A 72,089-nucleotide genomic window follows, 5' to 3' on the forward strand; every position below is an offset into this window, starting at 1 on the left:
TTCCCATTTTCAAAAAGGGAGATCGTGGAAATCCCAGAAACTATAAGCCCATCTCTTTATTGTGTGTTAGCAGCAACATCTTCAGTAAAGTCCACCAGAATAGGCTGGAAGTTTGGGGGCTAAATCAAGACGTTTTTAGTCACCTACAAGTGGGTTTTCTTATGAAGTTGAACACAGTTTATCAGGTTCTAAGGTTAAGATTATTAATTGATAAATATGTGGAACTTAATAAAGGTAGTCTTTACCTATTATTTGGGGATCTGAACGCAAGTTACATAGCATACCAAGGACAGTACCGCGGGAGGCATTATATGCTAAATGGTTCCCTTGGAACTTCTGAAAGTAATCATTGAACTATATGCTAACTCCTCTGCAAGAGTAAGATGGGGATTCATGGGGAAGACCATTAACACTTTTGGGGTGAATAAGGGGGTCAACAACAAGGCCTTACTCTCACTCCTTTATTATTTGACTTGTTTTTTGATGGCGTTCTGGAGGACTTTCCCATGGATGCATCAGAAAATTGGCATTCTGTTCTTCACAGACGACACAGTTCTAAATGTCTTGCACCCCAATGGGGCTGAAGAAGAAACATACCCACTGTGTTAATTTTTGAAATCTTAAAGGGTTGGAAGTGAATGTTAGCAAAACAAAATGTATGAGATGTAGCAAGCTGAGGGGGCGGCGATTGAAATTGGTATTTGACATTAAGGTGAGACTTTTGAGGAAGTCAATCATTTTGATTACCTTGGGCATCAGATTTTCCCTCGATGGAAAGTGGGTAAAGCACGTAGATAGGGCCAATACCAATATGGGGAGAGAATGCAGTGGCATAATACAATTGGCAAATAAAGCAAAATGTAACTCTGTGGCTTCGGCCTTAAAAATCTATAGAGCACAGGTTTTGGGGTGGGGGTGTATGGTGCAGAACTGTAGGGTTAATTTTCTTGCAACAAAAGAAAATAATTTCATGAAAGAGTCTGTTATGCCTCCCAGGTAGTTCCCCCAATATACCTGTCCATATGGGGTTGTGTTTGCTCTGCATTCAAGAAGTGATTGCCCTAAAACCACTGTTGCTCTGGATCTGCATTTGGTCACGGGTGGGTCATGACAGTTCTGTGATGCGCTAAGGTTTTTGTTATCTTTTCAAATGTGTTTGTGCTAGGATGGTTCTGGCATATAAAGGCGTTAGCTATCAAGCAAGGGCTGGAGGCATTATGGTCCCACACCATGGGCCTTGGGCCAAAATACCTTCAACTCTCTCTTCCTTAATATCTTCCTTCTCGAGCTCTTCGCTCATCCGCCTCCAACTCCCTCAGGGTCAGCCACTTCTCCAAACAACGAGTTGGGGGCAGATCTCTCTCCGCTGCAGCGGCCTCCCTCTGGAACAGCCTTCCTGCCTCCCTGAAACTTGAGGAGAACCACCTCCGGTTCCGGAAGCACCTCAAATCCTTCCTCTTTGCCTCTGCTTTCTCTCCCACTCTCCCCTGCTAAAATTACTGAAACTGCACTGAATCTGCAACTGGGCCACTCACCGTTCTCGGTCCTTGGCCCAGCCACTCTCCCCTGCACTACCTCCCTGGCAACCCCTGCACTACGGGACTGTGTCTATATCCCTACAGCCCCCTTCCCAGCACTTGTCTGCACTTACCTTGCACTTGCCACCAGCTGGCCCTTGTTATTTATCCTGTATGCTATTAACCCTGTACTGCACTTTCCCCTCTCCCTTTCCCCCTTGCACTTTTCCCTTCCCCTCTACCCTTGCACTTGCGCGATCTGAATGACACCTGGCCTAGTAGGATCGTTTGTCTGTCTCCCCTTGTTCCCCCCCTGCCTTGTTGCGCCTTGAAACACTTGTGAATAGGCACGTTATAAATGCCATATCATATCATATCATATCACCAGTACTCACCAGTGATGCAGGTAAAGCAGTAGTTAGGGACATTTATACATAGTTTGATTGAGGTGAATACACTTCAAAGTGGCTCGATATTGCTCCAGGTTATGAATATCTATTGCATAAGAACATGTATATGGTGTAAGAATATTTCACTGTAATAAACGACCCTACCAAGGGCACTCTGTACGCACAAATGCGTCTTGGAAATCTGCTACTAGCATCCGTTACCGCCAAATGGTACAGGGGAACTTCCTCTATGCATCCTTTTTTATTAAACTGTAGAAGAAACTTTACAACACGTTCTCTTCACCTGTCCTCTGTGCGATGCTTTAAGAAAAAGCTATTTGAAGGCATGTATCAATAACTGGGGTGCTAGGTCAATGATCAGTTCCGAATTTCTATGCAAACAGGTGAACACTATTGATGTAGGTTTTGCTGTTTCTACCTTCCTAGAATGTGTTTGGAGAAAAAGAGTTTGACTTTTGAGATGTGTGGAATACCTTATAAAATTATGATTTTTGCACGGTTGTTTTTCTTTTTTTAACGTGGGATTTTAACTTTTTTTTAACCCATTTGCTTAATTTTAACCATGTGTAAACTGTTATGTAAATTTCATGACAATGTATTTTTGAAATAAAGTTGTAAATGAAGAAGATAGGGTGTGGGGACCAAGATAAACGTAGGAACATCTTTGTATGCCCGGCAATAAGTTGGCACCACATACAGTCGGCCCCCCCATCTGCCCCCACACACACACACACACACAGCATAACATCTACCAGAAGTGCCGGTGGGATGGCACGTTAGGGGACAACCCATATAAAGGTGAACCCACCTAAACAGTCAAAGGTATCATAAATATGTCTCTTAAAGGCAGTGTAATTAAGTGAAGTTGTTGCAAATAAGACCCAAGTACTAAGCATCAACATTTAGGTTGTAGTGTAAGAGTAAGAGGTTACTGGGGACAGGTTAAGTTTTGCCCTACTCATTTTGCAAGTATACAGATTTCCTCAGATCCCCAGCAGATCCCAAATACAGTGTGTTGTTTTAAGAATCAGAGAGAGAGAGAGAGAGAGAGAGAGAGAGAGAGAGAGAGAGAGAGAGAGAGAGAGAGATGTATTTCATTTGAACAGTTTCATTTGCCTATTTATATAGAATATCTGTTCTTGATTCATTCCGCCTATGTGATAATCAACCTTGTTTAGAGTTTCCCCTTTTGAACTGTGTAAAAATCGACGTTCATATTATTGCCCATAACAGAATAAGCTGTTTCTATTCTGACTCGCTGTGTATCATTTGCATTAATCCTGCATGTTAATCTGCCATGCTGTACATTATGTGATGTACCTTGGATTGTATTCTGCCAATTCATTGTATTAAAACTAAGTTCTAACCGGCATCCCCGGTGTCAGCAATCATTGCCTTGCCTCTGCAGTCATTCTTTTGTGTGCATTAAGTAGCCCATTATCTCACTTCAATGTGAATGTGTGCCCTCTGAGTAACCAGAACACTTTACATGAACGTCTGTTACACTTAGATACTCCAAGAGGGTTTTGGTTTGGACAGATTCATTCCCCAGGCCGAGTGAGCAGCCATGAGGGCCTTTAGTGGAACTTTGGGATAAGTTAATTTGAGGGATGACTCCACTGCTAGACTCTGTTGCAGCTTGACATATTCCAGTCCCAGAGTGACGTTTCTTGCTCCTCCCTGTGAAAACCCCCCACCCCAGTCTTCAGAGCCCTTGAGCCCCACACTTTCAAACCTTTGGTCAAGGTTGACTTTAAGTTTCTCACCTTGAAGAACTTATTCCTAGCTCCCATCAATTATGCCAGGAGGATCTCAGAAGTGGAAGTTGGGAGCCCTTCTGTGCTCTTCTACCTACCTCCCCTGGTGCCATCACCACATCAGTGTGATCATTTCTTCCATCCTAAAGTGATCTCCACCTTCCACTTATCCCAGGAGCTAGTTATACCTGAGCTCCTGTGTACTTTGCCTCACGAGGATAAGGTGCATTTGGAAAACCCGGACGTCCGTTACATCCTCCTCACTTATCTAGAGAGGGGTTCTGCCTTTCTTTTCATTAATATACTCTTCATCATTTATGGAGGGGCAAAAAGGGGACCCAAAACCTCTTCTATCTCCCAAAATTGATGGATCAAGGAAGGCATCTCCCTTTCTTATACTTTGTCAGATACCATTCCCACTGGGGTCAGTGTGATGAGATCCTCTCATGGGATGGCCACCTCCTGAACTGAGGAAAAAGGGGCCTCTATGGAGGCCACTTGGGCTGCCTATAATATGGTCATTCAACACTACTGCTTTCATCTTACTGGGTACGAGGGACAAGGTTGTACAACTATTGTCCTCCAGGCAGGTCTTCCCTTAGATTCTTATTGGCTAGCTGGTCAAATGGCTCAGCAGGTTAAGCGCTCATTGCTGTCATCTGTTTTTAATCTGTAAGCCACAGATTCAAATCCTGGCAAGGTCGACTCTGTAACGGTTTATTGAGAAACCACCATCAACACAGGGATTTCCTTCATTCCCAACTTAAGGTGTGACGCAACAAACTGTTTGATGGATACTTTTCTTTAGCCCTAACTCAGACACATATTAGGCCGGTGAACAGGAATATATTGGTATGTATTTATTTATTTAAATTAAAAGTAATAGAAATGAGCAAGAAAATGTCACACACGGCTTTATTCATGGCACAACACAATCAACTTCTCTCAGCATAAATACATCACAAAAGTGAATTGAAAATAACACAATCACATTCTTCACTTGCTACAAATTTCACTTCATGAAATAATTACACTGATCAATTACGATATAACGTGATGTGCGATTTTGATTTTCCTGCAGGCTTAAAAGGCTAGAAGTAGGATTTCAAGATTGGTACAAATACATATGACAATTATGATTTCGCCCACACTTTTGGTTTAAAATAAACACAGGGTGATTTAGTGTTTTTTTTCAGACACCCCAACCCTCTACTTTGGTCTGTGTTGGGGAAGTCAGGCAGAAAGGTTGGACTGATTTAAAAACAAAGATACCCCTCTTCCTTAAAGAAGTCGGGATCAGAAGGACAAAAAGGATTATCCAATGTAATTGTTGACTATAGTTTTTAGCGTACACTGTGAAGTGAGCTTTGTTAATTTTTAATTTTAACAAAATTCGCCCTGCAGTGTTCTTCCAAATGGGGAATTAATTAAATTCATATTTTTTGTTTAATGGTCTAATGATCTACACAGGTCCCTTCCCCCCTGTCCCCAACAAAAAAGGAAAAGGATTCAAGGCAAGCAAAATCCCCCACCATTTGATTTTCCAGGGCTCAGTTCTACTTACATAGAAAGCCTCTGTTTAAGGTTCAGGAAAGCCAGTTGCATCTCAGGACACTCTCGAAAGATAGGGCAGGGGTCTGGTCACTATACTCTCAAGGACGGCCTCCCGTTTTCCACCATAGGACCCAGTCAGCTTCGAGGCCTTCCTAGAAGTAGACAGCTCCACCCAGATGCACTCTCAGCAATCTCCTCTGGTGTTTCCTTACAGCTGTCAAATGGTAAGTTTCAGCAGCCCTCTCTGTCTCTCTGTTCCTCTTTTTCTCTCAGAGCAATCCCCCTTATATAGCAGCGATGACACCACCAATTTACAATCTGGGGGAAGTACCCTGCAATAATGCCCACAACTAGGATTGTACAGTTACCCTTCTCTCTCCTCCCAAACCCAGCCTCCAAGTCCGGATTGGTTTAGGGGTCTGGAGCAACACATGGCAATTCCCATTTGTAATCGCCACTTGTTCTCCTTTCAACTTTTTGGGAAAAACTAGTTATGTTTCCCAACTTCATAATTTTACTAGCAACTGCCATAATAAACTTATTTTCTGATTCAGCTAATCATGCAGAATTAGATAAGCCGACCACTAAGTATGTACCATGTAGCACAGCCATGTGGCACGTTTCTGCCGTTTCCCTAAAAAGCATAACAGTTATGAATATGTATGTCCTTACCCATCCCTAATTTTATTCTCCACACACCAACTCTCAAACCTGGAACATGTTCAGATCAGCCAACAACTTAGTTTAACTGGCCATTAGAGTTCCCTGAGTTGCAGGTGGATGAATTTTATATCTCCAAAATCGCCTTGAAATTACATGAAAAATTGTACATAGATGAAATCCATCCACCTTGTGATTGTTGAGAAAAAGGCCTATATGGTAATAGTCATTTTAAGTTAAGTGTGAATCTTAATGTGGGACAAACTGCCCTGCTCCTGCCTTCCAGCCATTTGTTTTCACTGGGTAAGCCAGCATGTACCCAGAGGTTATTTTTTGTTTCAGTTTCTTTTTGTTGGAAGCTTGCTCTTTGAAGTTACTGACCCCATATTCACACATATTAGTCATGCTCCAGCAAGGGGAACTTCCCCTGCAGTCAATTCCTTCAAGCCAGCAGGTCTGGAGAACACTGAATTTCGACACCTTTAGCAGGGCACTTTATTGCAGTTGGTAATTTAATGGAAGATGTGACATCCAGACTGGGAGCAGGAGATTTCCTTGTGAAGTTTCCCACAGCCAGCAAAAGGGTTTCTCTTGGGCTGACATTTTTTCATGAACACAAAGTGGCTTTTTAAATACCACTGGAGTTTTGTATGTGAAACCTAATGTACATTGCATTTTTGTAAACCAGCATGGTTTATTTCCTGACATTTTTCTGTTAGCCTTGATACATTTTCACATTTAAACTGCTTTTATTTTCACACACTTGTACCAGCTGTTTTTGGTGTCACTGTTTAAAAATCCTGTGTGAAAGGGATCTTTGATTTTTACTTATTTGTAAATTAAAATGCTTCTTTTTGTTTGGTAATCAGAGATAGGCCCCTTTTCTACATGGCTCTCCAATAATATTTGGAAAAAAAGGCAAGCCGTTTTTGTTTCAGGGATTAAAATACTGCTGTACACGTGAAAGGGACTTCTGTTTGGGGCCTTTGAATGCACCCACAACTCAGCCTTTCATTCTTCTGAGGTCAATAAAGTGAGTACCAATTTCGATTGGGTAATAATAATATTAGATGTAAATATGTGCTATGTAAAGTACTTTGGATAAAAGCGTTATACAAATATCAAGTTATTATATAAATATCACACAATTATATTTTGCTGTATGGTATATAGTGGTGTATAGTCACTTGCTGTTAAGCAAGAATGGCTTCATCTCTTATTGGAATATCAGGTTGATTGAGGTTCCTCAGTAAACTTCAAAAGTATGGACTGGAACGAGGAAGAGGGGGGCATGATGCTAATGCTCAGATTACTTACCTGTAATGTTCATTACACCCAGTCCTACTCTTCTTCGTCATATTCCAGACACCTGAATCACATCTGTCCCCCGTGGTCTGTGCTCGACCCCACTCCTTGGGTCTACAAAAGAAGATGCACAGGCGAGGGCCGATTCTTTATACCTCTGGTGGGGGGAGGGACATGAGGGGCTCACAAAGGGACAAAGAAGAGAGGGATTGGTAGGGCCTTCAAGAGTATAGGCTGAGACAAGGAGGAGTAGCAGTACTATTCAGAGCAGTTCCGTGGAGCAGCAAAAGGAATCTAGGGAAATGCAGATACCTTCTATGGGAATCGGAGTGGAGCCCAGTCGTAGGTGGTGGGCCTTCGCATACAACCAGGAATTCCAAAGGCTTCTTTTTGTCTCTCTTTATGCGGGGATGGTGGGTGAGATTAAAGGGTAAATGGGTGGCTGACTTATTCCATCAACAGTCCAAACGATTACCTATCCCCTCATATTCTCAACAGCTCTACCCCCTCCCCCTTTAAGAAAAAATGTTTATAGAATGAACTCCTGGTGGAGTCTCTGGGCACCTAGTAGGGAGACCAGATTTAAAAACTAAAAAAACGGAACAGGGCAACTAACATAAAAGTAGGACTAACTCTTGGAAGTGGTATAGTACAATTTTATCTAACCCCAAAAGTTCGACTCCCAAAAGTTCAACCCCCAATTTCCCGCACATTTATATGGGGGGGTAAAGTTTATAAAAAATGTATAAGGGTAGGATAGGGGGGCTGTGGGGGATCTCCCCCCACATATATATTTTGGGAAATCAAACCTTTGGGTTCGGTAAAATCACTTAGAACCCTTGAAAGTGGCTGTCAAGGCACTACACTTTAGTAGTGGTTGGAGGAGAAGGAGGTTTAAGTACTACTGATGGAATGAACATATATTAATATTAATGCATCACAAACTGCCACTATCCTCATTCGTAAAATGCAGTATTTCTTCTGTGCAAGATTGTGCATTCCTGCCTGCCAGCTATGAAGACCTACTTCCTACTACCATTAACCAATGGAAAAATAATCTTGAGAAAGGGGGACAGAGCACTTTATTCCGGGACAGGCCCGGCCAAACCGGGACGTCTGGTCACCTTAGCACCTAGTCACCAGCATAATTGGACGCTTTTATTGCAGACTTGATTTCTAAACCACAAAATGTGCCTGTGCGAGCAGGAGACGGTGCAATTTGAGAGATGCGCTGACAAAAAAGAAACCCTGCCGCCCCTCAGTCACTGCCCAGGGTGGAAACGGAGCGAGAGTGTTGCTGCAGCCGTTAAAGAGCGCAGTTGTAATTGGAGCTACGCGCGGTCGTCACGCTGCCGCGGCGGCACACGCGCCACTCTGTCAGAGCGAACAAAAGAACCAGCTTCAAGAAAGAGAAACCCGCGGCTAGGTGGCAATCCAAGCGTCGGACAATAGAGGCGATTGATGCCAAACACAGCGATAATGCAACCTGGAGTTCGGTGCCCCAAGCATTTTAGCATCTCTTTTCGCTCTTCCCTTAGCTACAATTCTCTCCCTGGCTCACCGGGTGCACCCTGGTGCCAAACAGAGCACGTTTCCGAGCCGCTCTCGCGAACTGGAGGCACTTGAGCCGAATTGTCAGCTTTCCAGTTAGACTCAAGTGCGAGATTCTCTCCCCCTGGACCGAGGCGCTCAATCCATTTACGCCCGCTCATTACCGGCCCACAGCTCGCAGCCTCCCCTCTCCCTTTTAAATCCTGTAATTACAGCAGGCGGCTAAGAGCCACTTTGCTGCGCCGCCGAGCGCACATACGCGGCACAGGCAGCAACACGGGCGAGCGATCAGCCGTCCCTGAGGCCCCGTTCCTTTCGTACGTGCTTCACTCAACTAGATCCGGAAAGCGAGGCAGGTGCGCTTCTATTACAGTTCACTCTGGACGAAGCGAGACACGGCCACTTTTACAATGTATAGTTTTTAGAGACGGTGCAGTTTGCCACTCTTTTTTTGTGACACGAAATATATTGTTTAAAAAAACATGTTTCTATGTTACAATTGATCCTGTGCCTGCAGCTTATGAACATATCTCTGCTGTGATGTATTTCAGTGAGGGTGGGGTGGGGTTGGTTAAAGGCACAACCCTGCCTTGACCCAAGTAATGCTACAGGAACTAACTTCACAGGGACCGGACGATTCTTGACCTCCCCTGCGTAATGTTCCTGTACTCTCTCCTCCCCTTTTCTTCTGTTCTGCTATTGATGGCCCTCTATAGGGCTCGCACTTCTAACATTGTAATATAATTCTGTCCCATTTTCAACTATGGGGCCTTGCAGCTCCTAACCAATTAGATTACTTATTAGAGGGTAATTACAAAAAAAGTCCTTATTGTATGTAGTGAATCACCAACGGCATAGTCTTATTGGTCGGTGGCTGATTGGCGCTCCTGTCATCCAGTATGGAGGAGCTGCCCCTGCTTTATGTGCAATGTTAAAGTTGAAGTGAAAGCATTCTTGCACTTTTTAGCTTTATCTTTTTTGGGTTAAATTAGGTATGAGTGTCTTGTTGAAAGAAATCTTGCTGGGAAATTGCATTGCTGTTTCTTGAAAGTAGAGGAATATATTGTTTTGTTTCCCTGGATGCTTGTAAAGTCAGAATGTTTGGAATGAAGTCAATATCAGCAGATATGTGCTGGTTTCTGAACATTGGCACCCGACTTGCGGTGAGCCGGCCAATCAGGAGGCTGGAAACACAGGCTGATACACTCAATTTAGCCCACATTCCAAGCCGCATGATGGCTGGCTCCCAGTCTGCCATCTCCCCCCCACCCTCCTTTAACTTTTAAAAAACAAATCCCAACCCCACTTACCTGTTGGTTGCAGTGGCGCAGCCCTCCATCACCGCAGCAGCTTAGCTTCTCCAGCCATGATGGTGTTTGAAGAGGGGCTTCGTATGGAGTCACGCCTTCTACAACCATGGCGGCCATCTTAGAAAAGTATTTTCATTCATTAAACGGGACGTGCACAGCACACCGTTCAATGACTGACAAATCAACACCCTGGGTTACTGCTTTGGTAACCTGGGGTGCTCATAGCATTAGTAATGCGTTCTGTGGGCTATACCGGGTGTGAATGTGCTCTTCTTAACTGTGCTAAATTCACTCAGACCGTTAACTCGGGATGCGGGGCAGTTTACCCCGGTATAGACAGTGGAACATGTTACTAACACATTATTCTGATTGGCTGAGAGGAGGTGAATAATGGCTTCTATGTGCTAATATCACTGACATGATATTGGTTTCCCTGTATAAAATATAAAAACTTTGAAAAGCGGATTGTAAGCCAGGAGAAATGGCTTTTACTCTGGATTTTCGCTGAGATTTGGCAACAATGGAAATACTGCCTGCACATTTTGCATTGCAGATGGCATTTACAATGGATTCCTAAGTAATATGCCTGCAAGTGGAGAGGGATTATATTTGTTGTAACCCTGCATGAAAATCTCAAACAGGCACAAAACAAAGAGTTCGTGGAAGAGGTAGGAGAAAAGCATGGTGGACTTGTTACTTCCACTTTGGGACCTTTTGCCTCCTTCAGATGAATAGAAAATGGCCCAGACAGTAAAATCAGATCAGGTGTAAATGGTTCAGCGGGTTAAACGCTCATTGCTGTGTTCAGTGTTTGATCTGCCGGTTGCCAGGTTCAAATACTGGCACAGCCAACCCAGTCTTTCATCCTTACGAAGTTGATAAGTGAGTACCAATTTCGACTCGATACTAATAGTAATGTATTTAAACATTTCCTATGTAAAAACAAATTGTTGTAAATGCAGGATGCCTTGGTTTTCTGCTGTGCCTATTATACAATGACCTATTAATTGTTTCTTCTTTCCTCTCAGGGCTTTCATTTAGATTACTTTAATATTAGTCTGCTTCTTTCACATTAGTGAGAATTTGCAGCAGTCTAATCTGACAATGTCTAAAGTTGGCACTCTATATAAATCAAAATCAGTTCTTTATATCAGAACGTCAACATTGCCAGGCTCCAATCACTAATATTATGGGCGTTTTTATCATCAACAAATAAAATAGATGTATATCTTGATCAGACACTAAGAATGTAATTTTCTTACAACTATTCCAGTATGGCATATCAATTTGCACACTAGCCTCTGGTGTGATCTGCTTCCAACATGCCCACCAATCAGCATCACTTACATTACCAGGCAGGAAACAGGTCTGCTTCCAAACCAAAAATGGAAGCCGTTGGATTTTCAGTTGTTGATTTTCTGCTTTGGACCCCAGGTAAACGCTTTGCCCATAGGTGCCTTTGGACTGCACATCAGTCATTTGAATAATTATTTTTTAAATCACTAGTTGATCACTAAAGAAGTGACAATTGACTTTAAATTATGTATAGCCACTAAGCCAACCGATTCTGTTTACTTTTTGCTTTCCTTACGGTGTCCCCCTTCAGTTATTTATTTATTTATTTATTTATTTGTTTGTTTGTTTGCTCTTATAAAGCGTACTAACATCCCGGAGGCATCGTGGCGCTGTTACATGGAATTGGTTTAGTTCAGTTACAGGACATTGTGAATACATCAGTACATGAAAGTTACGTGGGGGTAATAGGGTACACATAGGGTTACAGGTGTGTAGCATATCGTGGCATATCACAGTACTTTTAGCTGTTATTACATGAGGGCACATGAAAGTCTGGCATTGGGAAACTGCTAATTGGGTGGGGGGTTTAAGCGTATAGCCTGGTTTTGATCACCTTACAGAACGCAAGGTGAGATGGTTCAGATCTGAGGGTGAACGGGAGGGAGTTCCATTGCCTAGCAATGATGAAGGGGAAGCTTACGCCACCCCATCTGGCGCACCTGGTTTTGGGTACAATCAACAGATTAGCATAAGGTGTCCTTGTGGGTCTGGAAGAATGGGGTAGGTTTACTCGTTGTGATAGGTAGGACGGGGCTGAGTGATAAATACACTTGTGGGTAAGGGCAAGTGTTTTAAAGATGACACGTTCTCAGACGGGCAGCCAGTGGGCTTGTCGTCTGGCTTCTGAGATGTGTTCCCTTTTGGGGATGCATGTGGCAGCGCGTAGAGCATTATTTTGGATAGTTTGCAGTTTCTTGAGTTTTTTAGAGGAGGTGTCTGTAAAAAGGATGTTACAATAGTCCAATCTCGAGCCGATTAGGGCTCTGGCAATGGTTAGACAATTGGCGGTGGAGAGGAATGGCCTAGCTGCATTTAGGAGTTTAGTATAGTATGTTGCAGAGGAGGCAATGGCACTGACTTGTCTAGAAGGTCAGAGTCTAGATAGACCCCAAGAGTTCAGCCTGGGATACTGGGATAGCGGTATTGTCAATGATGAACGATGATTAACGTTGGTTAAGTTTTCTTAGGGTGTCAGTTGGTCCTGTTGGGTGTCCTGACCCACGTTTAAGCTATCATGCCACAACATTTGGTGCTGTGGGCTTAGAAAATTCAAGATGGCGGAAAACCCACATGTGCGCCGAAATCCAGGAAAGCTGCGCAATTTGTGCGCACACCAAAATGGTTGCCTCACTTGCCACCCACCAGTGCGAGAATGAAAGGCTGGGTTGCCATGAGGGAAATGGGTTGCCAAAGGAAAAACAGTAGCGCCGGTTAGCTTCAAAGCGCTTGAAAACCACCATTGGACTACCCGCACAGTAGTCTGAAACCATTGGGAATGGCAATGCTGATTGCCAAATGCAACCTAGAATTGTGGGGAATTCATTTCTTAAATCCCAAAAATGGGTGCAGTACCAGTACTCGCCACTATCCAAAAGCCGGCGTTTTAAAACCACCCTGTGTTTCTCTGAAGGCAGGCTCAAAATGCCTATTTTCAAACATTGCAACATGTGCAAAATATTCACTGAACACCAGCAGACATTTGGCAGAATGGAGTTTTGTGTGCTTACAAAATCTGGGAAATGAAGAGCCCAAAACAATGCTTATAACAAAACTGCTATGGAGTCAGCAGTTTAAGTTGCACTGGATTTAAATACACTAAAATCGAAAATGTTTAGATAAATGAGTGACCTATGTTTGGTGTCACATGCCTTTGTAACTGTTGAAATGTCATAGTTTTGCACTTAGAATCAGCATTCTAGCTGCATGTGTAAAATTGCAAGTTAAATTAAAAAGCAACAAAAAACATGACAGTTAGCTGAAAGTCTGGCTTAAGGAACTTGATTCTGCCTGGCAACTACCCCCATCAGGAGTGAAACTTGAGTCACAACTGTGTTCCCAGGCCTATCTGCCTTTTGCTGGCCACACTAAGGATATGCCATCTATCTGATAATTGAATTACCTGTGCTCTACAGGAGCTCTGAACAAAGCCTGTCTTGACTCAGGCAAAGGTTTTATTACAGCGGTCGTAAAATGTAGCTTCCTCTTGGCAGAAGCTGGGAGGGGCACTGCCTGTGAGAGCAAGCTGGCTTGGCAGAACTGGATAAACCAGTATTTCCACCATGTGACCTGGGAAACCACACCCCTTTGTAGCCAGAATATTGTTTAGAAAAAGATGAATAACTCATGGTGCGGACATGTGAAAATTTTATAAATGATACCATAATTCTTGTGATTTTTCTGCCCACAGTTTAAGAGGTTTTTAGAACTGGTGGTATGTTCAGGGGGGTGTTAGCGGAAAAGTGGATATTACTCTAAATGTATGCATGTTAAAAATCTGAAACTTCATCAGTTAATGTCCATACTCCCTGCGCACATGTATGTAAAGTTGGGTCAATGTCAGAAATTGAAAAATCAGTTAAAAAGTCAATTATGTGCCATTTCTGAATGCAAGCTCTTAGAAACAGCAGATTTGGACAGAGACATGGCTAAATTCAGCCACACCATGTATATGTAATTTCAAACAACTGTGTAACTCTGAAATATGTATTTTGATCATATATAGATTTGGGTGCACAGATGACAGGGGAGGTTTTTCAAGAGATCATAAATGGATGACATCACTCTGACTCACAGTTCCTTCCCCAATCAAGTGAGAAATGGAAGTTTGACCAATTAGAAGCTGAGAGAGAGGTAGGGTCAGTGATGCTAGAACACACCCACATTCTAAACACATAAAAGCAGACAGACAGGACAGATAGGGACCTTCAAATCCATTTGCAGCTGGAAGCTCTGCCGGGAAAATCCATACTTTACCTCCATCAATCTCCAGAGAAAGCTGTGCAGAAAGATCCAGACTTTAAATCCCTCAATCTTCAGAATCCAGAGAGAGAGCAGACCCAGATCACTGTGAAGAGGCCAGACCAGAGTCCCGTCTAAAACCTGACCAGATCCATGGCGAGGCCCATTTCACTCAAGAATATAGTGTGAGTACCTAGAAAACTGTGCAGAACCCAATCTCTTAGTTAAAATAATATAATCCAAGCTATTTTAATCTAAGTAGAACTGCCTCCTACCTGTCACCTGTCATTTGTAAAGCTGTCACTTGTCATTTTCTAGTTGCAAGCTGCACTTGTCATTTTGAGCTTTTAAAATTTCAAATCTGAAAAGCGACCTTCACAAAATCGCTCATATCTCCGCGACCGTTTGTCTTAGAGACTTGCAATAACTTTCATCTGAAAATTTCATAGAATCGTGGCTTTCCTACGAACCTAGAACCGCATTCCTACCCCCTATAGTTTTACCGCAATCGCGGAACACGCATCCGCGAATTTTACCGCGATTTGCAAATTTCTCCACGTGTAAAAAAAGCTGCTGCTGCTTGCCTTCCATTTGCCAGAAATTCGTTTAACCTGCTAATCATCCCTGAATCATTGCAAGAGTGAGCCTGAGCTAATATTAACTAGATACCATTCACCCTGAACCTCTGAAAGGGAATTAAAAGCATTTTAGCATATGTTTTTAATTCATTGCCAGCACATAAGCACATATCAAAGCAATTTGGGCCTGTGTTTTCAGACTTCTGTAGTCTAAGCTTGCTGGGGTGAACTGAATTACAGTTGATTGCATTTCTGAGAACTGTGTGCTTCCTTCCATTTCCTTGCATTGCATAAAGGGGGGGAGGGGATTGCCAGAGAAAAGTGATTACATTGTTTTGTTGAAATCATATTGAGTATTTTCTATACTGCATTTCATTCATTCAACCTTGCATTTCCTTGAACCCTATAAAGCATTCTCTACCACATTATACTTCTGTACCTATTTACCACTGTGCTACCTTATCCATTTCATGTCAACTCCTTATGGATTATAGAGAAGCGTGTTAGTGCCAGATTCTCCGTTGTTAATCTTTATCATATCAGATTAAGTGTGATATTCAATTATTAATTTATTATAAGGTGTGACATATATATATCTATTGTTTAAATTATCAAATAAACCTTTTAACTTGCAAAACAGAACTACTTCTTGGCTCAGTGGGGTCAGGGGGATTCCAAGAGAGGGGTGTTATATAGGGGTAGTCATCCAGAACGCATGAACTGGACATAAAGATATATCAATAAGGGTTTTCATTCAGTATTATAGACTAGGCGTTGACTTAGCTGTAGTGTTGAATTGAATCCTCTTACAAACTGGGGGCTCGTCCGGGATGTTTGGGTTAGAATACCACTTGTGCAGCTTAATACAGTGTGCTAACTGACGGGATACATACATCCGGTCGGATCACCATGCTGCATTACGCTGTGAAGCATTCCTCAAAAGGGACACTCCAAGAAAAGTTCTGTTCTGCAAAAATAAAATAGTAACTTCTGTAAGTGAGGACAGAGACCAATCTCTAGAATGACGACCTTGGTAGATATGAAAATAGCCAGAGAGCACTTCTTACATAAACTATTTGTGAGAGGTGAATGGGCTGAGCAGGGCCAGGATGCCTGGTTGCAGGCCATCACGCGACAGGTCACTGAAACAGGGTCAGACTCATGGAGAGATCAGGGTCCATTACATGTGGCCCTGAGTGAACTATATATGGCTCCTAAAGCCAAAGAGGAACACAATAAGATTGCCAGGATAGCAGCATACCTGTACCTATATATGGGAGACATGCAGGATAGATGTGCTGAAAGCCAAAATCTGGCAAATAGGCAACAGGTGGTGTTAGAGAAGGTCCAGTCTGACCTGGTCTCTTCTGAGCAGAGGCTGCAGGGGAGCCAGGAGTCAGAAAATGACAGCAGGCAGTACATCATTAAAATAAAAGAGGATATGGGCATCCTACAACAGGAAAAGACAGACCAGGATACCAGATTTCTGGCCCTGCAGAAGGAGCACCAAGACAGTTTGGACTCCTTACTGCAGAACCAGAAAAAGTTGGAGCAACAGATCAATTTCAACAGGGCATGCGCGGAGCAGGTAGTCACCCTGCAAAGCCAGCTAGATAGAGAGAAAGAGGAGAGCAATAAACTGATTCTGAAAGACCTGGATACCCAGGCAGAGTTTGATCAGGAGCGCCAGAAAGCTGGTGCCTTCCAAAGGCAGAGGGACGACCTGGCAGCACAAATGCAGGCTCTTAGTCAGGAAAGAGACGCCATAGGCCAGGAAGTCTGCCATTTAAAAAGGAAAATGGAATAAAATCACCTGGCCCTCCAGGGGCTGGGTGACCTCCAAAAAGAAAACCAGAACTTGTTAGAGCACACCAGGAGGGTGGAGGATGCTCTAGCAAGAAAGGAGCAGGCCAATAGGGACACAGCTCAGGAGGTAAACCTCCTGCAGCAAAGACTGGCCCAGTTCTCCAGGACCAACCAGGAAGCACAGAGGGAAAATGAGGCCCTCTGTCAACACAATGATAGGCTCCAACAACAGGTAGCGATGCAGGAGAGACTGATAGAGTCTAGTAAGGCCTTAACTGAGGAACTGAAGGCACAAATGCAGGCTCTTGCATTGCAACAGGGAGCAGGGGCGGATAGAGATGAGGTTCGCTGGGAAATGGAAACTCCGGAGCATAACCTCAGGAGCCCTAGTGCCAGAGGCCCTCATACCTCTCAGTCCTTGGACTCTGCCACCCCCAAGTCCCCTGGCGCACGTGAGCACAGGGCCACAGGGATGGCAGATTACTATCCAGCTAAGAGTATGGGGCTCATAGGCCAGTACCACCCAGGAATGGAGGGGTGGGCATCCGGGTATGGGCACCCAAGTACAGTACAGTTCAGTGGGGAACCCCAGGAGAGTAGGCCCCTTAAGGGCATCCTGAAAACCTCTGCCCAGTTAGGTCAGTGGGGGGGGTACCCATCAAATCCTGGCAGCAAGGAGGAATCTGAAGACTCCTCTGAACTGCGCAGGACACAGGAGACCAGGTCCCCACATTCTGCCAGCCATTCCCAGGCTCGCAGAATCCGGGAAAACCTGGAAGAACAGACGTGAACCTCTGGGAGCAGTGCCTCCGAGTCCGAGGATGAATGGACAAGGGTTACCCGAACCAAAAAGGCCAATAAGGCAAAAAGGGCCTTGCTTAAGGACCCCTTAAAACAGATTAAGGCAATCAGGAGCGTCATCACGCCTTACCATAAGAACGCTAAGTATTCTGTTTGGGAGCACTTAGAGTTGTTTGAGCAAATGATGGAGACTTTCCATTTGAAGGACAGCCAAAGCTGCATTCAATATGTAAAGTGGACCTTCTCCCCGGAATACTCCAGTTTCTTTGCGGGGCTGGAGGACCAAAATCATTTAAGATGGTCCACCTATAAGGCAGCCATCTTGAAACATTTTTCTGTTCACAGAAATCCTCAAGAGGCTCGCAAGGCAGCCTACAATTTGCAATGTGGGGAGGATCAGGCCCCACAAGAATTTGTGCAGGAGTTAAAGCGTGCTTTTGCAAAGACCACAAGAAGGGTGCGCACGGATAGCAGAGAATTCATTAATACGTTTTTCCATGCCTTGCCCAAATATATCATGACCCAGCTCGTGAGGGATTTTCACGAAAAAAGATCTTTAGACTGGGTCATTGAACAGGCTACCCGGATCTATGAGGTGCAGAAACCGGTAGATAGCAAAAGTAATGCCCAGAAAAACCCCAAAGCCAACAGCACCCCTGCTGCTGCCAAGGTGGCAGAGGTAAAGGTCACCCCCGTTTTGGATTTGGAGATGGGGGGGCCTAAAAACCTACCTGCACCTAATAATGCTAGGCCCAGAAGGTCTTCGGGCCAGTCACAGACAGGGAGCCAGGGAGGCAGCCCCAATGGGGTCCCTCGCTCTCCTGACTATGTAAGTCCTCGCTACAAAGGTAACAGTCCAATCCTGGGATATGTGTGGACTCCCCCAGCCCAAGGGGGGGGATCCAACCGAGCACCGAACCCAGGGAACTTCCCTCCAAATTTCCCACAGGAGGGCAGAAATTTACCAAACCCTGGGCAGAACTTTTTCCCCAGGTATCCACCCGACTTTCAGCCCCAAAACCATCCATCCTTCTTTCCCCAATTCCCTGAGCCCAGACCACTGAATCCGGGAGAGGGGAGGCCAAGGGTGGAGGGGTACCCAAATCTTCCCAACCCGGGGTATTACCAAAGGAGGGACAGCTACCCTTCCCGGGATCAGCCCAGGGGAGAAAACAGGGCCCTGTATCAGCCTGAGCGGGTTTCCCAGTTAGAGCGCCAGGTTCAAAACATGGCGCGGGATCTGGGTCACATACTGAGGGCTCAGCAGAACCCTCAGATGGGCGTGCCGGCGCAGAACGCACCCAACTCTGGACCTGGTGCTCCAGAACAATGACGGGGGCAGCACCCCGATAACTCACCGGTTCCCAGGGAGGAGGCACAAGGGGAAGGGGGGTGTAAAGCCTTGGAGGAAGCTTCCTTCCTCACTTGTAAACAGCCCCTGGAAACCCAGGAACCGGAAACAAAATCTCTTGCCCCTGAAAGTCTGCCTCCTAAGGAGCAGAGGGGGGGTAGGAGAAACAAAAGACCCAAACAGACTCAGTTTGAGGAGGAGGTACAGATCTTCCAATTTGAGGGAGAGGGATCCTCAGAGGATCCTGGGAAAAGGATCTTCTCCTTCAGAGAGGGGGGAACTCCTCCCAAAGAAAAATGGGTCCCTAGGGATGCAAATCCAGACTGGGGAGATGTGGAGACTGAGCTACCGCCGCCCACCATCTCATCCCAGAACAAACAGCAAGAAAACCCCCTGGTTCAAACCCATCCTGGTGACTGCCTCCAAAAAGGGGGGGGCGGCCCAGAACCGGAACCAGGGGAACCCACAATGGCTCTGATCTCCAGTTGCCAACTTGTTCTTTCAGATTCCCAAGGCTCTCCACAGAATTCTGCCCAAAATTCTTCTCTCACGATGTCCAAAACCAGAAAATTAGCCCACCAGTTGTCCAAAAATGTACATTATCTGTGCCCCCTTGAGGAGAAGGAGGGAAGATACTATGCCCCGGTACAAGTACAGGGGCAGGGTACAATTTTGGCACTGGTGGACACGGGATCTCAAGCTACCCTTCTGTCCAGAAGGGCCTTTGACGAACTGAATGCAGGAAGGGGAGAGAATTACCAAATTCCTCTCACCTCTCTTCCTGGACAACTGCAGAACTTTGACGGGAAGGAAATTCCCGTTGAGGGGACGGCAGATTTGGACATTAAAATTGGGCGACATAAGTTGAAACACCCGGTCATAGTTGTGACCCCAGAGGGCACCCCTTGTTTACTAGGGAATGACCTCCTGAGAAGGTTGTCACCCCTAATAGATTGTGTAAACAAGGTCCTCTGGACCCAGACTAGCCGACCAATAAAATTAAAACAGAGTGTCAACCATGTTAGTTTAAACGGCACCTGCCACATGGTTGAACAAAAATCTGACCAAGTAGAATTTCACTTCCAGAATAACCAGATTCCAGACGTGACAGTAATAGCAGTAGGACAACAGACTGGTGATGGGGGGTCCTCTCTATTTCTGAAAATCAACCTTCCTTCCAGTCTAAAGTGGTATTCCACGCTGGAAGGAAACACTCTGAAATTCTATACCAATCCACAATCTGAAACTCCCACTCCTATAGTCCAGAAAGATGTGAAATCAGCTCAGAGCCTGGCTGAGATTCAGCAAATTGGAGAGCAGTTGTTCATCCCTGTTCAGTTAAATGATGGGAAGGACTCTGTTCTCAGCCGAGTGTGTGTGAACAACGGTAAGAGCTTCATCAGCGAAGCCATGTTCTGCCAACTCCCAAAAGATCCAGCCATTCCCACCTTCAAACTGATAGACAAATGGGAAATGGACCTGGAAGCACCTAATTCCAAACATCTCCTGCCAAACAGGTGTATGCTCAAAATCTCCATTGGCAACAAGAGCATAGTCCACAATTGTTGGGTCGTGCGAGACGTCCCTGCCGCCTTTTACTTAGGCAGTGACATTCTCAATCGCTTTGCCATTAGTTTGGACCTAATAAACTTCAAAGCTTGGTCCCGTTTAGCGGATAATCCCATGGGCTTTGGTGATCCAGAAAAAGCATTTAGGTCAGCTCAATTGCTACCTTATGCAGTTGAAATTCAGGTTAAAGAGGAAGTCACCATCCCAGAAAGGACCCGACAATTCTCCGTGGAAGTGAGAGTTAAAAGGGGACAAGAATTGAAAAACCCTGATGCTTACATACATCTAAATGCTTCTCTCCAACAGCAAGGGTTAGGGGTAAACCCAACACCATTAGTCAACATAGAACATGACACCATTCCAATAGAGGTGGATAACAGCGACTTAAAGAGTATTACCCTAGCCGCAGGCACCATTATTGGAATGGCGGTTGATGACCGACATTTCTCCATTGATCTTGGAAATGAACTGTTAGGGCCAATCCCCAAGGACTGTTTTGACAGTGACAGTGATGACAATACAACACCAGACAGGATTTTTACCCGGCATGGGGGGAACTTCCTGGTGTACACTTCCTGCCCCTATGGTAAGGAAGATGTGACTTGTGACTTCAGGAGGGATGAGGTGATTTTCCAGGTCCATGAGGGCTGCCTTTCCCACCTGAAGCCTCCGGTCCAAATCAGCACTCTGACCAGGGACTTCTCCACCCAGCTGGAGGAGGCCGCGGAGATAGCCAGACCAGAAGTCTTTCCAGGCTTCAGGCAGATGGTGGAAGAGAGAGTCAACCTAGCTGATGCCTGTGTGACTCTGGAACAAAAGCAAAAGTTGAAACAAGTTTTCTTGGATTTCCAAGATCTCTTTGCGGTAGACTCATATGACTGTGGTCGCACTGACATCCACACAACAACAATCCCCACGGACCCTGGCATGACTCCAGTGTTTGTGAAGCAATATCGCTTGCCTCTCGCATCAATGGAGTCCCTTACTGAAATAATTAAGAACCTTGAGTCCCGGGGAATAATCCGTCCAGTCCACAGCACCTTCAATAATCCGGTGCTGGGAATATTGAAGCCAAACGGCCAGTGGAGACTCTGCGCCGACCTCAGGGAGCTCAACAAACGGGTCCATACTTCCCGATGGCCTCTTCCCTACATTGACCAAGGGCTGGCCCAGATCCAGGGGTCACAGGTATTCACTGCAATAGACCTGACCAATGGATACTGGACCGTGCCTGTCAGTAGGAAGGACCAATACAAACTGGCTTTTACCTTTGGGGGCCAGCAGTATACATGGACCGGGACTCCCTTCGGATACCTCAACTCCGGCAATGAATTCAACATTTTCCTACATAAGGCCATGCCCGACCTGGGTGCGAGGGGTAACCTGGCTTATGTCGATGATGTCCTCATCAAAAGTTCATCTGTGGAGGAACACATAGCGGAGATCCGTTATGTTCTGACACAGTTGAGGGCCGCCGGAGCAAAACTTTCCTTTCAGAAAGCACAGTGGTGTAGAACCCGTGTTAATTTCTTGGGGCATGAGATTACTCCTCAGGGCCTCTGTCCCCAGGAAAAGAAAGTGGGAGCACTTCAGAAACTGAAAGACCCCACAACTCTGCGGGAACTAAGGAGCCTCCTTGGACTGACTAATTACAGCAGAAAGTTCATTGAGGGCTACGCAGAGATCACCAGACCCCTGATTCATCTCCTGAAGGGGGGGTCAAGTGGGAATGGGGTCCAGAACAAGCCGAGGCAGTAAAACAACTCAAAAGAAGCCTCGCACAAGCGCCTTGCCTAGCTTACCCTGTCAGAAACAAGGAGTTCTTCCTGGAGACGGGGTTCTCTAATACGTGCTTGACGGCAGTATTATACCAAAAGCATGACAAGGTCAATAAAGTAATCTCCTATGCGAGCAAAACTTTATCCTCTGTGGAGGAAAAATTCAACGATTGTGAGAAGGCACTCCTGGCAACGGTGTGGGCATTGAAGAATTACCGCCCGTTTATCCAGGGGGAACACATCATAGTGGAGACTCCACACCAGCCTCTGCAATATCTCCAAAGTGACAGAATCCGGGCCGGAAATGTGAGTAATTCCCGAATTACTTCCTGGATTCTGTCAATGCAAGGCTTTCCTGTGGAGGTCCGATATGGCCAAAACAAGAAGAGTCCCCTCGCGCAAGGTCTGGCTGACTTGCATGATTGTGCCAGAGAAAACTGTCTCGAGGACGAAAGTCTAAAAATAAAGGACAACATGGAGGCATACCTTAATTCCCCCCACAAAGTCTTTGAAGAAGACAAGTGTGAGGGAATGCCCACTGTGTATGTGGATGGATGCTCTTACCATGTTGACAACAACGGGGAGAAAGAACTGGTGGCTGGCGTAGGGAATGCATGGGTGAATGAGTCCCCAGAACCCTCCGCTGGATACAAAATTGGTCCCCGAAGTAGTCAGGTGGCAGAATTGATGGCTGTGCATCAGGCCATCCTCACTGCTGTCCAGCATCAACTCCACGAACTGGTCATAATCACAGATTCGGATTATGTACGGAACGGGTTCGTGGAGCACCTGGTTAATTGGAAAACCAGAGGCATGTTATGTGCTAACAACAAACCCTTGAAACATGGGAAGTTGATCCAAAACATTGATGATCTGGTCACATCGAATGGGATGACCATCTATTGGAAAAAGATCAAGGGTCATTCCAAAGTAGAGGGACCAGACAAAACTGGAAATGACTTAGCTGATCAGTTGGCCAAAACCGGGGCCATCCAAGGGGATCTAATTGAGATTGAGTCCCTGTTGGAGGAAATCCAGGTCACAGCTATTACTAGGTCCCAGACAAATGCTCACAACGACCTTTCAATTGTACAATGGAGTAAGGAGACCCCTGATGCTGATTTGATTACCGCTCAGAAGGGGGATCCAATTATTGGTAAATTTTACCAGCACCTTGAGGACCCTGAGAACTTTCCCCTGACGGATACCGATTACATTGGGAAAGAGGACCTAAGAGTGTTGATGAAATGTCCAAAAATGTTCCGGATCCAAGACGGTTTGTTGGTAAGGAAATCCAAAGCTGGCCACGATCAGTGGGTGGTTCCTACCTCCTTCCGAAGCCTGATGTTAAGTCACGCCCATGATGCGGCCACTGCCGGTCATAGGGGGTTTCACACAACACTGGAAATCTTAAGAGAGGTTGCATACTGGCCACACATGGGGCAGGACCTCGACCAGTACTTGAAGGGGTGTCTTGTGTGTGCACAATTTCAGCCATCATCCCTCACGCACTGTGCGCCTCTACAAAAGAGGGGAATGACACTGCCATGGTCAGATTTACAAATCGACTTTGTAGGCCCTGTTATTCGCTCGGCTAGGGGGAATAAGTACATGTTGACTGTGACATGCTTGTTTACCAAGTGGGTGGAATGTCTCCCAGCCCCAAATTGCAAGGCAGAAACTGCAGCTGCCTTGATGATTAACCACATCTTTTCCCGTTTTGGTCTACCTCAAAGGATTGAGTCAGACAGAGGTAGCCACTTCACCAGTGAAGTAATGACAAAGATGTGGGAGATACTGGGGGTAAAAAGGAAGTTGCATATTGCTTACCGGCCAGCTTCTTCTGGGGCAGTAGAGAGATATAACCGGACAATTGTGAGCATATTAAAGAAGTTTGTGGCAGATTCTGGGCCAAGTTGGGATATCCGATTACCTCTGGTCCTAATGGCCATCAGATCTACCCCTTCATCTGCAACCAAAATGTCACCATTTGAGTTGATGACTGGACGCAAGATGGTGCTTCCTCAGCATTTGCTCTACAGGACTCAAGAGCAGACACTGATAAATGCCTCCACTACTCATGAGTATGTAGAGAATTTAAGGAAACACCTCCAACATGCTTTTGCTTATGCTCAGCGGAATCTAGAAAGATCAGCTGATAGCATGAAGACCCATTATGACCTGAAAACTTCCAGGAAGGAATATCAGGTGGGAGACCGGGTCTATCTATACAACTTCCAAAGGAACCAGGCCAAGCAGCGCAAATTTTTGCCTACATGGAAAGGACCCTTGGAGATCATCGACAAGATCTCCCCTGTGGCCTACAAAATCCACATCCCCAAAGGTCCTTTGGCAGCGGGGGAAGACAAGTGGTTACACATAAACCAGTTGAAGTGTTGCCATCCCAGGCACGCTCTGCAACAACTGGAGGAATCCTCTGGAATCCTAGCGGGTACTGTCTCAGACTAATTCTGTTCCAATCATAAAACATACCACATCTAGTCTCTAAAATATTGTGATTTGCATGAAACTGTCTCTTAGTTATACTGTTTTTTTTTTTTCAAAAAAGAATGTAATGTTTCGTTATGATGAAATGCATATGCTGCCCCACTATCTCAACAGTGGTGGAAAAACGTCTATGAGTAGGTATTGCCGCTCTTCCTTTGTCGTCCTAGGAGAAAGAAAACCTGAAGACGGGCCAAGGAGGACGATCCGGAGACCGGGAACGAAGATCCAATGGGCCCAGTGGACCGCCCAATATTCCCATCAGGACCGGCGAGGAGGACCGATCGATCAGTACCGGATGGAGAAGAAGATGCTGAACTGTGCCATCTACAGAGTAGGAAGAAGATTATGCGGACAGACCGGTGCGTGGGTCAAAACCCTTGGGCACGCGACTCCCCATCGACTCAAATTCAAAGTGCAGTCGCATGGGGGGGCTTGTTGGGTGTCCTGACCCACGTTTAAGCTATCATGCCACAACATTTGGTGCTGTGGGCTTAGAAAATTCAAGATGACGGAAAACCCACATGTGCGCCGAAATCCAGGAAAGCTGCGCAATTTGTGCGCACACCAAAATGGTTGCCTCACTTGCCACCCACCAGTGCGAGAATGAAAGGCCGGGTTGCCATGAGGGAAATGGGTTGCCAAAGGAAAAACAGTAGCGCCGGTTAGCTTCAAAGCGCTTTAAAACCACCATTGGACTACCCGCACAGTAGTCTGAAACCATTGGGAATGGCAATGCTGATTGCCAAATGCAACCTAGAATTGTGGGGAATTCATTTCTTAAATCCCAAAAATGGGTGCAGTACCAGTACTCACCACTATCCAAAAGCCGGCGTTTTAAAACCACCCTGTGTTTCTCTGAAGGCAGGCTCAAAATGCCTATTTTCAAACATTGCAACATGTGCAAAATATTCACTGAACACCAGCAGACATTTGGCAGAATGGAGTTTTGTGTGCTTACAAAATCTGGGAAATGAAGAGCCCAAAACAATGCTTATAACAAAACTGCTATGGAGTCAGCAGTTTAAGTTGCACTGGATTTAAAGACACTAAAATCGAAAATGTTTAGATAAATGAGTGACCTATGTTTGGTGTCACGTGCCTTTGTAACTGTTGAAATGTCATAGTTTTGCACTTAGAATCAGCATTCTAGCTGCATGTGTAAAATTGCAAGTTAAATTAAAAAGCAACAAAAAACATGACAGTTAGCTGAAAGTCTGGCTTAAGGAACTTGATTCTGCCTGGCAACTACCCCCATCAGGAGTGAAACTTGAGTCACAACTGTGTTCCCAGGCCTATCTGCCTTTTGCTGGCCACACTAAGGATATGCCATCTATCTGATAATTGAATAACCTGTGCTCTACACGAGCTCTGAACAAAGCCTGTCTTGACTCAGGCAAAGGTTTTATTACAGCGGTCGTAAAATGTAGCTTCCTCTTGGCAGAAGCTGGGAGGGGCACTGCCTGTGAGAGCAAGCTGGCTTGGCAGAACTGGATAAACCAGTATTTCCACCATGTGACCTGGGAAACCACACCCCTTTGTAGCCAGAATATTGTTTAGAAAAAGATGAATAACTCATGGTGCGGACATGTGAAAATTTTATAAATGATACCATAATTCTTGTGATTTTTCTGCCCACAGTTTAAGAGGTTTTTAGAACTGGTGGTATGTTCAGGGGGGTGTTAGCGGAAAAGTGGATATTACTCTAAATGTATGCATGTTAAAAATCTGAAACTTCATCAGTTAATGTCCATACTCCCTGCGCACATGTATGTAAAGTTGGGTCAATGTCAGAAATTGAAAAATCAGTTAAAAAGTCAATTATGTGCCATTTCTGAATGCAAGCTCTTAGAAACAGCAGATTTGGACAGAGACATGGCTAAATTCAGCCACACCATGTATATGTAATTTCAAACAACTGTGTAACTCTGAAATATGTATTTTGATCATATATAGATTTGGGTGCACAGATGACAGGGGAGGTTTGTCAAGAGATCATAAATGGATGACATCACTCTGACTCACAGTTCCTTCCCCAATCAAGTGAGAAATGGAAGTTTGACCAATTAGAAGCTGAGAGAGAGGTAGGGTCAGTGATGCTAGAACACACCCACATTCTAAACACATAAAAGCAGACAGACAGGACAGATAGGGACCTTCAAATCCATTTGCAGCTGGAAGCTCTGCCGGGAAAATCCATACTTTACCTCCATCAATCTCCAGAGAAAGCTGTGCAGAAAGATCCAGACTTTAAATGCCTCAATCTTCAGAATCCAGAGAGAGAGCAGACCCAGATCACTGTGAAGAGGCCAGACCAGAGTCCCGTCTAAAACCTGACCAGATCCATGGCGAGGCCCATTTCACTCAAGAATATAGTGTGAGTACCTAGAAAACTGTGCAGAACCCAATCTCTTAGTTAAAATAATATAATCCAAGCTATTTTAATCTAAGTAGAACTGCCTCCTAACTGTCACCTGTCATTTGTAAAGCTGTCACTTGTCATTTTCTAGTTGCAAGCTGCACTTGTCATTTTGAGCTTTTAAAATTTCAAATCTGAAAAGCGACCTTCACAAAATCGCTCATATCTCCGCGACCGTTTGTCTTAGAGACTTGCAATAACTTTCATCTGAAAGCTTAGAATCGTGGCTTTCCTACGAACCTAGACCCGCATTCCTACCCCCTATAGTTTTACCGCAATCGCGGAACACGCATCCGCGAATTTTACCGCGATTTGCAAATTTCTCCACGTGTAAAAAAAGCTGCTGCTGCTTGCCTTCCATTTGCCAGAAATTCGTTTAACCTGCTAATCATCCCTAAATCATTGCAAGAGTGAGCCTGAGCTAATATTAACTAGATACCATTCACCCTGAACCTCTGAAAGGGAATTAAAAGCATTTTAGCATATTTTTTTAATTCATTGCCAGCACATATCAAAGCAATTTGGGCCAGTGTTTTCAAACTTCTGTAGTCTAAGCTTGCTGGGGTGAACTGAATTACAGTTGATTGCATTTCTGAGAACTGTGTGCTTCCTTCCATTTCCTTGCATTGTATAAAGGGGGGGAGGGGATTGCCAGAGAAAAGTGATTACATTGTTTTGTTGAAATCATATTGAGTATTTTCTATACTGCATTTCATTCATTCAACCTTGCATTTCCTTGAACCCTATAAAGCATTCTCTACCACATTATACTTCTGTACCTATTTACCACTGTGCTACCTTATCCATTTCATGTCAACTCCTTATGGATTATAGAGAAGCGTGTTAGTGCCAGATTCTCCGTTGTTAATCTTTATCATATCAGATTAAGTGTGATATTCAATTATTAATTTATTATAAGGTGTGACATATATATATCTATTGTTTAAATTATCAAATAAACCTTTTAACTTGCAAAACAGAACTACTTCTTGGCTCAGTGGGGTCAGGGGGATTCCAAGAGAGGGGTGTTATATAGGGGTAGTCATCCAGAACGCATGAACTGGACATAAAGATATATCAATAAGGGTTTTCATTCAGTATTATAGACTAGGCGTTGACTTAGCTGTAGTGTTGAATTGAATCCTCTTACAGTCCTACCAGCAGTAGTTCTGTCTTTTCACTGTTTAGACAGAGCCAGTTGTCAGCCAACCAGGTGTGTATTGTGGCGTAGGTGGCATTTAGGGTTCTGCCATTGACCTAATAGTCACCGGATAGCGGGAGAAGGACTTGAGTATCATCAGCATAGTTGGTGTACATGATGCAGAGCGAGTCGAGTATTTTGAAGAGAGGTCTGGTGACAATGTTGCATAGAGTAGGGGATATGCAGGAGCCGTGTGGTACTCCTCATTGGATGATGGCTGGTTTAACAGCTACTTGGTCAGAGAATACTCGCATAGCACTCCCTTGTAGAAAGGAGGAGATCCAGGCGACGGTGTTGGCGGAAAAGTGTGCAGCGGAAGAGAGGTGCTGACAGAGTAGCTTGTGGTCGACCAAGTCAAATGCGGCCAAGAGGTCTAGGAGTAGTAGTAGGGCAGGTTTGTCTGTATCATCCATCTGGTTCTTAAGGTCGAGCAGGGTCTTTCTGTTCTGTGACGCGGACGGAAGCCTGATTGTCTGGAGCCAAGGATGTTGTTGGGGTCTAGGAAATGTTGAACTTGTAAGTAGGCTGCTTTGTCGAGGATTTTTAGTAGGAAGGGGACAGTGGTTATGGGTCTGTAGGAGAGGGCGTACCCATGCTTCCTTAAGGATGGATGGGACCGATCCAGAGGTGAAGGAGGCATTAATAAAGGTGTGAGGAAGGGTACGAGCATGTTAGCACACTCTTTGATGAGGGTGGCAGGGCAACTCTCCCCTTTACACATGAAGGTTTAGATGTTCTTCATGAGGGTGATGATGTCCAGTTCTGTGACACCCCTGAATGAGAATAATGGCGTGATCCCGGGCAACTTGTGTAGGTGGGGGTGGTGTGTGAGAGTCTAAGAGGGGGTTAGGTGAGTGTTGGTTAGTAAGTATTCTGTTGTGGAGGGTGTCTAGCTTGTTGCGCATGGCTGATTGTATTTCTGAGCACCAGGATTCATCTCTGGATATGGCTTGGGTTGGGAGGGGCGGGGGCAGGGCAGGAGTTTCCAATTCCCTGAAGATGGCAAAAATGTCTTTGGAGTTGGAATTGGCATTGGCAATCCTCATGTTAAAAGAGTTTGCTTTGGCTTGAATGATGGCTTTTCTGTACTCTTTTGAGAGTTTACTGAATTCCAATTTGCCTGAGTCCAGGTGATTGGATTGGCAGGTGGATAGGGCTGCTTCTTTCTTAGAGCGAAATTCTAGGAGTTCCAGCGAGAACCAAGCGTTGGCATGTTTAGTAGGTTTGGCTTTAGGTGCGGCTAGTGGGGCAATGGCCTCCACTGCCTCTGTTAAAATAGTGTTGAAGGTGTTGGCCAGTGAGTTTGGGTTGTTGGAGAACGGGGGCCACATGGCTGGGAATCATAGGCGAGTCTCTCTTTGGTGAGAAGGCGTGAACTCCTGGCGAAGGAGGGGAGGAGAAGCAAGGTGGGTGGTTTTCAGTAGTTGGGGAGTGGCTGGTGAACTGGATAAGGTGGTGGTCGGTCCAAGGGAGAGCGGTGTTAGCACTGATGACTGGTGAGCAGTTGTGGTGTGCCAGCCAGTGTAAGGTACGACCTTTGATGTGAGTTGGCTCCAAGATGGAGTGGTTGAAGCCTAGGGTTTCCAGGGCCTTATCAACGGATTTCGCTGGGGTGTCTTTGGGGTCATGGAGCCCTAAATTAAGGTTTCCTGCCAGGATGACCTTGGAGGAGGTTTTCAGGTTATCGGAAAGGAGGTGTGTGAGGGTCGCATGGAAGTCAGCGAGGGGGCGGTACACAATGTGTAGTGTGATGGTGCAATTATGGGAGATGTTGAGTTTGGGGACTAAGTGGTCGCAGTTACTAGTGACAGGAATTTCAATCTTTCTGATTATGATAGACCCCTTGACTATGAGGTCTACCTCACCTCCTTTAGAGTGCAGTAGGTCTTGTCGGAAGATAGTGTAGCCAGAAGGGGATGCAAGTGATATGGCGGGGCCATACGCTTCATGGAGCCAAGTTTCAGTGACGGTAAGGAGGTTGAGGTTAAGGGTTGTTATGAGGTTGTGCATATCTGGGGCGTGTGCTGGGATGGAGCGTGCACTGATCAGGGCACAGCTAAAGGTGGTGCATGCAGTAGTGGCAGTGGTAACAGAAGGAGGCGTGGCAACAAGTGGGCATACAGTTAGGGAATTGGTAACAGATAGTGGCGTGGCAACAGTTGGGCATACAGCTATAGCATTAACAGCAGGTGGAGGCATGGCAACAAGTGGGCATGCAGTAATAGCAATAATAGCATTAGTAGCAGATAGTGGCATGATATGATATGGCATTTGTAACGCGCCTATACACAAGTATTTCAAGGCACAACGAGGCAAGGAAGGGGGAACTAAGGGAGGACAGCGACAACGATCCTACTAGGACAAGTGAAATTGAGATCGCACAAGTGCAGGGGAGTGGGAAGGGAAAAATGCCAGGGGAAAGGGGAGGGGACAGTGCTTTACATGGGATCAAAACAATAACAAGATGTGCAGCCAGCAGGTGGCAAGTGCATGGGTAAGTGCAGACGGCATGTGTCCAAAAGTGCAGGTAGGGGGACTGTATGGTTACAGATACAGACCCAAGTGCAAGGGTTGCCGGGAGGCAGTGCGGGTGTGCAACTGGGTGGGCAGGGACCTGGGCCCGAAATCAGAGGGTAGCCAGGTGACCAGTGCAGTATCAGACAGGAAATCAGCAGGGGAGAGGAAGAGAGAAGGTGGAAACAAAGAAGAAGGTCTTGGGGTGCCTCCGGAAATCGGAGATGGTTCTCCTCAGGCTTCAGAGAGGCAGGGAGGCTGTTCCAGTGGGAGGCCCCACCAAAGAAAGAGATCTACCACCCACTTGTTGCTTGGAGAAGCGAGTGACCGTGAGGGAGTTGGAGGTGGAGGAGCAAAGGGCTCGATTGGAAGTATTGAGGAGCCAGGCCCCAGAAGGCCTTGTGGACAAATGGCAGTTATAGCATGGCAACAAGTGGGCATACAGTTATAGCATTAGTAGCAGATGGTGGAGTGGCAACAAGTGGGCGTACAGTTATAGCAGTAATAGCATTGGCAGCAGATGGTGCCATGGCAACAAGTGGGCATACAGTTATAGCATGTGTAGCAGATGGTGGCGTGGCAACAAGTGGGCATTCAGTTATGGCATTGGAAACAGATCGTGGCATGGCAGCAGGTGGGCATACAGTTATAGCAGTAATAGCATTGGTAGCAGATGGTGGCGTGGTAGCAGGAGGGCATACAGTTATAGCAGTAATAGCATTGGTAGCAGATGGTGCCATAGCAACAGATGGGTATACATTCGTAGCATTGGTAACAGTAGAAGGCACGGTGGCACAAGGGCCTACAACCGTAGGACTGTTGTCATGTGAGTGCGGAGAGGCAGAGGGGATTGTGTGTTTTGTGGGAGTTAGTGAGGCAGGTTTAGAGGGAAGTGGGGCTCCTGGTGGCGATACAGAGCCTTTGGGCAGTGGCGGTCTGATGGGCGTGTGGAGGCGTTGTGGTTGCTGGGCCCATAATGGCTGTGTGGGCATTGGAAGGCGTGTGGGTCTAGGTGCCTTAGTATGTTGTTGGAGTCTGGAGCCCAGCCTGTGGTTATGGCTGGTCACACCTCTATGCCGTGTGGAATGGGCTTGGGGGAGGGTGCGTGCCTGGAGGTGCGAGGAGCTCTGTGTGTGAATGGCGATGAGGGAGGGCATCCGTGAGCAAGTTGCGGGCAGCGCAGAGAGGGGGACAGCAGTCCCGAGTCGATTCTGCAAAGGCTCATTCGTGAGGGCAAGTTGCTTACCAACGTCTGGCATGCGCATGATGGGTGTTCGCTGCGAGTTATCAAGCCGGTTACAATGCTACGTCATGTTGCCATGCATTACGTTTGTTTATGAATTATTAACCAATATTGCTATGTCATTCATATGTTGTTTTTATTATGGAAAGCCTGACTCTTTATTCTTTTAATGCACAGATCACCATCTTGATATTTTAGACTACTCAACTAGTAGACTACTTTCTTCTTGGTCTAGATGTTTCAATGGATTGAAACTTCAATTTACTTTGTCTTTCTTTTTTTATAAAAACATAGTTGATCTTTCTTAATTCCATTTCTTATTTACATGAACAATTTTGCCAGTTCAGCAACCTTTTCACACTTTTACTTCTCTTTATGTTTTCATATTCCTGAATGAGAATTTGACGCTGAGAGGGCCAGCCTGTCTGATAGCACAGCGAGTAGAGTGCTTGCTTTGACATCTGTGCAGACCCTGCTGATGAAGGGTCGAATCCTGGCAGGGCCTCAGCCTTTCATCCTTCCGAGGTCGATAAATGAGCACCATGCACTGTGGGTAATTATACACAGCGCTCAGATACCCGTGTGTTCATAGCGCTATATAAATGCTAAATTATTATTATTATATGCAATCAAATATAATATGGTGCTGGGCACTTCGACTATGATATTCTCGCTGACCATTAAATTACAAATATACAAAAAGGAGATTTCAATTTATTGAGAATAATATTGTATTTCCGATTACTCTGCAGACGCAATCGTATATCAAATCAGCCTTGAGGAATCATCTAAGCACACAAGAGTGAAACATGTGCTGGCTTTTGTCCTCAAATTGTCAATAAATATGAACGTTTTTTCACAACTAATTAACAGGGCTATTTCTTTTATCGTTAACTCTAAGCACTATGACAATGCTACTGTTTATATTTGAATTTGAGCATGACAGTGGGAACAGCTCCACACTGCAATCACTCACTGACAGGGGGTGTGAGGAATTTGACCATCTACATTCTACACAGTGGGTGTGCGCTCGCCTGGGCTTTTCTGAAATGTTAACCGAAATTGAATTATGCTAGTTCAATCTCTGGAAAATGTGTGGGGCTAATCCACACATATTTTCCTATGCTTGTTCCATGACATACGCATGGAGCCATGTACTACTGGTGGGCACAGCGTACAGGTGCAGCTCCCCTGACCTATTTAGTTGGGATATGACAACCAGGAGTGCACCATGTCATCTCAGAAGGGAGAGGGCCACACCTTCCCACTGCCAATTCCAGCCTAATTAACTAACAACCATGGATCTGCCCTCTCCTTTTGTTGAACCCTGTAGCTGGTGGCAGAATTCACATACTAATCAGAGTTTAATTCAAACAGGCCCACAGGAGACCTGCCTGCAGAGGCTAACAAAGGAGACCGGAAACCCCAACACCCTTTCATATGAACTGTGTCAACCTGAAGCCAGCTCCCACCCTTAGTATCAATTGACAGTGAAATGTCATGTCTGGCACTGCATGTTTACAATAGTTGTTCCCGCTGGTGGACCTCATTAAGAAGGTACGAGAATGTGGTTTGGTTTGTCGGAGCCAGAAACTCTGGTCTCACCGCAGCTTCAAGGGAGTCCTGCCACTTTAATCAAGAACCACAGAGAGCTCCATTAACCAGAGAGAACTTTTGATCCGCAACAGACAGGAAGATTGGTGGGACTTAGTAATACACATTATCACCCCTTTTACCTTTTCTGTTGCAAAGCACTCTGTTTATGACCTCAAGCATACAGGAGATTGTTGGTGGGTACCCAGGATTGGTTCATTAAGGTAGGCCAAGTCTACACCAATGGTGCATTTGGCTTTAAAATAGATTAAAGCCCCTCTTTTGGAAGATCATCTGGAGGCTTCACCAGAAACAGAAGGAATAACTCATCATTGGAGCCTGGCTGAAGGTACAGTCTGCTTTATATCTTCTGCCAGTGAAGGAAGGCCAGGAGCTCCAAGAGAAAAGCAAGATCGCTCCCCTAAACATCTCCCAGGGAACGGAGAGAGATACTGAATCCAGAAGACCCTCCAGCAGCTCCAGAACCAGTACCCAGACAGCACACAGCATGCCCTGGTAGGCTCTGCAGCAAGCTTCCTAGGTGGGACGTGCCAGAGAGTCTCTGAACCAAACCAAGGACAATATAGCTGCCTGCAACACTCTCCTCAGCTTTGGGCCGTCCACCTTATAGGATAACACAAGCCCAGTGAAGAAGCTAGGAGGAGTGCATCAACAAGCACCTACTGACGTCCACCTTAAAGGACATTTTTGAGTCAGTCGAGCCCTGTGAGCTGCCACTGATTGCAATGCTCACTGTTGTTACGCCTCAGTCGCTAAAGCAACGGAGATGCCTCGACCAGTGCTCCAGAACTGCAGACCCGCAATGAGACGATTCCTGACCCTGAGCTGCCTTCTAGGCCAGCCTGCAGCTACCTGTCCAGCTACACTCATCAAACTGCCTGCCGCCTGATACCCACAGCTGTCCCCCATCTTCAACTCTGTCCCAGAAGCTTCAAAATGCCCTGAAACTGACTCGACCCTGTTGAGCACCAAGAATGTCTACAGCACAAGGTACATTATTGTTCTGTCCCGCTGGTCCTTCTCCAAAAGCCCCTAGTGACATTTTACGACCCGTCGTTCCCTTTCTGTTGAAACCAAGTATCCCTGAACTATTGCGATTATTTACTCTTCCGACTATACCGACTACCCTCCTATCAGTATCCAGAGTGCATCCCTTTTCCTTCTTTGAAAATGTCTATCCTCTGCATTCCTTTACAGGGTGGGTTGTATTTCGCTAGAACTGTCTGTTGTGATAATAATGAAGTAGATATTTGTATACATCTTTGACTGGACAGTGCCTTTTATCATTGGGTAATAATTGTATTTTTTGCTGTGTTGCAACTAACCAACGATCCACAAACATTCAGAGATAAGCCTGCCGTTCCGTCCATGTTACCAAAATTGGACTGGGAGGTTTATAATTTGCTTGTGTTTCCAATGTGTTTGGATCCCTTCTGGTTTAATAGAGGTGTGGGGCTGATTGATGGTTTAGAAACTGATATTCATCCCAGAGCCACTGGTGCCCCAAAAGTTGATTTGTCACAGGCCGTGTCAACTTTTAAATTCATGGGGGAAGAGGAGACATTTGGCGCAACACTTGACACAGAACATGCCTGTGGTCAATGAACAGTCTTGGCCCCATTTTTTAAAATGACAATACTTTCTAACAAAATGAAAATTTAATCATAACCACTAGTATTACTCTGGCAAACTATAATTAATTAATTAATTTAGCTAATCTGTGACATTATGGAATTGGATCGGCCAAACATTTCCAGACCGCTCTTGATCCTGCCACCAATTAGAGCAGTCCACTCAGAACTGCTACGTCATCTCCCCCTGGGGGTGCGGGGAAAACACAAGCAACCTCAGACTTATTTCAGCCTTGTTGGGCCGAAAACAGAAAAGCCCATTTTGATTCCCAGGGGTAGAAGGAAAGCATTACAGAACTGAGAATACACTTCCCCTCTTAAATTGATAATTTATTTATTTATTGATTGATTTATTGTGCATTTGTAAGGCTCTTATACATCTAAAAACAAAAAGGCTTCCCATCAGTCATGACCACTTGAATTACTCTGGGCAGCCTATAGCATTGTATGTTAATCAGTCTTAGTTTTACCACCAATGTGAACAGGCCAGTTCATACTGCTAGATCACAAGGCCGCAACATTTCTGCAGTTGCTTGTGTTCCCATGCACAGGGGACATGGCGTAGCAGTGTGGACAGGACTGCTCCTATTGTTGGCAAGACTAAGAATGAATTGCATGTGGATGGTTACATTCTGTAATCCCACATACAGGCTAACAATGATGGCAATGAAGTCTATCCAAGGCAATGCCAGTGTTTATGATTGATTCAAAGCCTTGCATTCATCACTCTGGTTTCTCCAACATAAGTACATTTCTTATGTACCAATCATTACTTTTTTGTCACCTAGTACTCGGTAGATGAACCCATATAAAAATAATGTTAATTTACGTTCATGATACCCCAAGTGGTTGATGCACCTGCTGCAGATATATTCAGGTACGCTGCAAGTCACATGTTCAGTCCTGAGTGAGCTGTCAAATATTGTCTTCCTTCTGAGGCTGATAAAATGAGTAAGCTTGAATTGTCTCACGCGCAGGGCTGCGGAGAAGATTGGCAAACAGAGCGGTTGCCAGTTTCGGAGATTCCCTGCGTCACACAGCAGGCACAAGCAGGACTAACAGGCGACCCCAGCATGTCCTGGATGATGGAAGAAAAACTAAAGCACTGTGTGGCAGGCGGCAGACATCTTTGATGCTCAATATTAATGTGCCCCCTCAGCAACGTACTAACAAACAGTCCATCCACCTGGCAAGCACCCACTCCCAGCCAGCATTCTAGTACATCCCTTAGTTTACTTTTCCATTAGGAGGGAAACAGGCCTCGCAAATGACACGCCCAAGAGCAAATTCAGCAGGTGGTGTGTATAATACAAAAGATCAATATTATCTTCATTATATGGTGCAAACATCCTATTAAACCATTTTTTCCTGAATCACTTCTAGGTTATCTGAATTTTAGCAACCAAAGGAAATATTACCCATGTATATAGAGTAGTGTGCCCAGGACAACAGGTTGGCCAAGAGGGGAAGCCAGCTTGTATGCGCAGGGTTTCTGGGGGCACTGTTTGTTCATGTTTAGGTTTCATACTACTCTCAGCAAAGCACTAAAAGCACCACAAAGTAATGTGGTGGGAACCTACAATCCACGAATGACTGAGCATCTCATACCGGGTAAGGGCCAATTTGAGATTTCTATAACCTCTCTCTTTGTCATGCATCGTGTGTTTATGCAGGATACGAACACAACAATAGATACAATACATGTTCTGGTGGATTTCAATTGAATTAAATGTTTTTCAGGCTTAGGTATGTCTGCTTTGGAATACCGTGCTAGCAGGGCAAACACAGGACCTTGCAGCGAGGAAAGCTTTCAAACACTTGTAAGCCTCCACTTGAGCTAAACATACCATGCTTAGCAGGTGGGAATTGCACTATGCAGTGTAAATGGCCCCATCAGATTGCTGACAATGGAGGCATTCATTGCTTGGTCTGATGCAAGACATAATAAATCAAAGGGCGTTGCAAATACACGTATTGGCGGCTACAGAGAACGCTAGGCCTTTTTTGTCATTATTCATGGATCTTTAGTTGCCCTCTCTGGAGGGTGGTAGCCCCCAAACGCTACAATTTAAAGTGGGGGCAGTCCTCACATATTTGGCACCATTCGCTAACCAGCATGAAGAAGATTTTGTAGCTGAAAAGAGGCGGCTTTCATGTTTCGGTGGAATCGAATTGGAATGGCGGACATGTTAGAAGACGGGATGTAAAATAGGCGTAAAATTCGCTATGTGCCTCTTTTATAACTGAACATCGGGCCTTTCTTTCAAATAGAGAGATCGGCCACATGTGAGAGGCAGATATGCATCACCAGCTCATTCAGTATCCATCACTTGTGTATAGGCGCGTTATGAATGCCATATCATATCATGTCATATCATATCATCATTCAAGCAAAGTAGGCACTGATGGCAACTCAGTAGGTGCAAATTAGTGTGCATTGTTCCTATTGTAGGCCCCACAGCAGGGAACTACACCGAATGATGATAGTTATATTGTAACATGTATTAATATGCCTTGTGTTATGCTTAAGGTTTTGTTAACCAAATGCACGTTAAATAAAACAAGTAAAGCAGAGTCCACACAATGATGCACGGCACACAAGATCTCGGGTGGATGCGACCTCCTCCAGGAAGAGGGCGTGTTCTTCTTTATAAAACGAACGCAACTCATCACTATTTATTTATTGTTTATTTATATAGTGCCTATAGCGTTTCAAAGCGCTCATAGGGGGGAAGGTGGGGCAGTGGGAACAGTCATTCAGAGCCCTTGAATTTCTGAATGATCCAGGGCTAGACAGAGCAGGTAAGTGCAGGAATAAGTGCAAATAATACATATAACAGTGAAGGCTCTTGCATATAACTCTTTCATGTCTGACGACAATCCTTAGTGCTTCAAAGTAACTTACACAAATAGGGTAAAGGTGTGTGGGGCAGGGTAGAACAGACAGGCACTATACAATGCTAAGTTTAGGTTGGTCATACAATTATATAGCGGCGTAAGATAAAGACAGTGGAGGGGATTCGGGGGTGAGAGGGTAAGGGAAGAGGAGTGTACGAAAGGTAGACTGCTGGGCATTATTACGCTGCGACTAGATTAAGCAGTTTTAGGTATAAAGAATGGAAAGTAGGGTGGAGGGGCAATGGGCCTGGGGTGGGGGGGTTAAAAACAGAAGGGGGGACAATACACCAGCAATACAAGGAGGAAAGAAGGAGAGTAGGGTTCTAGCAGAGAGGGTGGGGAGGGGAGAAGGAGACTCAGGGGGCAGGAAGTAGAGGCTGCAGATGTAAACAGCTTTATTTGATTTTTGGCAGGACAAGGTGAAAACATATGCAGCAACTGGGCACAGCTAATTTTGAATTAGGGCAAGACAAAGTGAAACACATGCAGCAACTGGGCACAGCTAGATTAGTGGGAGACCTGATGAGATGGAGTGAGAAGAGATACGGTCCGAGGTGTGAGGGAAGAGGGTCGATGAAGTTAGTTGTGGGAACTGACCTTCATAGAAATGTTAGATGCTCAGTTCGGTGTGACCCGGAACCTGTGGAGATCTCCTCACCCTCCATCTGCTTGGGGGGCAGGGTGTAGGCGAGGACCCACAGATCCAGCCAGGCAATGGACAGGGGAACAGACAGGGCCTTAGGAAGTGGGCCTTTCGGGAGGTGGCCAGTTAAAGCCTGCAGGTCCCTAATAGGCCAATTTGTCCACCTCCAGGCCAATCGGCATGCAGGTAGGGTGGAGGAGGAGGACTCCAGGTCTCCTTCTGAGGTGTAAAGCAAACGGCAGCCATTTTGGAGTTACCAGGCACCAGGACCACCAGGGAAATGGCCATTTGCAGTGGATTTCCCCTTTAGGCAATCTGCCTGCCGCCCCAGAGTGATGGATGGGCAGCAAAGAGGCCCCAAAATGCAGCACGGAGGTTGGCGCAGTCTGAAAGAGTGCTTTATTAAAAAACAAAGACAGTTAAATCCTATGTGCAGGCTGCCTACTGTCATATCATCCCTCATAAAGTACAAAATTAAACAAAGTATGCCGCTATTAATTAGTCCATTACACAGTCTCCTAGTTTTACTGCAGTGTCTCTTCGAGCCCTTCTGGGGTACCTATGGGCAAGGTTTTGGTCATCTTGATGTGACTAAGCTCTGTGCTGGGCATCTTCCTTCATCTTTGGAACATCTTCTTTCACAAGAGCCACCACCGGTATGGTTTCTTTGTGGATCATCTCAACTTCTCTGTGCTCTTGACGCATGTCCCTATCATCGGCTCTGTCTTCATAGAAGCGGTGTAACATTCAAAACCAACTACAGAGACTCATAATGCTTGCATGTTCCCCTTCAGCTGGGATCATAGGTCCCTTCATTTCCATCAAGGAAATACTTTCAATGAGAGGCACAGCTTGTGCTTGGGCTATCTTGATTGGATAAGCACTTGGTCCCCGATCTCAAGAGAAGTTTCTCACAGCCCTGGCGTGTACTGGCAATGTCGATCTCTACTCTCTGCCACGACTCCTGGTCCAAGATTATTGACCTCACTTTCCTGTTCCATAGCACCTTTTCTAAAGCCACCCCGGTGGTCATGTGAGGGGTCATGTGAGTTGTCATCCAGTAGGCCAGGTGGAAGGATTTTAGGGCAGATTCGAGAGGTTCCCCAGTCTCATGGGGAATAGGGAACACCTTGTTTCCATGAATCCCTCAACATCCCCATTGGCACAAGGCAAGCTGGGCATTATTTTCTCCTGAACTAGTCCATGACATTTCAGAAACTCTGTTCTCCTAGGAAGTTTCCCCATGCTCCCATTTGTAGTTGTGCAAGTATCATCTGCGTGCCTTCAGGGGGAGTTGTGATTGTGATTTGGGCTATGTCTTGTAAGAAAATAGTTTGGGGGATGGACACTTTTGTTACCATTCTTACATGTTCCACTGCTCGCTCATCTGGCAGTTTCGAAGTAGTTTGGCTTGGGGAGATGTCATGACAATCCGCCTTGTTATTGGTGCCAGCTCGGAGATGCAGTGAAACTCCATAGTCTTGGTGTTGGAGGAACCATCTATCAAGTCTTGAAGCATTAGAGGCTTGTGGTCAGTGACTACTGTAATCAGGTGCCCAGATATGTATAGATGGAAGGGGAGACAACCCCACAGAATCATCAGTGCCTTCCCCTGTATTCGAGAGTAGCGTTGTTCTTTAGGAATTAGGGCCTTGCTCGCATAGACCACTGGCCACCTGGCACCCTCATGGCAAAGTTGTAAGAGGACCACATCAAAGCCTACTGGGCTAGCAGCCATGATGATCTCCAACTGCCTGTTCAGAGAGAAGAAAGCCATAGCATTGTCCGCTACTAGGGGGAGGGGGCTCACTATAGAAAAGTTTGAACACCACTGATGTATTGTGTGTTGGAACACCTCCATTGTTGATGAGACTCCAAAACTCAGCCTCTTGTATGTAAATAGGCCCAGCTGTGTGACAGGAACATGGTCATTTGTCAGGACTCTTTGTGAAGTGGCACCTCATGATGTCTAGACTCTAGATTGAATATTAAGAATTAGCTGGATCCCTGACCGTCAGCAAGGATGTCGATGAGCGTAGGGATAGGGTGCCTCTCAGTCTGCTTGGGCCAGTCGGACATTCTCATATCACCTCTAATTCATACTTTGCTATTCTGTTTTGACTTATGGGCCATTAGGATAGAGGAATCACACAGCATGGTCCACTCGCCCTTTTGATTATGTTCCAATCTTCCAGTTTCTTGATCTCCACCTCCACTTTCTGCCTCATGCAGATTGGAGTTCTGCAGTGATGTTCTGCCATGGGTTGAATTTTGGGGTCTATGTGCATCAAACCTTCTGGCCCATGGAGCAAGCTATCCTTTTGAACAGGCCTTGGTATGTGTGAAGGGGTGGCTCAATATCCTCCTGGTAGATACTTAGAGGGAAGTGGACTGACACCAGCTACTTGAACCTGTTGTAGCTTAATTGTAAAATATTGCTGGCACCTGCATTCTGATATGGTTGACTCATGTGTGGAAGGAACCATCTAATGGAGTGTAAAGGATCACCTGGAGGTGAAAATATGGATATTGGGTGTTACCAATCTTGGTGTTTGTTTAAGAATCCTGAAGTGGGCAAGATATTTACTGATGCCCCAGTGTCAGCAATGTTGGGCACCTATTCAGACAACACCCCCACAAAGCAGCAAGTTTGATGATGCTTGCCTGCCTCTCCTTGTCAGATCGCAGAGATAAAGCAGACCTCTTCAATTTGTTCCACGTTGTCAAGCACTGACATGATGAAGATCTTCTCTGGTGATCGTTGTTATTCTGGCAGGCCTTGATTTATTGATTGGCACCGTACTGGTTTGGCTAAGAGTTGGCCATGTTACCCTGCAGACTTTGGGAAAATTATTTGATTTGACACTTTTCTAGCATCTTGAATCGTTGCATGTGCTTGATGGAAATACCAATAATGATCTCAGACCCAAATAACCGGACAGACTAAAAAAGAATATGGCAAAGAACTACTTTATTCTCAGCATAAAAAAGTAGGGCAATATGGCCATCAACAAACTGTAGTCCACACACTCACACTTCAATTTTAATTACACAAAGGCTTTATACCTCGATTTGCGTCATCTATGATGTCATCCTAGGCGGCAAACTGTAAAACCTTTTGAAGGGAGGGATTGCTTAAGGGAACATATGTGCCTATATATCACATAGGTTTTAGTAACATTACTGGATGCCCCTTACCTAATAGGCACACCTTGAACCACCTCTAAATACATGTAATACAGATTACAGCAGCATAACAGCTGTCACAGTTTATTGGGCGGTTACATTCAACTCAGGGAGTTCCTTCCGCCCAGAGGAAGGTTGCGCACAATAAAGCGCTATTTCTTTCAGATTAATTTTGCTGAGGCCTCCAACCCGTCTCGCACCCACCCCAAAAAATAGCCTGTGTATCCAATGGACTAGGAACCAGGCCAGTGTATAGTAAGAATATATATATATTTTTTTTAATTTAAGGTTTAACAAGAAAGACTAGCAGCCAATATCAGCCACCAATAATGTGGCAACACCCAATATCACAAAAATAACTTGGTTATTTAAACAACACAGGTACAATTTTGAAAGATGCTGTCACAATTTATGACAAATTTAATTTCAATTTAACCAATAAAAAACAACATTCACAATACAATGGAAAAATTGTTTTGCAACACACATTCAAACGATAGACAGTGCTTTTGGATTTTGGTCGGGGAGGCAAGGGAATCAATAGGGAATTTCGATTTAATCTTACATTTGAAAGGCACAGTTGGACAAAGGGACTCAAATGGGGAAATCGTTTTTCAACACACATTCAAATAATAAGCAATGCCTGAAAATTCTGGTCAGAGAAAATGAGAACAAAGGGAAAATTTCGATTTGCAACACATATACAGATGAAATGCAATGCTTTGTAATTCTGAATTGAAATGAATGTGGATGAAGGGAAAATTTTGTCTTGCACCTTTTTCATGCTGACTTGAAAGGCAGTGTTTTATAGATTACTTTTGTTGGGATTCAGCACCCACCCACCCCCTTCTGTACAGGAGTCAGGGGTTTCAGAACGACAGACGCCTAAGACGTTATGGTCTATAACATCTCTAACACAATAGGCATGAACTTTGTTAGTTTCGAACTCCAACAAAACTCATCCTGTGATTTTTCTAGATGGGAATTAACTGATTTACTTTAATCAAATGTGCTAAGGGTCTACACAGTGTCTCCCCCTTCCCAAGCTTTAATGAAAAGAATGAAGGCAGCCTGTTACCAACACATTTCACTTTCAACAGAGATGGTGGTTTTCTATGGGGAAATCATTTGAATGAGATTTAATTCATTGTGTGTAGGGCCTACCCAGTTTCACCCCACCCCTTTTTACCCACTAATGGAAAGGGATAGAGGCAGATGGCTCTCCACGCAATTAATGGCTTTGGGATATCTACTTACATGGGAGCTCTCTGCTCTTTGCTCAGGAGGCCAGCCTGATTCTTAGCGACCTCTTTTAGTAGGCAGCTCACATCAGGCCTCTCCCACAGCAAGGTCCCTCCACACAGCACTCTCTCAGCCAGATAGGACTCACAGGTTTCTAGGCAAGGTTTACCCTGATGGTCTTGGTAGGTCTCCTTGCCTCTCTGCTAGTTGTTCCTTGCTAGATTCCATCAGCAGGCTATCTCCCAGAATAAAGTCAAAAAGCCCTGTTCTAATGCAAACATACCTTCTTATAGGGCTGATGACACTCCAAAATGGTCATATTTCCCACGGTTAGGATTGGCTAGCTCGCTCCCTTCACCTCTCACCAAGACGCACGTTGGCTGCTGATACAACCAGAAGTTGGGAGATATGTATGATGTAGACTGATGGAGGAGAAAAGATGCATCATTTTACAATGACAGGGAGTTTTACATTGTGTGTTCTGAAAAATCTCATAATGTGACAGCTTCCTTAATCTTTCAGATAACCACATGAATACATATATTTTTGAGTTCTATATTTTATGGCGAGTTGGACACGACAAATTTTATTTCGCCATGCTCTCCCTGGGCGGAGTTACCATTTTTGCGGTGTGCTGCTGTGCCGAAACAGCTAAAAATAGGACCATTTCTAATTTTAACCTTACTTTCATGATCTATATCTTTGCCAACTTTCCCATTTCTTAGGGGTATGAAAATAGCAGAATCATCATTTTTCCCATAACTGAGTTTGTGTACTTCACCAAATTAAGCTTTTACAGGGTCTCAATGGGCTTTTCCTCCCCTTTAAATTGAACCCGGGGTGGGCTCAAAAGGAGACACAATGCTCCTTTCATTTATGAAAGATATGTTCAATGTTTAATCAATGGCAGGGCATAACATGGCCCCCAGTTTCACATTCAAATCAGACCCCAAACAGTTTCCATTTCTCTTAAAACATGTGACCAGCCATCTGGTTTATCCATGTTTATCTTAACCTTTTCCCTCCTTGGCTTCAAAGGGTTCCTGCTTGGAGCTTAATGCACTGCTTATGGGAAGGCCTCACATAATTGCAATCTACTTCTTTGTATATCTTAGCATTTAAATTGACAGCCATACCTGTTTCCTTGGTGGGCCCAGCCATAGGCCATGAGTTCACATTTTCAAAGTGTTTTTGTTCAGAGCTAATGCACTTTGTATGTGAAACCTGACATTGAAGGTCATTTCTGATGGTCATGTTATCAGCAATTCACCACAATTCCTATCTCTTTCTCTGTATATTTAAGCAGTTACTTGAAACCAGCCATGCATCCCTGGTATGCATACAACCAAAGAGCTGCTAGGTCAGGATCCAGATACACTATTCAGTTCACAGATCAGTGGAGAATAAACAACAGCAGCCAGTTACCTGCATGGTCCTAAAGAAATAATATTTTACATTGGCACTGTATGTTTAACAGGTTGCATTTCAGATTACATTTAGGCCTGTTGTTCATAAATACATTATTTCTTTACATACTGTAAAACAGACATAAGTTCACTCTATCCACACACATAGACCATAGTTACATAAGTAAGCAGTATTCAAATCTGCACCAAATGAAATAGGCCTCTCTCTAACAAATGTCCTTTTGATTTGCTGAAATCAAGTCTCTTATTACTGGATAAAATCAGTCTGCCATTCGACTTTATTTCTGAATTCAAAAGTCATTATTCCTCCTTTTTTAGCTTCAAATGCGCAACTATATCATTTCATCCCATGTGCACTGCTGCATTTTTTAAATCTGTCCATGTATAATGTATTTCTTTAATATAACAGTTGAAACGACATGAGTATCCCTTCGGTATTGTCCACGCATATGCCATTATTTACCATGGGAGACCGATGTCCCCTTTGAAACACCACGTACGTCGTTCCATTTAAATGTCAGTTCATTTGTGAAAAGTAAGGGTCTTTCTCCACTTGCGCAGTTGTCCATGTTAGTAGAATTTAACTGGGCCCAATTCTTTCCATGTCACTTGGCCTTAAGTCGGAAAAAGAAGTGTTTTGGACAGCCCTGCATTTTCCAATGGATAGCACCAGCCAGCTTCACTTTTAAATCCTGGCCTGGCATGGCCTATTTATTTCTGACATTCAGGGGCTATATTTTACCCCAGAAAATCCCCCATGGCTCTTTGATTCAGGTGACTGAGAGAAAAGAGCAAGGAGAGAGTGGGGTTTTTGCTTCCTTTTGGCTTTGGTTCATTCGAAAAATGTCCTCGTCGGAGCACGTCCGCTCTTTTTCCCATTCTGAGGGAGCAGAGTTTTGATCTGCACTCCACTCTTTTTGGATTTTGAGATTTTGTCCCTGGACCCCTCCCTTTCTGGTAACTCCAACCTCAGAGCTGTAGAGACAAGGAGTTATTCAATCTGCCGAGAGTAAAGGAAAGGTTAAGTATTTTATACAGTACTTATTTCCCCGGTATTATCGACATACAAATTGACAACAAAACAGCAAGTTACACATTGCTTTTCACTTGACATATACAATTCACAACCTTATCTTATTTTGATACATTTGAAGTATGAATTGTTTTACTCCCTATAAATGTTTGATTTTCTCCATTCGAGTTTAAATTCTTTCCTTTCATTCTTCCAATGGTTCCTGTGTTCTAACCTGACTTGGCTCTTCCATCAGTCGTAGCGCCTGTCTGGGGTGACAGCTCTTCAACTGATAGATATGGTCCCATTTCTCTTCTGTCTGTTCTCCTGTAGGGATGCAGATCTTATAGGCGACAATTTCAAAAGCACAGCACCAAAAGGGGAGGAACTTCCACTATTTTGTCTGGTTCCTTTGGAATTGTACAGGTAGACCCGTCTTCTACTTCATACTCCTTCTTGATAGTCTTTAAGTCATAATGGGTTTTCATCCCTTCTGCTGACTTTTCTAAATTACGCTGAGCAAAAAATGTGCTGAAGGTGTTTTTGTAAATTTTCAGTGCACTCATAGGTCATGGACACGTTGATCAGGGTCTGCTCTTGATTTCGGTAGAGCAGATGCTGAGATAGCACAATTTTTTGTCCAGCCAAGAACTCAAACAGAGACATTTTGGTTGCAGAAGATGGCCAGAGGAAATCGGAAGTCCCAACTGGGTCCAGAGTTTGCCACAAACCTTTTTAATATGCCCACAATTGTTTGATTGTACCTCTTAACTCCCCTGCTCGAGGCTGGGTGGTAGGCCATGTGGAGTTTTCTCTTTACCCTTAGTATTTCCCACATCTTGGTCATCACCTCGCCGGTAAAATGACTTCCTCCTTCTGACTGAAACCTTTGGGGAAGGCTGAAAACAGAGAACATGTGGTTGATCATTAGTGTGGCAGCTGTCTCCGCCTTACAATTTGGGGCCGAAGACATTCTACCCAGTTGGTAAACAATCATGTCATGGTCAACATGTACTTGTTTCCTCTAGAAGACCAAATCACTGGCCCGATAAAATCGACTTGCAAATCTGACCAAGGCAGTGTCATTACCATTTTCTGTAGGGGAGTTCTGAGTGTGAGAGAACTCCCTGAAACTGAGCACACACAAGACACCCCTTTACATAGGTGTCAAGGTCCTGGCTCATGTGTGGCAGAATGCAACCTTGTGCAAAATGTCCAATGTTGGATGAAACCCCCTATGACCGGCAGTGGCCACGTCATAGGCGTGACTTAACATCAGGCTTTGGAATGAGGTAGGTACCACCAACTGGTCACATCCAGATATGGATCTCCGTACCAACAAACCATCTTGGATACTGAACATTTTGGAAAACTTCATCAACACCCAGAGATCTTCCTTCCTGATATAATCAGATTCTGTCAGAGGAAAATTCACGGGTTCTTCAATATGTTGATAAAACCTCCCAATAATTGGGTCATCTTTTTGTACAGTAATCAAATCTGCAACTGGGGTTTCTTTACTCCACTGGGCAGTTGAGAGTACATTTCTGTTATGGGTTTGGGACCGGGTGACATCGGCGACCTGGATTTACCCCAAAAGGCATTTGGTTTCTAGAAAATATATGTGAATAGCTCCTGTTTTGGCCAAATGGTCAGCAAAGTAATTTCCTGTTTTGTCTGGTCCCTCTATTTTGGAGTGACCTCTGATCTTTTTCCAATAGATGGTCATCTCATTAGAGGTGACCAGATCATCAATTAATTGGATTCATTTCCCATGTTTGACTGGGTTGTTATTCACACACAGCATGCCTCGATTTTCCAATTAATCAGGTGTTCCACGAACCCACTCCTGACATAATCTGAATCAGTGCTTATGACCAGTTCTTTGAGTTCTTTCTTCTCTCAGTGAGGATGGCCTTATGTACTGCCATCAATTCTGACACCTGTGAACTGGGACAACCAGTCTTGCCCTTTAAGGCAAGGCAGCAATAACTAGAGATGGATGGTGATGAAGAATATACTCAAACATCAATAATGAAAACTGACTCAGGAAGTTGGCAAAGTATAACTGTTTTAATATCAATTATCTAAATCAGGGAGCAGAACGGACATCATCCGATGTCACATAGCAATTTCTCAAAGCATTTAATGAAAAAACACACCTATATAGTAAAAACCAGTCATCATTGATGTCTACCTGCGTGGCAAACTACAAAAACCTATTTGGGAGAGTGATAGGCATACAGGGAACATCTAGATATATGTTTCATACTGTTTGGGAAAGGTGATTGGGTATCTAACAACAGTTGAGCAACCCCAATTACAGGTCATCATGAACGTCATCAAATACATAATGTTTCATTGGCTCTCAAACTATAGGGCTATCTTTTACGTGGCCCTCTACAATTGGTTGACACCTTTGTACCTCTCTGTAATATTCCAACTGCGTAAGCAGCACACAGTCTGGCTCCCAGGTGCTTGGTGGACTGGTCATAACCATAGCTTCCCACCAAGTTAGTCCACTATCCATCAACACCCTGCAGTCTGCCAGTCAATTAGCTCTTTGAAGATTGGCCTTGAGTTTGTTCTCTGTGTCCACGGATATCAGGGAGTGGAGACATCCCTTGCCTCCCAGTTTCAATTCAGCTCAGCCCAGTGTTTGTTTTCATCAATCCACGTGACTGCAGACCATGATTTTGAGCCTTCTTACTGTATTAAACGCTATTAAAAGAAGAACCTCTGACGACTTCAGTACTTCTCCACCTCACCACAGCAGGAGTGTGTTCTTTTCACACATTAATTGTAGCTTTTGTAAGAACATTCAGACTTCAGTGGACTTGATTTCTTGGTGTTGGGATGTCATCTTTGATGTCCTGGGTGTTAGTCTTAGCAGTGCACGGTGGTGGCGCGAGTTATGGTTGCTTAGATTAACATAACTGGCGAATTTCAGGGGTTTTTCGGTTTTACTTGGAACCATTACGTCCCTTTACCAAAGTTTTTTTTATCAGCACGCAAACAATATACAAAGATGGAGTGTAAAAAGCAATTTCTCAGAGATGGCTGTACACAGAATGTTGCAAACTAAGGGCCTCATTACGACCCAGGCGGTAAGTTACCGCCTGGGTCGTACCTTTACCACCATGGCGTAAACTACGTTTACGCCATGGTGGTTGGCGGACTTACCGCCCCATTCCGAGGTTGGCGGGGCGGTAAGTCCCCAATCCCCATTTACCCTTCCCCATTCCCATTTTTGCCCCATAGGGCATAATGGGAGTGGGGAAGGCGTTAATTACGCCACCGTAAATTACGGTGGCGTAATTAACAACAAGGTCCCTTAGCGCCATGGATTTTAACACCTGCTAAAAGCAGGTGTTAAATCCTCCATGGCGCTAAGGGACCTCGGAATCAGGCGGTAAGGGTCGGCGCTGTTTACGCTGCCCTAAACCCCTTACCGCCTGGGTCGTAATGAGGCCCTAAGAATTTATGGTCGTTTACAGTGATGGTCAGCTGCTTCCATTTTTTGCTCGCGTGCCGGAGAGGCCCACAACTCGCATTATAAAGTTCTATTGTTTTTGAAATTGACAGACAGGGATCGTGCTAAAAGACTTCTTTTGAAGGAGTGTTGCAAAAACGTAAGACACGATAAGGATGAAATTTCTGAAACAAAACCACTTTTATATATTATATCACTATGAGGAATCCTCACCAAACTTTGCAAGAAAAGTATATGGCCCACTCTGAATTTTTTTGCAAAGTTTGGTGAGGATTCGTCTGGGGGGGAAAGTTATAGGGGGGGTCCCAAAACTTTTGTTTTCTCCCATAGACATAATGGGAAAAAACTTTGCTCACGCCTGCAGCCCAAACCGCTGGATGGATTTACACCAAATTTGCGGCAAGAGCGCCAGCTTGGTCCCGAAAGCGTGCTTTGCTTTATTTGGTGTAAATCTGTCCAGTAGTTTTTTAGAAAATGACAAAAATGTAAGTGAAAAAAATTAGTGATATCTGTGTTCGCTTCGCGTACACACTTCCCTGCTCGCTCCACGGACAGGACGGTGATTGGGCAAGCAGCTTGTGTGATGTCCACGGACATCTGATGTGCTCTCTCATTGGATGCGGTGAAAGCGTGCAGTGCGTCTGGCTTCAGAGACGCCCGGCATCTTTGTTCCTCGCATGAGAGGCTTTGTCAGCAGGCGCGGGATCTGCCACCTGCACAGTAAGTCCGCCCCCACTCGTGTCTGTCTCCTGCTCCTCCCACCCCCGCTCATGCCCCGTGTGTCCTTCTTGTCCCCCCCCACACCCACTCATGCTCCGTGTCTCCCCTGTTCCTCCAGCCCCCCGCTCACGCCATAGGCACACGATGGCCAGCGGAGGGCCGAGGAGCGGGATCTGCCGCCTGTACACGAACGCCATGTGTCTCTCTCCTTCCCCCATCCCCTGCTCATGCCCCGTGTGTCTCTCTCCCTCCCCCCAACCCCCGCTCATGCCCCGTGTGTCTCTCTCCCTCCCCCCACCCCCCGCTCATGCCCCGTGTGTCTCTCCCCCTCCCGACCACCCCTCGCTCATGCCCCGTGTGTCTCTCTCCCACCCCCGCTCATGCCCCGTGTGTCTCTCTCCCTCCCCCCACACCCCGCTCATGCCCCATGTGTCTCTCTCCCCCCCACCCCCCGCTCATGCCCCGTGTGTCTCTCCCCCTCCCGCCCACCCCGCGCTCATGCCCCGTGTGTCTCTCGACCTCCCCCCACCCGCTCATGCCCCGTGTGTCTCTCCCCCTCCCCCCACCCCCACTCATGCCCCGTGTATCTCTCCCCCTCCCGCCCACCCCCGCTCATGCCCCGTGTGTCTCTCCCCCTCCCATGCCCCGTGTGTCTCTCTCCCTCCCGCCTACCCCCCGCTCATGCCCCGTGTGTCTCTATCCCTCCCCCTCCCCCCCACCCCCCGCTCATGCTCCGTGTGTGTCTCTCCCTCCCCCCTCCCCCCGCTCATGCCCTGTGTGTGTCTCTCCCTCCCCCCACCCCCGCTCATGCCCCGTGTTTCTCTCCCCCACTCATGGCCCGTGTCTCATCTGTTCACCCCCACCCCCCGCTCCTGCCCCGTGTCTGTCTCCTGTTCCCCCACCCGCTCATGCCCTGTGTCTGTCTCCTGTTCCCCCACCTGCTCATGCCCCGTGTCTCTCTCCTGTTGCCCCCCACCACCGCTCATGCCCCGTGTCTTCCTCTTGTCCCCCCCTCCTATGATGCCCCTTGTTGACCTCTTGTTCCCCCCACCCCCGCTCATGCCCCGTGTCTTCCTCCTGCCCCCCCACTCCTCGCTGATGCCCTGTGTCTTCCTCCTGTTCCCTCCCACCCCCTGCTCATGCCCGGTGTCTTCCTCTTGTCCCCCCCTCCTATGATGCCCCTTGTTGACCTCTTGTTCCACTCACCCCCCGCTCATGCCCCGTGTCTCCCTTCTTCCCTCCCACCCCCCGCTCATGCCCCATGTTTTCCTTTCCCCCCACTCCTCGCTCATGCCCCATGTCTCCCTTCTTTCCCCCCACCCCCCGCTCATGCCCCGTGTCTGCACTGTTGGAACAGGGCAGACACGGGGCATGAGCGGGTTGGGGGCCCCACCTTGCCCTACCCCCGCTCATGCCCTGTGTCTCTCCTGTTCACCCCCACCCCCGCTCATGCTCCGTGTCTGTCTCCCTCCTTTTCCCCCCGCTCATGGCCGTGTCTCCCCTGTTCACCCCCACCCCCCGCTCATGCCCCGTGTCTCCCGTCTTCCCCCCCACTCATGCCCTGTGTCTCCCTTCTTTCCCGCTCATGCCCCGTGTCTCCCTTCTTCCCCCCCGCCCATGCCCCGTGTCTCCCTTCTTTCCCGCTCATGCCCCGTGTCTACCTTCTTTCCACCCCCTGCTCATTCCCCGTGTCTCTCTCCTGGTCTTCCCGAACCCCCGCTCATGCCCCGTGTCTCTCTCCTGTTGCCCCCCCACCACCGCTAATGCCCGTGTCTTCCACTTGTCCCCCCTCCTATGATGCCCCTTGTTGACCTCTTGCTCCCCCCATCCCCCGCTCATGCCCCGTGTCTTCCTCCTGACCCCCACTCCTCGTTGATGCCCTGTGTCTTCCTCCTGTTCCCTCCCACCCCCTTCTCATGCCCCGTGTCTTCCTCTTGTCCCCCCTCCTATGATGCCCCTTGTTGACCTCTTGTTCCACCCACCCCCCGCTCATGCCCCGTGTCTCCCTTCTTCCCCCCCACCCCCGCTCATGCCCTGTGTCTTCCTCCCCCCCACTCCCCGCTCATGCCCGTGTCTCCCTTCTTTCCCCCGCACCCCGCGCTCATGCCCCGTGTCTGCTCTGTTGGAACAGGGCAGACACGGGGCATGAGCGGGGGTGGGGGCCCCACCTTGCCCTACCCCCGCTCATGCCCCGTGTCTCTCCTGTTCACCCCCACCCCCGCTCATGCTCCGTGTCTGTCTCCCACCTTTTCCCCCCCTCATGGCCCGTGTCTCCCCTGTTCACCCCCACCCCCCACTCATGCCCCGTGTCTCCCTTCTTTCCCGCTCATGCCCCGTGTCTCCCTTCTTTCCACCCCCTGCTCATGCCCCGTGTCTCTCTCCTGGTCTTCCCGACCCCCGGCCGATTTCCTGTTGTGTTCTCTTTATACACCCTGCCTTCCCTTTCCCTGGTGTCCATCTTGGTAAAAGATTTTCCTTCCTACACCGGGACGCCTGCCTGCGGCGTCCCGGTTTGGGAAGAAAAATCTTTTTTTTACCACCCCGGGTTCCCACTTTGAGAACCTAGGATGCTAGTGGTCTTCCTCCATTGAAAAGGGCGTTATGGTTACGTTGCACTAATAAAAAACTATGAAATTCAGTAAAAAAAAAAATGTGTTAAATGGACGTTATGGATAAGTTGCGCTACTAAAAACCTATGAAATTCAGTAAAAAAACTTTGTTAAAGGGACGTTATGGTTAAGTTGCGCTACTAAAAACCTATGAAATTCAGTAAAAAAACTTTGTTAAAGGGACATTATGGTTAAGTTTCGCTACTAAAAACCTATGAAATTCAGTAAAAAAACTTGGTTAAAGGGACGTTATGGTTAAGTTGCGCTACTAAAAACCTATGAAATTCAGTGAAAAAACTTTGTTAAAGGGACGTTATGGTTCAAAGTAAAACCGAAAAACCCCTGAAATTCAGCAGTTATGGTAAGATAAGCAACCATAACTCGCGCCACCGTGCACTGCTAACACTGACACCCAGGACATCAAAGATGACATCACAAATGTCATTGATGACTTCACTGAATATATATATGTGTTGGTGCATCGCTGCACTCTATTCATTATATAGCCAACCTTAAAGAATACATGTCTCTTTGCTTTGCTGCAACTGTACAGTTGTAAAATGACTTAATATCTACATAATTTCCTGTAACATGAAGTTCTTCATCTCGAGCCTGAAATATTGTTCATCTTTAACACCTCCTCCTTTAGTTTTATAGAACGCTTATATTTTCTATTTTTGCTCATAAGTGTGTTAGCTCTGCTCTGTGAGACATCAGCAATCTGCACTTTAGCTCGTCTTCTCCATTTTCTCTGGGATTTCATTCAAATGGCCATCATATTGTCATGTATGCATATATGGTTTTCTTAATGGGAACCTTGCTTCCATGATCCTCTTTGGTATTGGTATTGGTATTCTTACTGGGAGTGCACGTGTCTCACACTCTGGCTCCCAACATATAGGCAGCATGGGAGAGGAGCTTTGGGTGGGGGCACTTGGCTCCACCTTTCCACTACACCACACTAACTACCGTCCCATCACCACAGTACCATTTGTACTAAAAATATTGGACAAAGCTGCCTATAACCAAATTCAAAAACACCTAGAACTGCACAAACTCTTAGGAGACAGACAATCTGGTTTCCGCCCACTACACGGAACGGAAACAGCCTTAATTGTTTTAAAATCCCAAATTTAGGAGCTGAGAGACAAAGGGAAGACAGTACTTCTGCTCCTACTTGATCGCTCATCCGCATTTGATCTAGTGGACCATAAGGTCCTCTGTAGACACCTTGACTCTGCCGCTCACTTTTCCTCTGAGGCTATCAAATGGATTGAATCTTTCCTGAGCGAGAGAACCATGAGAGTATTCTCTCCATCGGCAGCCGCAGACCCTACTCCCATCCTGTGCGTTGTTCCACAAGGTTCTTGTGTCTCTCCAACTCTATACAACATCTTCACCAAACCCCTGTTTGATGATTTGGACCATCTGGGTATCATCTACACTAACTATGCAGATGATACACAGATTCTCCTTCCGCTTTCTGGGGATCACAGTAAGGACACAGAGTTAGTGAACAGGGTATATCTTAGCATCCAGACATGGATGGCTACTCATGGCCTCTGCTTGAACGATAAGACAGAGTTGATAATCATGTGCACTCATGCTAACATCAAAAAACTAGGCCAGGTATTTTCTTCCTTCAACCTCGATGGGAATGCCATCAAAGCCTCCAAGGATGTAAAAACCCTTGGTTTCTACCTGGATTCCACACTTTGCTTTGATAAACATAAAATCCCTTGCCTCCACCACGGCCTACACTTGCAAGCTGATAAGAGCTGGCAAGCCATTCCTTTCTAACGACAGCTGCTTGATCTTGGTTAGAGCATTAATACTCTCTAGAATTGATTATTGTAATGCCCTATATAGTGGTGCTATCAAAATCACCATCCAAAGGCTTTAAACACTACAGAATAGTGCCTTGAGAGCAGCACTTGGCATAAATAAAATAACTCGTATCTCCTCCTTCAGACGCCAACATAAATGGCTGTCCACTGGCAACAAAATACAACTAAAGACGCTATCACTGACCCACAAAGCGCTAAACAACGCTGCCCCTAGCTACCTTACAGAGAAATTTCATAGAAGAATCTCTCTGACCAACTAGATCTGGCAATGCAAATTGCCTGGCAATAGCCAGATACAGGCTCACCACAATAGCTTCCCAGTGAAGGCTGCTAAACTATGGAACCTACTGCCACAAGTCTTGAGAGCTGACCAACCTTACCTACACTTCAGAAAAAATGCTATCAAACATATTATCTCTCCTGACCCCTAGTCTCCGACGCTTTAGAATGTTTCTGCAGTTGGATCTACCTACTCCTACTCACCTGTTATTCTCACTTAATTCTGTGTCACTGCTTTTAAATTCATGTGTAATCTAATCTATTTTTGAGATTCAGTGCTATACCTAGTGTAACACTTTTTAAATTGTATATTTGTACATTATATATTGTTGTAACCACATAATCCTTTATATTGTATATTTTGTATATTGTGTAACCATGTAAGCCTTGCATTTTCTTATTGCTGTGCCCTGGTGCGCATAGAAAGTGAATAAACAAACAAACCTGACTACCTCAAGGACCTATCTTGTACCTAGCAGAGGATTCCACGGTCTCATTCACCCAGGCATTCCCCATGCCAACCACTAGTACTTTTTCCCTGTGATTGTCAACATGGTAGGAGCACCCATCCACATAAACGGAGGGTATCCCCTGAGACGTGTCTTCCTCATAGACTTGGTTCAGGGAAGTAAGGAATGCATCCAGATTTTCGTTGGTTCTTAGACTTTTGTCTTCGATACAGTTTTCTTGCGCACAGTCAAGCAAGTCAGACAATCCTTGCACTAGAGGACACTTCTTGTTTTTGCCATATCTGACCTCTACAGGAAAGCTTTCCATGGATGTAATCCAGGAAGTAATTCTGGAATTACTCATGTTCCCTGTTCGGATTTGGTCACTTTGGAGATATTGCAAGGATTGGTGAGAAGTCTCCACGATAATGTGCTCCCCATGGGTGAATGGGCGGTAATTTTTCAAAGCCCACACCATTGCCAGGAGTGCCTTTTCGTAATCATTGAATTTTTCCTCCACAGAGGACAAAGTCTTGCTCGGGTATCAGATTAGTTTGTTGACCTTGTTGTGCTTTTGGTATAATACCGCTGCTAAGCAAGTACCTGAGAACCCTGTCTCCAAGATGAACTTCTTGTTCTTTATGGGGTAAGACAAACAAGGTTCTTGGGGAAAGGCTTCTCTTTAGCTGTTTTACTGGCTCAGATTGTTCCGGACCCCACTCCCACTTGACCCCAACCTTTAACAAATGTACCAAGGGTCACCTGACCTCTGCGTAGTCTTCAACAGACTTTCTACTATAATTAGTGAGTGCAAGAAGGCTTCTTAGTTCTCGCAGAGTAATGGGGTCTTTCAATTTCAATAATGCTTCCACCTTTTTTGCCTGGGGACTGAGACCCTCAGGGTTGATTTCATGCCCTAAGAAATCCACGCAGTTCTTACACGACTGTGCATTCTGAAATAACAGTTTTGCTCTGGCTTTCTGCAGATGGGTCAGAAGATAGCATATTTCAGCTATGTGTTCAAGAAAAAGTTGAGTTCTTGATTAAGACATCTACATAGGCCAGGTTTCCCCTTTCTCGGGCATGGCCTTATGTAGGAAGATATTAAATTCATTGCCGGAGTTTATGTATCCAAAGGCGGTTTGGGTCCACCTTATGCTGCCACCCAAAGATAAATGCAAGCTTGTACTGGTCATCCCTACTCACATGTACTGTCCAGTAACCGTTGGTCAGGTCAATGACGGTATACACCTTTGAAACTTGGATCTGGCCAGTCCCTGATCGATGTAGGCAGTGGGCCATCTTGACATGTGGACCCATTTATTTAAATCACTAAGGTCTGTGCAAAGTCTCAGTTGGCCATTGGCTTTGAGTATCCCCAGTACCGGGTTGTTAAAGGTACTGTGGATTGGATGAATTATCCCACGGGATTCTAAGTTTTTAATAATCTCTGTGAGGGACTCCATTAATGCGAGAGTCAACCGGTGTTGCTTCACAAATACTGGAGCCATCTCAGGGTCCGTGGGTATAGTGATTGAATTTATCTCTGTGCATCCACAATCATCAGAATACACTGCAAAGATATCCTGAAAATCCCAAAACACATGTTTCAGCTTCTGTCTTTGCTCCTCGGTCTCACAGGCATCTGCGAGAATGTTTCATTCTTCGACCATCTGCTTAAAGCCTGGAAAGACCTTGGCTTTGGCAATTTCAGCGGTATCCTCCAGTTGGGCTGAGAGATCTCTTGTTATGGAATTGGCCTGGACATGTGGTTTCAGGGATGTGAGGTAGTCAATGTTGACTTGGAATAACACCTCATATTTCCTGATGTCACAGGTCCCCTCTTCCACACCACAAGGAAAGGAAGAGTACACCAAGAAATTCCTGCCTTGCCTGGGGAAAATCCTTTCCGGAGGGATGCCGTTGTTGATATGGAAGCAGTCATTTGGAATTGGCCCAATGATCTCATTACCTTAATCACGAGAATAATGTTGGGCATCAACTGCCAATCCAATAAAGGTGTCTGCGCCCAAAGTGATACTTCGAGGGTCGCTGTTTTCCACAAATATTCGAATGGTGTTGTGTTCTAGGTCAACGAGGGGTGTAGGATGTGAATACAGTCCTTGCTGTCGGAGATAATAATTCAGATTTATATAGGTGTCCTTGTTTTTGAGGTTCTGTCCCCACTTAATGTTTAGGGGAATTGTAAATGTTTGCACCTGTTCTGGGATGGTGACCTTTTCTCTTACTTGAACTTCAACTGCATATCGCAGCAATTGAGCTGACTGAAATGCTTTCTCAGTGTTGTCAAAGCCCATCAGGTTACCCCTCAGTCGGGACCCGGCCCTGTGATTAATGAGGTCCAAATTCATTGCGAATCGATTGAGAATGTCACTGCCTGAGTAAAAAGCAGAGGGGACATCTCTCACAACCCAACAATTATGTTCTATACTTTTGTCGCCAATGGAAATTTTTAGCATGCACCTGCTAGGCAGGAGATGTTTGGAATTCAGAGTTTCCAGGCCCCTTTTCCACTTATCAATCCATTTAAATGTGGGAATGGTCTGATCTTTTGGGAGTTTCCTGTATAATGCTTCGCTGATGAAGCTTCTTCCATTATTCAGTCATACTCTAGCAAGAACAGGCTCCCCACCTCATTTATCTGAATACGTACAAACAGCTGTTCGCCGTTTAGCTGAATGTGGGTCAAAGTTAGAGCTGATTGTTCCTCATGGGATTTGTGTTTTCTTCTGATTTCGAATTGGTATACAATTTCAAAAGATTTCCTTCCAGTGTGGAATGGCACTTAAAACTGGGAGGAAGGTTAATTTTCGAAAACGGAGAAGGTTTCCCATCACAAGTTTGTTCTCCTGTCGAGATGACAGTGATGTCTGGGACTTGATTGTTCCTATAATGGAATTCTATTTTGTCGGACCGTTGTTCAATCTTGTGGCATGTGCCATTCAAACTCACATAATTTGTACTTGAATTTAATTTGATTGGCCGGTTAGTCTGAGTCCAGAGGACCTTGTTCACGCAGTCAATAAGGGGTGTTAACCTCCAAAGGTGGTCATTCCACAGTAGACAAGGTGTGCCCTCTGAAGTGACGACTATTACTGGGCGTTTTACCCTATGTCGGCCAATTTTGATCTCCAGATCCGCAGTCCCTTCGATGGAAATATCATTGCCATGAAAGTTTTGGAGTTGTCCAGGAAGAGGTGGTAGAAGAATTTGGTGACTCTCCCCACTTCCTGAATTTAGTTGGTCAAAGGTCTTTTTGGACAGGACAGTGGCTTGGGATCCAGTACCCACCAGCGCTGATAATGCACACTGACTCTGTACCTTGACCGAAGCATAACATCTTCCATCTCTCTCCTCAGAGGGGCAAAGAAAATGCGCATTCTGTGCCACTTTGGCAGTTAATCTTTTAATATTGAACTCCAACACTGTATGATCTTGGACAGTTTTCTATGTCGGAGTCCGGGAATATGTAAAGAAGATTTTGCACCCAGAAACAAGTGGGATTGGGAAGCCCCCTATTCCCCTTGATTCTTTGCTGTCCCCCTTTTCCTGGAGACAGTTACCCGAACCTGTTTGGGGGAGGATACCTTAGTGCTTTCAGGGTCATTTGGGCGTCATTGTTGGACTTTTTGAATGTGTTGCTCTGGGTCAGTCTCCATACTTAGCCAGTCTAAATCAGAGTCTTTTGGGACCCATTTCTCCTTGGGTGGGATGCCTCCCTTCCTGAAAGAGAAGATTGTCTTCCCTGAATCCTCCAGCGATTCTTCTCCCTCGAAAGGGATGATACGGACTTCCTCCACAAAGTGGGTTAACGTTTGCTTTCGATTTCTCCTACTTACCCTCTGTTCCCTAGGTTCCAGCTTCCCGGGGGTAGAAGATTTATGTTCAGGTTCAGAGGTTTCCAGGGGTTTTGTTCCAGTGGGAAAGAAAGCTTCCCCTAAGGCTTCCATCTCCCTTCCACCCGGGCCACCTCCTCTGAGACCTGTTGGTTGTCAGAGGTTTCTTCCAGTCATTGCTCCGGGGCACCAGACCCGGATGTTGAGTTGTTCTGGGCAGCATTTTCCAGTTGAGGTTTCTGCTGAGCCCTCAACATGCAACCCAGGTCTTGGATTCAGTGTTGGACTTGTCGCTCCAGTTGAGACATCCTTTCTGGTTGGTACCAGTCTTGATTCATACCTTTGATGCTCCCGGAAAGAGTAGCTGTCCCTTGGCTCAGAGTAGCTTGGGTGTTGGGAGTTTCCCTGATAACCTTCCATCCTGGGTCTCCCTTCTCCCTGATTTGGAATCTATTGTCCTGAAAGTGGGGAGAGAGTGGAGGATTGTTCTGCAAATTGGGGTTTGAAGGGTATCTGGGAAAGAAATTTAGGTTGGGGGTGGAGTATTTCTTCCCACCTGAGGGAAGTTCCAAGAGAAGTTTTGAGGGAGGTTTCCTGGGGCAGTACTTACCTCATTGCCCCCCTTGTGCCGGGGGATTCCATACATACCCCAGGATGGGTCTGTCACCCTTGAAACTTGGACTGTTATAGGTGGCAGGGTCAGTGATTGGGTTGGATCTGAGGGTCTCCTCTGCCTCTCATTCTGCTTGTTGGTGTTAGTGGGAGGAGTATGTTTAGATCCCCTCCGTTTCCACCTCTGCTACCTTTGCAGCGACGGGTGTGTTCGAGGGTTTGGAGTTCTTAGGGTTGTTTTTGTTTTCAGAGGGCTTATGGACCTCATAAATCCGGGTGACCTGTTCTATCACCCAATCCAGGGTCCAACACTCATGGAAATCCCTTAATAGCTGGGTCCTAATGTATGTCGGGAGTGCATGGAAGTATGTGTTAATGCGCTCCCGGCTATTAGTGTTCACCCGCCTCGAGGTTTGTGTAAATGCTCACTTCAGCTCTTGCACAAACTCTCTAGGTGCTTGGTCATCCCCACACTGCAGGTTGTAGGCTACCTTGTGGGCCTCCTGAGGGTTCCTGTGAATCGAGAAGTGTTTTGAGATGGCTGCCTTGTAGGTGGACCATTTTTGGTGATCTTGGTCCTCCAGCCCTGCATAGAAGCTGGAGTAGTCGGTGGAAAATGTCCATTTGACAAACTCCATGGAGTTTCTATGATTCTTAATACCAAATGTCATCCTTTGGTCATAAAGCTCTAGATGCCCCCATACTGAGTATTTGGCGTTCTTATGGTAGGGAGTCATAAAGCTCTTTATGCCATTTAACTGCCAAATTGGGTCTTTCACAAAACCTCTCTTCTGTTTGGCAGACTTTCTTTTCCGCTGCACCCAAGTCCACTTACCCTCTGACTCAGAGCTGCTGCTATTGGTGGTCCATTCCCCATCCTCTAGGCGCTCCCTACCTCTATGGGACTGGGAATCCCTCCCAGAATGATGGGTCTGATCTCTTCTCCCCTGTGGTGCTGTGTTCTCTCAGGGTCATTTCCCTTGTACTTCCTTTTTTGCATGGGGAACTACTCATCCTCCTCCTCCCTCCTTCTGGGTATAGTGGGGAATTCTGCCCACCTCCCTGAATGTGCAGAGGTTTTAAAAACTCTTTTGAGGCCTAAACACTGGTCCTTCTCTGTCTGCAAAGCAGAGCAGGTGGTCCCTTTGTAACTTCCTTTTCTGTCAGTCCAACTCCCTGACCTTTTCATCACAGGAGCCCTCCTGGTAAGAGGTACATGCCAGGGTATTTTTAAATTCCCAGAGCCCACTGGTCCGGCCACCTTCCCTTCTACTTCATCAATATCTGATAAGGACTGGCCTTCTGGCTCAGTTGGACTAGGTCTGGTTGAGTCCAGCTGCCTCATGTTTCTCTGTTCTTGAAAACTGGCAGGTATGAAGTTAGCTGCACCCTGTATGTATGAGGTGGTGAGTTGGCTTGAGGTCCCTGGTAGAGAGCTCCTCATCCTGTGACCGAAGGGTGATTTTCCACACCCTGACTGGTCGGGGTGCCTCAAAGCCTGTTTGTATTTATTTCATTTTCCAACATCTCACTTTTGTTTTTCTCAGTCCCTATCTCTTGGTGATATACAGAATCCTGGGTTTTCAATTCTGACACCAGTGCTTGAGTGGCTTCTAGCACTTTATTTTGTGGCATGAATCGGTCTCTTAGTCCCTTGTTCTCCTCAGAATGGGACTCATTTTCCTTCTGTGAGGCTTGTATTGACTGTGCATATTCAGACTTCTTTTTCAGGAGACTAATCTCCCCCCGTTGTACAATTTTGGCCTGTGTTGCCTCCTCTATGTCAACCTCTGCTTGCCTCATGTCGCTCAGCTCCTGAGAACATAACTCGCTTCTCTCCACATCCGTCCTTAACTGAAGCACTTCGTGAAACAGGGCACTATTCTCTTGACGCAATTTGTCATTTTCTTACCTCAACTGCTCTCTCTGTTTCAAAGTGGGCAGATCACGGTGCATCTGATCGAATTAACCCTGAGAATTAACATCCATAATGACTAACTGGTTATTTTCAGATTTCAGTTGTTTAATCTGTACTGGAAATGTGAAAATGTCATCTGAGCAGGCTCTATTGTGAACAACCTGCTCATTTAATTTGTGTTCACTTGCACTCAGGTTTTCAGAAAATTCTTGATACTCCCCTTGCAGTGGAGGAAATGGAGCCTCTCGCTCTGCATTCACTTGATGTTGTGTCGCGAACTCATCTTTTAGATGCTGAATAATATTTTCTAATTTTGACTCTAAATGTTGGCTCTGCTGCACTTTTTCTTCTAATTGGTCCAACTCTCTCTAGGCTTGATTCAAAATCTCAGAGGCCATACTATCCTGGTATCTTTCTTCCATGATCATCATATGTAAGTACATATATGCTGGGAGCTGAGTCATTTTAATTTGCTCATCTTTGCTGGTCCGTGTGATGTTTTATTTTTTGTAATTATTTGTTTCGATCAAATTTGACCTTTACAAAAAATATTTTACCAATCATTGAAATATGACATAAAAGATACAACACAATCACTTTTTCACTCCTTTGAGAGGAAAATTCTATTAAAAACAAAACTATTTATGGAACCTCAAAAACAAAAAGGTATGTTTAGGCAAACAAAACCCTGTTTTATCTCTCCAAACTCTGTCTTTCCATTATATAAAAAAAGAAAGAGGGGTAGAAAAGAAAAAACAAGGCAATCATTGCCGCTCCTGCACTACGATCCGATTTGTTTGGTGCTAGTGTCGTTGTTGTGCTAAACCTTCGTAGGTAGCAGACCAATCTTTGTTAGGAGCTGTCCCATCGCAATTGTTAGGGCAGTGCTATATCCCGATGTCAAGAGGTTCCAGAAACTTTCCAATAAAAGACATTCCACTTTGTCTACAAACTTAGAGAAGTAAATTGTTCTAATATCCCAAGTCCCTTCACAGTCTCGAAGTAAATGCTGCAAATTTTGCTTATTGGAGTCTGCGCACATATTACACAGAATGATGGAGTTGTGATTTTGTCCTCGAATGTTTAAAATTTCTCCTGTGTGGATTAAGTTTAGGCGCGCCCTAAGGAATATATTTTGTGATTCCCCGTCTGGATGCTTTTATAGATACTTTGGTAGCTCTCCCAGTTTTTATACAGAGTTAGGAAGCTATTCTTTGGGTTTGTGCGTCCCATTTCCATTCCTGTTTTAATCCAATCCATTGTTTTAGTTTCTTTCTTCGCTTTCAGGGGGTTATCTTTCAGGGTTTCTACCAACGAATCGGCCACTGTCAAGATTCTCACAACTCTAGCTTCTAACTGATGAAGGATCTTTGACCTGTCCTTTTAAAGCGGTGTCTTTATATCCTCATAAAGTCAATTCTTTTAGTGGGGTTACTATCAACCTATACAGTGAGAGCAATCTCCATCCAACCCACTTGTTGCTGTAATGATTTTAGTCAAAGTTCAAACCTTAAAACAGACATAGGAAGGCAGTTAGGTAGGCCTAATGATCTTTTCCATAACTGACCTTCCACCTTTTGCCAATCTATGTCCCAGAGAGTTGGTTTGGCCTCCAGTCCATATAGTATCAATGGAGTTATTTTTGCAATATAAAACTTTAGTAGTGGCATGATTGAGAATTTACAAAGTTCACAGAGAATTTTCTTCATCTGCGGCATGGCTTTCTCAACCTTTAGCCTTATTTCTGCTTCCGCTTTGCTGGCTGATGGGAAAGAATGCACCATGTAACCCAGGTAAACTAGCTCTTCGGTGCTCTCGATTGCCTCACCCTCAAAAAAACATTTTCCATAATCAATATGCTTTTTTGGGGTGTTTCAACACCAGAATTTTGGACTTCTTTGGATTTACTTGGAGTCCATTCATTTTAGTCTATACACTTAGGCCATTCAATAAGCGTTGCAGCCCTAATGCTGTCCTGTCAATCAAGACAATGTCATCTGCATAGGCGAGCCAAAAAACCTTGGTCGAATTTAGTTTAGGGCTCGCTATTGTCCAGGATTGCAAAAAGGCCCCCAGGTATGAGAAATACAAATTAAAGAAAAATGCGCTCCCAGGCACCCTTGTCTCACGCCTTGTTCAAAATTAATTGAATCAGTAAGATGACCAACCTCGTGTAGTCTTAACATCAATGAAGTATCTTTGTGTAATTCAATTAATATTGATAACAACCTTCTCGGTAGTCCCCAGTCTCTCAGTTTAGCCCACAGTTGCTCCCTTATCACTAGATCGAAAGCCCTTGAGAAATCTTTCCAGGCTTCATATATCGGACCTTCTTCATACTCTTTAGAGTGTTCTACTAAAAGATTCAAGGCCCGGCCATTTAATGATGTGGACATAACACTTCTAAACCCTGTTTGAAATTAAGATAAGACATTTGTTTTCTTTGCCAAGTCCACTAGCTCTATCAAGAGAATTCTCATAAATATTTTGCTTTCAATGTCGAGGAGGACGATTGGCCTATAGTTCTCTGGTTACAACCGGTCGCCCCCCTTATAGAATGGAATAACGAATGCTTGTTTCCAGGAGGATGGAAAGCTTTGTGTCTCTAATATTTCATTATAAAGGTTGAAAAGAAGATTTGCCCATGTATTGGCATTATTTTTTTTTAAAACTGGTAGGTTAACCCATTTGGGCCCACCGCCTTGGATGAGGCATTCAAGATGAGCTTGTCTATTAGTTTTGTATCATATTTAATTTCCCACCGTGCAACTTCCTTCTCTCCTCCCTGGAACTCTGATGTATCTTTTAAGTTTTTTGTAAGATAGTCTGTCCAGCTCTTTTCAGACACTAGATTACATTGAATGCTATTGCTAGATGATTTCTTACCCAAGTTATTTATAATTGACCAAAAGTTACGAGTGCTATTTTCACAAAGGGCTGAGAGCATCCGCTTGTTATCTTGTTGGTGCCGCAGAATTTTCCTTGCTCGTGCGCAGAATTTCCCTTGCTCGTGACCATTGCTTATAACTTCTTCTGAGCTTTTCTAGCTCTCCTCATAGTAATGTTTTTTAGTCGTCTGCATTCTCTCCTTAAGATCTTTTCTGTATCCAAGTTTCTTCATCGAATGAATGTTGATGGTGAGGTACTTGCCGTGGAGCCCCTGCATTTGGTGGATGCATAACCAAATAAATGTAAAACATTTGGGTTTACAGTTTTCCTTTTGTTCTTTTGAGGAGATATGATTCAGTTTATCGTTTAGTTTCTTCCCCTCCCTTTTATATTTTACCAGTGTCACTTTGCCTGTTCTCAGGACTAGATCATGAGAATACTTTTCCAATTGTACTTTCTTGAAATCTGAGATGTTTATTTTTATTCAAGCATGATCACTTCCTTCTCCCCAAATAATCTCCATAGATATTTCCTTTGATTAGATATCTTCATAGACAAAGAAATAGTCCAATGTAGAGAAGGAGTTACCTCGGACCAAGTAGGTCTCGATGGGTTATCACCTTGTACTGAACCATTTAGCATGTTAAGTCCCCATGACTTCAGGTAATTTACCCATTGCCTTCCTGTCTTCGATTTTTTCGACAAATTTAGATTTGTATTATTATTCTGTGTTGCTATGCATTGGGCATTCAGGTCTCCTCCTATGATCACACTAGCCTCACCATGAGACAGTGCAATCATTTCCAGAACCGTAGATAGCAACTAGTAAAGATTTTGAAGGTCGATTCGTGCTTGATTACAATACACATTCATTATTACAAGCTGCAAGTATCCCTCTGTTGTGGGTACTCCTACTTTACATGCGAGAATGCCCTCCTTTTCACTATGTAAAAGTGTCACATCTTTACTTAGGGAATTATTAACCCCAAGTAGTAGCCCTCCTGATGGTCGACCCATTGCTTTTTGGCATGCTGGTATGGTAAATATAGTAAAACCTTCTATTTCTATTGGGTGTGTATGCCAGGTCTCTTGAAGCAGGATGACATCTGAGTTATGAAAAAGAGTTTTTTTTCTTACTACTTGCTGTAAAGGAGTTTGGGCCACGGGTATTCCAGCTTGTAATGTTTAATTCACGTTGCCTAAAGTTTCTGTTGCCCCAAGCCTAATTTCTGGAGTACCTGTGTGAGGATCTCAGAAAGTGCAGCTAGCGCGCTAGTTTTTAGGTCCCCATTATATCCTTGCAGGTTCACGCATGCCTTCTGCTTTGGGAGACTCTCGGCTCTTAAATTCAGCCCTTCCGAAAGAGAGCTCACACTTTCTGTTTCACTTTTCACTTCTTTCGGTAGTTTTTTCGAAAATCTGCAGATTGACTTTTTCTAGTTCTTTTTTGTTGTTTTTTATTGCTTTCCATGCTTTTAATGACACAAATCCCACCTCTACAACTTTTAGATTGCTTCTACTCAGGAACTTCACATATTCCATATCTCCTGAGCCAAAAAGAAAAAGATTTGGTACTTCATTAAAATAGCTGAGGATAGCCCCCCTGCAGAGTGAGGTATGTTGTGGGATTTTACTCATTGACTTAAACCATAATTTTGGAACTGCATAATCCTGATCTTCCAAAACAACCACCGGAGGCTGAAGCTGGGGGTTCTCCTCAGAGGTAGCCTTCCTTGGAAAGACCTCTTCTTGTTCTTGGTGTTCGTCATCTATTTCTTTTGTTTTACCTTGTCCATTTTTGATTTCAGTCATCAAAGGCACCATTTTGTTAGCATGTGGTGCTCGTTGGAGAAAGATTGGTGCAATTTTCTTGGTTGATTCTATTGTTGCGGCAGTATTTTTTTTGAGTAAACATGTACTCCCATTCCCCAAGAATATTGGAGCCCACGGGGGTCCCTTTGATGATGGAAAGCTTTTAGTGATAATCTTCCCTCTTTTTTCTTCTGGTTTCATGGGAGAACTTGAGGGACTAGAAGCCTCTAGGCCCATATTCTGCATAACTTCTGTATGGATTCCTGGTGGGTCTGTCTGCAGACCCACATTTGCGCAGTTTTTCTTTGTATAGTTCGGTTCTCCCTTTTTATGAGCCAAATCAGTGTCTTCTTTCCACAATTTTCTTTTTTCTTCTACACCCACCGTGAGCGTCCCATTTTTTTTACGTACTTTTTGACTAATTGTGGCCAGTCTTTTATTGCTCTGTTCCTCTTCTTGTATATCTTCCTGAATTGTGATTACATTCACTTTATTTTTTATTTGCTCCACACTTTTCGTGCTTTTCCCCTTTTGCTTGTCTGATGGACCTTTCTTTTGGTGTTTTCTAAGGGTGACTGGAAATTCAGTTGTGCTTATTCTTTTGACCTCTTTTTTCTTCGCTTTCCTTCTCCCCTTTGAAAGCTATTTGCTAGCTTCTGTCCACTCCGGGGACCGTTCATCCTGGTTGTTTAACAGATCCCCTTGCTTAGTAGCTTGAGGCTCAGTTGCTCCAACCTCTTCTTCATCCACGACATGCGCAAGCCTTCTAAATTCTTCTAAAATGGACTCCGAGAGCGGGGTGTCATCAAATTAGTTGTTATCATTTCTGTCTCCTTTGGGGTCTTCTAGGGCCCCAATTTGTGTTGCCTTCTCGGCCTTAAGTAAGGACAACATTTCTAGAAGTAGGCAATGTTGCCTATCTTCTTCTTCTTTGTTCTTTACAAGGTTCCTTTCGATTGCTGATAAGTCCAGGCCTTGTTTTGCTAACTCCACTCTCAGCTCTTTCAAAGATGGTGTAACAACTGCATTAATTGTTGAGGTTAGGCCCACTACTGTTGATTCTATGCTGGTTGTTTCTCTGGTCAGCTCCAACAAAGTTACAGCTTGCAGTTGTACTTCAGATTTCAACTGCTCGAGTACTGTCACCAGAGAATTTAGTACAAAGTTTAGGGCTGTGAGAGTGGCAGCACTAGCTTGCTTTGCTTTGTGTCCCCATCCTCTGATGTTTGTTTACATTCCTGTCGTGCTTCCATATTTTTGTCATTCCATTGACTTTTAGTATTTTGTATTCGTAAAGGAGTTTGCTTTTTGTACGGCCCCTGAAAGTGGAAGCTCTTGACTAGATGAGAACGCCTTTTCTCCATTGTCTCCAAAATCCTGCGTCTTACTTTGAATATCATTTAGGCGTTGGCTTCGTTTTTTTCACCAAAATGTTCTTCAATTTTCCTTTGAATTTTTTTAGTAGTGGTGGTATATTCCAGTCCACGCTTACAAAGATGTATAATGTCAGATGGTGTGCCTGTTGAATGCCCCACATGAACCTGCTCTGTGACTATATTGGCTGGTGCCATTGCTGTAGTAAAAGTGCTGCATGATGTTGATTCTAGATCTTAAATTTCTAAATCCTGAGAGTAGGATCCATCCCACTCTGGGCATCTGTGGTCAGACGGCAAGACCTTACTGTGCAGCTTAATTTTACTTATTGATGTTTGACTGTGAGTAATTAAAAAAAATCAGGAGCAACAGCAAACTTTGCCCTGTATGCACACCTAAACACACACAGCTCTTGTATCACTTATATTTGTATAGCAGCGTTTGAAGTGGTATGATCCCAATATTAGGTATTAACTATATCGCTCTCTTGCCGGGTTACCAATGGAAATAGCTAGTAGATACTTCCATTAGCCTCCTGGTGCATTGCCTGCTACTGCCGATAAAAGCAATTCCTGTCAAATTGAAATGACAGCGCTGATACAATCCTGGTGCAATCCTATGCCTTAGCAGATCAATAGTGGGCTCATGTACATAAATAAATGAGCACCAATAGTAAGGTGAGTAGGGAGAAGGCACACTCTCTATCTAGAGTAATGTAAATGCCAGAGGTCCCTGTTTATCGTGGGCTGGGACAGACACACGGCCAACAACGAGGTGTTTACCTGGGGCACGGCTCACTCGTATCCTTTCACCTCTCACCGTAAGCTGCACAACGCGGCTCCGCAGCTCTACACTGTGTGATGCAGCTCTGTTACTCGCGGTGCAGTGTGCTGCCTCACAGAGGTCTAATATGACCAGCTCCCGTATCACAGCTCACCAGCTCCCAGCTCCTCGGCTCACGGATCATAGCACGGCTCACAGCACAGTCCGCACGGCTGCCGTTGCACTTGTTAGAGGAAAGGACCCAAAGGATTGAACGGACGGTCAAGCCGCACCAGTATTGCTCTCCACTGCTCTCACGTCGCTCGTAATGCTATCACACTGGCTGCTTCCGATAGTCTTTGCGCTGTTTGATGTAAAAGTTGGTCAGGGCCTGATGCAACAGCCCATTATCCTGCCACATATCAACATTTGCAGATTTAACCTCCTGCATCATTCTAGCTTGCCACATTTCATATTCTTGTTCTAACCATTCACCTTTAATAAACAATTTGCATATGAGGTGCTTCCTGGCCATATTGATTTCTACAGTTCTAATCTGAAATGTGTGCACCTGACATACTCTCTATGCAAGGGCACACATTTCAACCCTGTTTCGGCTCAGTTTCCACTCACAATAACAACTCAAAATCAACACTGTGTTATCTATACACTGCCCTGGAACCCAGGGTACAGGTCTGAATGGCACATTCACAATGCAACACTACTTTCCATCCACTGCAATGCAATTACATCCAAATGAATAGTCTGCTGCTACTGCACTGACACAAGTGAAGACTCTCTAACAATCCCTGGCCATGAGCCCCCAGTTTATTAGGTAGTCACAATTCACAATACAATGGAAAAATAGTGTATCGGTGTCCCTAATTACGCTCACACCAGAATCAATACACCCCTCTAGGGAAATAAGGCCAAAGGTGATCTTGTAATGATAACTAGTTTAATTTTACAAATTCGGATGTTAGCAAAGGACTCTGCTCCCTGAACGGTCTTCTCCTGTCACTTCCTGCCAAAGTGGTTTGAAGCAGGGGTTTATGTAGGTCTGGCTTGCCATGGTGATGTCACTGGAGCTGGATCATGACTTCAGCCAAATTCGCCCTTCTTCCATAATAGGGATGCTCCAAAGTCTTCTTTCTATGCAAAAACACACTGTAGCTCATGCTTTCCTCCATTTTGTTAACTATGCAAAAACACACTGCAGCTCTGCAGACTTGTACACACCTTGAGACATAGCCCAAAGAAAACTAAATATTGTTATCTATGTTATCTATGCACAAAAATGTTCATTAATTCTATCCATATTTCACTCATCCTGCTCACGTTATCTGGGTCCTGTAGTTTCCTCCACAGTTTACATTGGTAATTTATCCCATTCTGCATTTTGCGGCACAAAACATGTGATTCCTATTTTTAACCGCATGGACCCTTGACGGACAGTGGACACTTGGTGAGTCAGTTCGCGCTGGCCATAGTGAAGAACACTGCACACTAAGCCTGTGGTCTATTTAAATCCCACAGGCCACATTCCTTCTGGGGAGGAAGGGGAGTTTGACTCCTCTATAGCACTAGCTAAGTTTTTAAAATGCCCGAGATCTGACATTACAAATATATCCAACTAAAAGTTAATTGTTCCATATATTAGACAATAACTACCTTCTTCAGTGCTTGCCTATGTCTATGTGAATGTGTATGTGATGTTTGCATGAGAGAGTTTTCCCAGTGCCCATCCTCACCCCTAGTCCATTATCGTGCCTTAAAGATGTCTGGCCTAACTCTAAAGTGCTTGGGCTTTCAGGAGTACCCTGGTTCCTTCCCAACAATAGTTTTGCAACACACATTGAAAGGACAGGCAGTGTTCTGGGGTTCTTGCTTGGGAGGCAAGGGAATCAATGGGGAATTTCTTTTTAAGCTTACATTTGAAAGGCACAGTTGGGAAAAGAGACTCATATGGGGAAATAGTTTTTCAACACACATTCAAATGAGAAGCAGTGCCTGAAAATTCTGGTCAGAGAAAATGAGAACAAAGGGGACATTTTGTTTTGCAACACACATACAGATGAGATGCAATGCTTTGTAGTTCTGATTTAAAATGAATGGGGATGAAGGTGAAATTTCGATTTGCACCCTCCATACTGACTTGAAAGGCTGTGTTTTATAGATTACTTCTGTTTGGATTCAGGACCCCCCCTATCCTTCTGTACAGGATTCAGGGGTTTCAGAAGGACAGTCGCCCAAGTCGTTATGGTCTATAGTGGCTCTAACACACTAGGCATGTTTTGAACTCTAACACAACTCATCCTGTGATTTTTCTATATGGGAATTAATTCATTTACTTTAATCATATGTCGTAAGGGTCTACACAGTTTCTCCCTCTTCCCACAATTTAATGAAAAGGATGAAGGCTGTGTGTGGTCATAAACATAAAGCTCACGTCATGGAAGCCAGAAGGAGCCTACACTGGCTGTCCATTCAACAGAGACTACAGCACAAGGGCTTATTCACAGTGTTAAAGTGTCTTCATGATGAAGCCCCATCCTACCTGAGTACCAGGATCACAAAGCAATCCACCAGATGCATTTTGCGTTCCAATGCCACTATCCACCTGATAAAACCACGCTCTTTCCTTAAGAAAATTGGTGATGCCAGCTTCAACTCTTGGGCTCCCTCCATTTGGAATGCCCTCCCTAAACACCTAGCAGACAGTGACTCAATGGCCCTCTTTAATAAGCACCTGGAGACTTTTCTGTTTGATGCTGTCACAGCTGATTGATTCTTCTCTCTTTTTGTTTTTCTCTAAACAAGCCTTTTGCACAACCTGTTTCCTTTTATTATTTCAGCTTGTTCTTAGGGTGTTTCTCTTCTTTTTTTCTTTCTCTTCTTAGGCCCACTAGCAGTGTTTTTATGTAAATCTTTTTGAGTACCCTGAGGCCTCCGGGTTAGTGGCGCTATAGATAGATAGATAGGATAGATAGATAGATAGATAGATAGATAGATAGATAGATAGATAGATAGATAGATAGATAGATAGATAGATAGATAGATAGATAGTGGGCTGTTCCCAAAACAATTCACTTTCAACAGAGATGGTGGTTTTCTATGGGGAAATAATCTGAATGAGATTTAATACATTGTGCGATGGGTCTATCCAGTTTCACACCCCCTTTTATCCATTAATAGAAAGGGATAGAGGCAGATGTCTCCCCACGCAATTGATGACTTTGGAATATCTACTTAAATGGGAGCTCTTTGCTCAGAAGGCCATCCAGATTCTTAGGAACCTCTTTTAGTAGGCAGCTGACACCAAGACTCTCACACAGCAAGGTGCCTCCAGATAGGCCCCTCTCAGATAGGGCTCCCAAGATTCCAGGCAAGGTTTACCCTGATGGTCTTGGTAGTTCTCCTTGCCTCTCTGCTAGTTGTTCCTTGCTAGATTCCAGCAGCAGGCTATCTCCTGGAATAACGTCAAAAAGCCCTGTTCTGATGCAAATATACCTTCTTATAGGGCTGATGACACTCCAACATGGTCATAATTCCCACTGTCAGGATTGACTACCTCCTTCACCTCCGACCAAGACCCCCACTGGCTGCTGATAGGACCAGAAGTTGGGAGATATGTATGATGTAGGCTGAGGGAGGAAAAAAGATACATCACTT

The sequence above is a fragment of the Ambystoma mexicanum genome, chromosome 7p (assembly GCF_040938575.1).
Source record: "Ambystoma mexicanum isolate Mex_15411 chromosome 7p, UKY_AmexF1_1, whole genome shotgun sequence".
Taxonomy (NCBI): domain Eukaryota; kingdom Metazoa; phylum Chordata; class Amphibia; order Caudata; family Ambystomatidae; genus Ambystoma; species Ambystoma mexicanum.